General features: G+C 52.9%; 1 protein-coding gene across 1 annotated transcript; it reads left to right on the forward strand.

Moving 5' to 3' along the window:
• The first annotated feature begins 30,073 nt into the window (after window positions 1-30,073).
• Window positions 30,074-46,690, forward strand: RP1L1 (RP1 like 1). The gene is made up of 3 exons (XM_036888792.2): window positions 30,074-31,466; window positions 35,497-35,638; window positions 36,386-46,690. Exons 1-3 carry the CDS (start codon window positions 30,858-30,860, stop codon window positions 41,380-41,382), a joined length of 5,748 nt encoding a protein of 1,915 aa, XP_036744687.2. The 5' UTR covers window positions 30,074-30,857; the 3' UTR covers window positions 41,383-46,690.
• The last annotated feature ends 18,638 nt before the right edge of the window (window positions 46,691-65,328 follow it).

Below are 65,328 nucleotides of genomic sequence, written 5' to 3' on the forward strand. Positions count from 1 at the left end.
GTCAAGGAGGGTGCCCACAAGGACTGTCTAGAAGACTGCGGCCCTGGGAGGCAGAACCGGTTTCGGAGAGAAGGTCACCCTCCACCTGGCTTGACTTTCCTCCAGTGGACATTCCCCCTGAAGCTCGGAGCGCTCAGGGGGGCCAGCCACGGTCATGTGCTCCCCAGAGGATGGTGAGTGGGCAGCTCTCTGTGTCCCTTGGGACCGGCTACCCAAGGGGCAGAGTATGTTGGCACTGGGGGGGGTCACAGCCAACGGGGAGGTGTTTCAGGCTGAGACTCTGGGAGGGACGTCTTGAGCAGATGTGCATGGTGATGCAAGACTGGGCCTCTTCCCCCAGCTTGCCTGGCTGCTTGGCAGTGGGTCATGTTTAAACACGGAGCTGCCGAGATTCAGGTCCCTGCTTGTTGATTTGCAGGATGTTAATATTACAGCCTGTCTGGTTCTCCCACCTGGACCTGGAGGGTGAACAATGCGTTTTCTGGAGCCAGAGAGGGAGAGATCCCTCCTGAGGACCCTTCTCTGTCTCCTGAAGTAGTGGAGTGGGGGCTCTACTCCTATGGGGTGAGCACAGCCCATGGGGTGGGCTTGGGGGGCACATGTGCTTCTCAGAGGGTCAAGACTTCAAGAGATGGCTATCAGGAGCCAGGGTGAATATAGAGATTGGCAAGGAAAGGGGCTGGTGGTCCCCAGAAATCACCTCATGGAGTTTTTCTCTACTGGCTTCAAGGTTAGCATCACTGCGCATTTCTACAGAAGAAAGTGAGGCGTAGAGAGATTAAGCTACGGAGGGGGCACAAAGTCAAAGCTAGGTCCACCTCAAACTGCTTTCCTCTTTGTTGTTCTTTTTTGGCACCCTGGGTGAGGCAAATGCCATCCTCCTGTTCCTGGGTGACTTTGCGGAGGGCATGTCCAGTGTGATGGCCACTGATGTCCCTGTGCCTCTGCAATGTACCTTCCCGTGGGCCACACCCCACTCCACCATGGTGATGGGGAGGGGCAAAGCCCTCGCCTCCCAGCAGGGTAGCCATGGGGCATGCCTGAGAGCGCAGCTGGTCCCTTCCCACAGCCCAGAAGTGCACCTCAGGCTGAGAATATCCCCTGTTTGGGGCACCTCCAGAGAAGTATAACCCACATCGTTCTCCATTTACCCTCTTAGATAGATAAATATCATCCCCCAAGCCTCTGTCAATTATGGAGCCCTCAGATGGGCCTGTTCGTGTCTAATCTGGAAGGAGAAAGAAGAGCTGGTTGCCATGTTCCACACCTTGGTGCTTAAATGTATGTTTGTGTATGTATGTGTGTGTGTGTGTTTCTGCATGTGTGTATGTGCACAGGCGTTTGTGTGCTTGTGCATGTGTATATGTGTGTATGTGTGTGTGCATGCTGGTGCAGGACCAGCAGTCAATGCCTAGACCTGCTCTGGCTATGTGGTACCCCTGCTCTCTGGGCCTTGATTTCCCAGGTGGAAACCAAGTTGGTTGGACTGCAGGAGCCATTGCTTCTTTCCAGCAGGACAGCCAGTTGAGCAGCTTTCTCAGCTCCAAGTTAAATAACACCAGTCCCTATAACCTTTCCCTGTAAAGCACATTTTCCAATCCTTTAATCATCTTGGTTATTTTCCTTTGAACTCCTTCCAGGAGACCTATGTCACTGGATAAGTATGTCATATAAATTAGTCAGTAAATCAATCTGTCAACAATATCTCTTGAGCAACCACCCTGTGGCTTGCTGGAGGTGCTGGGCTGATACAATCCAACCACACAGGAACAAAAAGAGTTTTCACTCTGGCTCAGACCCAGGGTTCATTTGCCCAGCAGAGGCCTGAGGCACAGGGGACCTGCTGGGAGGACATCCCCCAAAGGTCAGGGCCTTCCCCCAGCATCTATGCCTGACAATGTTTCAAGTAAACATTTAAGGGCACCTGCTCCACTCAGAGCCCTGGGCCAAGCACATTATAGAGATAAGCATGATGCAGGCCCTGACCACTGGGAACCCAGCCAGGTGTCTGAGGTGGGGGGGTAGCAGGTACAGAAGCAAAGAGGGTAAGTGTGAACCAAGAAGGGCCTAGCCAACCTCAAGGCTGTGGGTGGGACATTGGTATTTGACGTGGGCTGCTTTGAAAGCTTTCCATCAGATGCAGCATGATCAGCAATAAAATGAAATAGCCAGAATTTGGAATTCTGGAATTTGGAGAATCTGGAAATTTGAGAATCTAGAAAACTAGCCCTTTATTTGAATTTTGGTTTCACCACTCATTAGCGAACATCTGGATCTCAGGCTCTTTATGTGGCAGGATTATACCTACTAGAAAGGATTGTTTGAGCTTAGACAATATCACATGCATAAAGTGTCTGGGGCATAGTAGGTGATCCTTATTATAATCTCCCTTCCTCTTACGAACTCATACCAGAGCAGTTTCTGAAGAGTCTTCAGCATTTCTGCGTGGATATATATTGGCCTTTGCACTAGGTGGGGTCCTAAGTTCTGATAGCTGACTATGTGATGTGTACAATAGCTGACTATGTGATGCGTACAGTAGTCACGTCTGCTTATGGGCCCTACAATAATTTTCTTCCAGGTTAAGGCTGATCTTTTATTTACACTATGACCTATGCTTTACGATTCTACAGTCTTAGATCAACAGCTGAGATCTTAGCTTTGATCATTATGGTTGGGGAGCCATATATATACATATAGATGTATATATATATGTTTAGTTGACTCTCAGCTTTCCATATTTGAAGGAGCCCTTGGCCTTGGCAGAGACCTCTGGCTAACCTGGCAGGGTCCCTTTGGATGGGACAGCTTAGTGCAAAGCAGCGGCTTCTCAACCATGAGTGTGCATCAGAATCTCGTGGAGGTCTTAGTGCAACGCAGATTGCTGGGCTGCACGCCGAGTTTCTGTTTCAGGGAGTCTGGGTGGAGGCCAGTCATTTGCATTTCTGAGAAGTTCCCTGGTGGTGTGGGGGCCGTGGGCCCAGGGCCCCAGTCGTGAGAACCACTGACACAGGAAGAGCAGCCCTGGAGCTAGTGGAGCTTGGCCAAGTGCGTGGACCCTCCTTCATTTGTAAACTACTACCTTACAGATTAGATTTAAAGGTAATAATTAGACAAATTATAATGCACAAAGCACTTTATAAATGGTAAAAAATAATGTAACTATTAATTGCTTAATATTCCTCATCAACATTAGCTTATCCACCTATAAAGTGGAGATAATAATAGTAATTGTTATAAAGTGAGATGATCTACATAAAAGCAATTTGTGAAATATGAAGAACTAGGGAGTCCTGTTCTTTTAACTTCCCTAAGCCTCAATTTCCTCATCCAGAAGATGACAGGATGGCCAGTGGGTTCACCCTGTGTGCCAACCTTGGTCACGTGGTGGTTTGTTATTCTAGGTGTGGCCGATGCAAGGTTGTAGGTAAAACTTGGCGATGCTGCCCGGAGTCCCATCGGCTCTTTTGGTCACAGCTGCATGTCGGGCCACTGTTATGTTAGTTTGCTTCCAGCTGCAAGAAACTGAATTCTCAACTAACAATATTTTAAAATATGGGTTGTGTTGTCTCATGTGACAGGAAGTCCAGAGGCAAGGTGGTTTCAGGCTTGATTAATTCAGTGGCTTGACCAAGTTCAGACTCTGGAATTCTCTTGGCTCTCTCCTCGTGGTCACACGGTGGCTGTAGTGGTACCAGGCGTCACATCTATACAACAAGCAAAAGCAGGAAGGGATGAATCTCTAAGTTGCATTCCTTTTAATGGACAAAGGAAACCTTTCTCCTAAGTCCCTTATGGGCCTGAGTTGTATTCCGTGACCTCTGACAAGGGAAATGCAATTATGTGATTGGCTGAGGTTAGTCAATACTCAGCCTCTGTGTCCGGGAAAAGGCCCATAAGCACATGGTCACCCAGTCAGGCCTCAGGCAGCTAGTGAGACAGTGATGTGTAATGACTGGAGGGGAGGCAGCCAGCAGCGTCTGACGCAGCCCCATATCTCTTTCCAATAAGCTCCTGTCCGGGAAGGCTTTACTTGCGTATCTACCACACAGCATGGTGGCTTTTCCCATGTAGGGGGCACCGCTAGGGAGGGCCTCTAGCAGAATCCCCGAAAGCTGTTTAGACAGGTATCTACGAGCCTTCACCAGAGAAACTGTGCTCCCTGGGAGCCAGCGGCATCAGTCCAGCCCCCTGTCCTGCTGGGGCATGTTACTGGTCTAGAAAGTCAGGGCAAGACTGCAGCCGAGGGCACTTAGCCGCCCCAGGGTCTTTCCCAGGCAAAGTGCTTGGCTCCAAGGGTTCGTAAATCAATGCCACCGCATACAGCTGTGTGGGGCATTTCCTCCTGCATCCAGCCCGGCGCTAGCACCTGGGGCAGGCACCTGATAAACACCTCTGTACTTCAGAATGACACTCTAGAGACCTCAGGTGATGGGTTTAGTCAGCAAGTAGGGATGGGGACCAGGAAGAAGGCCTTCACAGTGGCATTCTGGGAAAGTCGTGTCTGCGGGTTGCTCGAATCTCACTCTTCCTCCTCTGTAAGAGCTGTGTGAATCCAGGGAAATGGTGGGTTCAGGGGCTTTCTGAGGCAAGAGAAGACCCCCACCAGGTTTTTATTCTAAGGAGCAGGCTCCTGTTCAGGCTCAGCAATGGCCACGCAGCTCTGAAAGGAAGCAGAGCCAGAGGGGGAGAAATAGCCATAGCCCCCTCACTGCCCTGAAGGGCTGGACACCCTTGTTCCTGAAGGCCCTCCGCTGGCTCCTGGGAAGTGTCCTGGGCATGCTGTGTGGTTGAACGCCTTGGGCGCATCTCTCTGGAGAGCCTTTCAGCTTCGCTGTAAGCTTTGCAGCATGTCCTGAGGAAAGTCATGTCCCCTTGTTTTGTAAGTGAGGCACCGAACAGTTAAGTCACCCGCCTAACCACAGAGCTAGTAAGTAGCTGAGGCTCATTTAGAGCCCAGCCGCCTTGTCTGAGTCCAGGGCTTTATCCATGGGTACATCCCTTGGGTGTAGGCGACAGAGGCTCTGCCCAGGGTCCTGGGCATCAGAGGGACTGGCTCTGGCCCTCCTCCAGCTCCATCCCTTCCCAGGAGATGAAGGGGCAGAGGGGATGTGCTTCGCCTGGAGCCCATCTTTCCTGCCCTCGTCCACACGCTGGAGACCGGGAAATCCCTGTAAGGTTTTACAGCCGCCATCACTTTTTCCCTGGATCTACTCTTACCCAGACCCTGGTAAGGTATGCAGAATCCTTTGATGGCTCATAAATGAAAGTCAAGGTCTTACTATAGTGCACGAGGCACCTAGCCATTCAGAAACCAGCGATGGTGTCCACGCTTCTGAGTTCAAACCCCAGCTTCACTCCTCAGGTGCTGCCTGTCTGTCAGCATTTAAATCTGCAGGACTTCATGTCCTCCCCCAGAACGTGAAGATGACAGTAGCAGGCCTTGCAGGGGTCTGTGCAGATCACGTTGGCAGGGGAGGCAGCCCCCAAATGGGTGCTGATGTTGTGAGGCCCCCTCATCACGGCCAGCTCTCCCCAGAAAGCGTCTGTCGTGGCCCCAGAGGCCAGCCTGGAGCTCAGTCCCTCTCTGCTAAGTGCAGGAATGAAGATGGGCCAGGGCAGCCCGTCAGGGATTGAAGGAATCAAGGCTTTCTGAGTAAGACAAAGGGCAAGCAGGAGGGAGGGGAAAGTCAGCGAGTGACTCTTGCGTCCGCCCTGTGGAATCCGCGTGTGCTGGTGGCCTGTGGATGAGTGTGTCCTCTGCCTGGCCTGGCTGTGACATGGGGGCTGCCCTCCCTAACACGGTGGGAAATAGACTGTGGCTACGTTTCTGAGCATGACCAGAGCCCATGATTTATTGGTGTCCCATTGCACAGCTGGGAACATGGGGTCCAGCACGTGAAATCCAAAAGCTTAAGGTCACAGGTTGTGTCCTTTCCTGGGGGGAGGCTTTCTTTCCTGGCAGGACCTGCCCAACCTGGAGTGTGTTAGAGGTGATTCTCCCGCCTAGCTGAGCTTCAGAATCACCTAGAGTGATGGCTCCTGCTGACTCCCCACCCTCAGAGGTCTGGATTCAGTTCTCCAGAGTGGGGTTTGGAAAATCTGTGACTTCACCCCAAACCTCTGGTGGACTTGATGTATTTGGGGTTGAAGACTGGTTTGGTTGGGGGAGCCATCGATTGGAGGCTATCTTTACAGAAATTAATTTAAGATTTATGTGTCCTATTTGTTCTGAAGCACCAGGGAACCCAATAGAACACTGTATGGGATCACTCAATGTTACATTGAGTGACGTTAAAACAAATGGTTGTTAGTATAATAATCAGTTAAACTGGGTATTAGTGTTGTATAACTAAATAACTGCTGGCTGAATTTTTCATCTTTATTAGCAGTAACAGCTCCTATGTTTCTGCAGAGGCAGAGAGAGGTGGTTTCCGTCCCTGGTTATACACTAGAATCCCTCACGGAACCTTAGGAAAGTGCTTGTGCAGCAGAGCTCCCTCAGGGGGCTCTGGGTGGGTGGGTCCTGACCTGCAGCCACGTTGCAGAATCACTGCTATGGCATGGATAGAGCGCCAGGTCACCCGCCGCATGGCATCCTCAGGGCAAGCCTGAGAGACAGGCAGGGATTCTGTTTTTATTTTATTGATGAAAAAGGATGAAAAGTCTGAGGCTCAGAGAGGTGAACAGACAAGCCAGAAGCTGGTGAGGGGAAGCGTTGGTTCCATGTCTCTGCTCGTGGATCTGTAGCCTCACCGTGGTCCTGTCGATGGGGCTGACACAGTTCTCTGCACAGTCGAGAGCAGGGGTCAGTCAGACCCACGGGGCCTTGTGTGCACCTTCAAAGGGCAGGGGGAGGGCAGGGGTGCACTACCGTGGGCTGCCCACTTTGGAAGCTGCCCTGGGGTAGAGCACTGGCTTTCTGAAGAATCATAGACTTGGAGGATGGGCAGCTTCTTTAAGGGCCGCCTTGTCCAGTCTCCTTCCTTTTTGGAGAAGAACTCACAAGTCCAGAGATGTGGTGGGAAATCCTTGAGTGCCCGTCGCCCAGTGAGACAGCTCCTGGTCCCCTGACCCCTAGTGTGAGAGCGCCCTAAGAGGCCACAGCCCGGTCCTGGGGAGGGGCTTGGGGTCTCTTGGAGAACAGGGCAGGGAGCAGAGCGCAAGCTTTCTCAGAGGGCAGAATAGGGCTGGCTGCCTTCAGGACGCATCCCGGTCTTCCTCAAGGCCCAAACCAGTCCCTGGCAATATGCCCCCTTGACGACAGACGCTGGGAGATTCTGTTACTGTCCCTGACCCCCTCCCAGTCTCCTTCCACCTACCCCCGGCTGCGTTTGCCAGGATGACACAGACTGTACCCAGTTTTACTGCCGTGGTTTTATAGATTGGTTTCTTGTAACATTCTGGTTGCTGTGGCCTCCATTCTTTGAATTTCCATGGATCAATCAACACGTCCCTGGGGCTGGATGCTTCACCGCACACCACCACCTGCCCAGGTGAGAGGTAGCTGGCAAGCCCTCGGGCAAGAAACCGGTGTTTTTCCAGCACCCTCATTAGGTTGTTGGCTGGACCAGGATCTTCCCTTTCCTGATGCAGGGACTGGCTTTCCTCACCCAGGCAGGAAAGACCACATTCCGGCTCCCAGACTCTTCGCTGCCCTGGAGAAAGAGACAGATGCGGAGACAGTGCGGTTGTTTTCCCAGGATATTAATATAAGTGCTTTCTCTCCCTGAGAAGCTGCGACTGCCCCTCGTCGCTGATGTCAAGCCTTTCAGGTGGTTTACGGCAGCGCGCCCGTCCTCCGGATGAAGCGGGGCTGGGAGCTGTCGGAAGAGGGAAAGAACTATATTGCGCACCTACTGTGTGCCAGGCATTTTCAAACACATGCTCTCCTGCAGAACTTGGGGTTGTTTTTATTTTCTTTTCCAGATGAGGAAACTGAGGCTTGGGGTTCTAATTAATTTTCCCCAAATTACATAACTAGTAAGTGGGGGAAACAAATATTTGACTGCACTTACGCAACTCTGAGCTTTATTGTGCCTCATGCGAAGCTCCGCATTTTTATAAAGGGAGAAAAAGAGCCCCCCTGGCTTTCCTTTTAAGAAGTATTTTTGTACTTTTAAAAGCTGATCGTAGTTTGCTAGAGCAGATGGTCTCTTGTTCGGGCCTCCTAGAAGCACCCTGCTTTCTTCTTATCTTTCATTCAAGTTATTGAGTGGAAAAAGTTCAGGAGACCGTGGGTGGGAAGACAATTCTCGTGTAACCCAAATACGCTTGGGCTGTCTGGCGGCGCTTCCCAGCATGCCGCGAGAATCGGAGAAACATCGTGCTGATATTTTTAAAAATTTTCAAAAGCCAAATCTTTACTAAAACCTCCCTAAAGGCCCCAAGGGGGTAATTTCACAGCAAAACATCCAACAAATCTTCATCTATCTTTCCTTGCAATTTTCCTAGAAGTTTCTCAGAAATGTTTCCTCTCTGGATCTCAGCCAGTACTGCTCACAGTCCTCTCCTTTGCCCCTCAATTTCAGCTTTCCAGTTGTTTTTGTTCTTAAATTTCTTGAGAGCTTCCTAATGTAAATGAATCAAAGCCTTCTTTGTTCTAATTCTGCAGACTAACTTATTACCTCTTAAGCACAAGGAACCCCCAGGCTGATAAATCCTCTTTCCTCTGTGAGAGGTGGGGACGGATTGGATGGGGAAGATGAGGCAGAGAGAAATGTGGTGGGTTATACAGCATACCAATGTACCAATTAGGATTAGGTTTAACTGTACATAATGGAAAATCAAATTTCAATGGCTTCCATGGTAAACGCAGAGGCAGCCCAGGACTGGTATGGTGTCTCCATGGACACTGGCATTTCAATTCTTTCTATCTTTTATCTTTAGGACTAGATTCCTTCAGGTGGCAAAATGGTGTCTGTAGCTCCAGACATTGTGCACATATTCCAGGTATCTGGAAGGAGAATGGAGCAGGGAGAGAAAAGTTTTGGCAACCTTGAAAGTGGTTTCCTAGGAGCCCCCCAAATGACTTCTGCTTAAAACTCACTGGCCAACCCCATATGAAAATTTGCAAAATGTAGTTTCCTTAACTGGCTATTTTGCAGTCCCTAAAGGGAGAATGGATATTAGCAGTCTTTGAACATGGTAATAATTTTGATCACTGTCACTCTTGGAATTGTTAAAAAAACTTAAAAATGTTAAGCTTTTTATTTTGAGATAATTATATGCAGATATAAGGAAGAATACAGAGATCTCACCTACCCTTTACCCAGTTTCCCCCAATGGTAACATCTCATAAAACGGCACTACCATATAGTACAGTGCCATCACTATAGTACAGCATCACAAGCAAGATATGGACATAGATACGATCAAGATACAGAACGCATCTTTCACCACAAGGACACCTCATTTTGACCTTTTATAGCCATGCCAACTTCCCTCCTTAATCTGGCAACCATTCAGCTGTTGTCCATGTCCATAATTCCATCATCTCATGAATGTCATATGAATGGAGTCATAGAGGCTGCAAGATTGGGCATCACAGTTTGTGTGCGGCAACCATTTGTTCCTTTTTATTGCTGAGCGATATTCTGTGGAAAGGATGTACCACCATTTGTTTAAGCATTCATTCACTGGAGGACATCTGGATTGTTGCCAGTCTTTTATTATGAATAAAGTAACTGTGAACACTTGGGTACAGGTTTTTGTGTGAACACACATTTTCATTTTTCTGGGATAAATGCCCAAGAGTGCAGATGCAGGGTGATATGGCAGTTGCTTGCTTAGTGTTGTAAGAAACGTCCTAACTAGTTTCCAAAGTGGCTGTGCTATTTTACATTCCCACCAGGGACGTGTGAGTAATCCAGCTCCTCCACATCTTCACCAGCATTTGATGGGGTCACTATTTTTTATTTTAGTCATTCTGATAGGTAAATAAAGATATTTCATTGCAATTGTAATTTATACTTCCTAATGATGTTGAACATCTTTTTACATGCTTATTGGCCATCCATATTTCCTGTGAAGTGTCTACTTTAGTTTTTTTGCCCATTTCTAACTGAATTCTTTGTTTCCTGCTAGTTCTTGAGGTTTCTTTATATATTCTAGATACTAATTACCTGTTGGATATGTGGTTTGCAAATATTTTCTCCCACTCTGTAGCTTACCATTTCATTTTTTTTAACAGGGTCTTTTTCATAACAAAAGTTTTAGATTTTGATTAGGTCCAATTTACTCAATTTTTCTTTCTCTGGATCATGCGTTTGAGTCTAAGAACTATCATCTAGGCTTAGATCTTGATTTCCTTGTACCTTTTTCTAAAAGTTCTATCATTTTATGTTTCATATTAAAGTCTGTGGTTTGTTTTGAGTTAAGTTTTGGATAAGCTATGAGGTTTACGTTTGAGTTAATTTTTGTATAAGCTATGAGGTTTACATTGGGGTTAATTTTTTTTTTACAATGGATGTCCAATTGCTCCAGCAGCACTGCTTGTTGAAAAGCTATCCTCTGCCATTTTGCATCTTTGTCAAAAATCAGTTGGACATATTTGTGTCTATTTTAGGGTTTTCTAATCTGTTCCATTTATCTGTGTGTCTATCCTTTGACCAATAACTTCTGGAGCTTTTAAAAGAAAATTACTTTTTTCCATTTAAAGTAATATGTTACATTATAGAATATCAAAATATACAAAAAAGGTCTTAGAAAAATTGCCGTTAGGTACCACCTTCTAAAAACAGAGTATAAACATTTTGGAGTGTTTTTGCCACACATCTTTTTAAAAAGAATATTTGTATTTTTGCTACTCTCGTGTTTATACTGTGCATTAGTATGGATAGGCTGGATTATGGTGCAATGACAAATGACCCACCTAACTGCAAGGGAGAACGTTTGGTCCTCTACTCAGGAAGGGGGAACATGAGCGATTCGGTGAGCCATGGCATTGCATCTGTTCCATATAGTATGAAAAAGACATTTTATTTGATAGGTTAATATTTCAACACGATCTCCCTCCTACTTCCTACAAATTCTTCAAAACATTTTTAGAGTGATTTACAGCATAGAAAAAAGTCTTGGTATTTTATGAAGTAAAACTTTTGTTACTGAAAAAGTTAACTTACCTAAAATGGCTCACTCTCCAGCACTGTGAGGTGTCCGAGGCCTCCTTGTCAGAACAGTATCGCTGCTGAAACGAAAGGAATGGAGTTAAAACGTTCAGATCAGGCAGCTTTATGGGCCAGTCTAAGCTCCTGTCAACCTCACTCCCAAATCTTCCAGTTTCCATAATTTCTTTCCTATGATTGGTGTCATTCCAAGTTAACTTGGTTTTTGTTTTGTTTTGTTTTTAGATAGATTCAAGTAGAACTAAAAGACAAACAGAAAAGCTGATCATTCAGAACGCCGTCATAAATGCATCCCAGGCATGGTTCCGCCAACACTATCCCCTAAAAGGAGGAAAATGCTAGCGGGCTTTTGCCCCCACTGTTCCTTCCACTTGAAATGCTTTTCACTCTGTCTTTGCCAAATTAAGTGCCATTCATTTTTCAGATCTGTGGTGTGGGGATACCTTGATGCATGCATAGTTTAAGTACAGTTTACCTTTGAACAACTCAGTGTTTGAACTGTGCAGGTCCACTTCTATGTGGATTTTTTTCAAATAACCATTTGGAAAATTTTTGGAGATTTGCAACAATCTGAAAAACATTTTCTCTCTTACTTTATTATAAGAATACAGTATATAACATAAAAAATAAATGTTAATCCATCTATTCCTGTTATCTGTAAGGCTTCTGGTCAACAGTAGGCTATTAGTAGTTAAGTTTTTGGGAAGTCAAAAATTCTATGTGGATTTTCAGCTGTGCAGAGGATCAGTACCTCTAACCCCTGCATTATTCCAGAGTCAGCTAGATAGTTTGGCCAAGCTTCCCCTGGGGCCATGAAATTCAAAAGCTCACAATAAGATGCTCAAAAGTACAGTTTATTAAATAAATTGAAAACATAAGCAAGAAACAAAGGAAAAGAGGTAGGTCAGGTTAACACACTTAGGATATAACCATACTGGATCCTGGGTGACACAATGTCTGTGTGTCCTCTCTGCCTGCCGTAGTGTCCTTCCTGCTGCTGCGGGGGTTACAGGGACAGGGACCGAGGTGGGCAACGGGTCTCCGCAGGAGTAATGGGTGCCTGCTCTCTCAGAGAGCAACGGCAGGAGCGCCTGGCCCCAGCTGCCCGGCTCCGGCTCCACCATTAATCTGCTGAGCCGCTGAAGGTGTATCTGTGTGAGCCACCTTATTTGTCCTGGCCTTAATAATTCCAACCCTCAAACAAGCTGAGTAGAAATTTTTATCCAATTTTTTTGAGAAAAAAGAATCAAGCAGAGGTATTATTGCAGTTCTCCTTCAATTTTTCCTTTGTGTGTGAAACTGTCTCAGATTTCTGCCTAAGTCCCAGCATCCATGACAAGTTCCTACTGCGTGCTTCTGTTCATACTTTGATCATTAAGGCTAACCAAATGTTTTAGTATTTGCAGAGGGAAGCTTCCCCACTATTTTTGTGTTCACATGTGTAATGGACATAAGGCTGAGCTGCAACTAAGAAAATGGTGCAAAATAGGTGTTTTGCAATTGTCCCTTCCTGCTGTAGTCCTAGGGCATGCTCTCTGTGTCTGTGTCTGTACCTCAAGCTGCTCTGGCTTTTCAGGCCACCGGCTTCAGGAGTGGGTGCCACGGCTGCAGAGGGGACCCAGCCCTGGGGCTGCAGACAGAGGGCGGAGCCGTCCCAAGAACCCGTTCCTTATCAGGAGGATACAGCGTCCTGAAAATCCCCCACCCCCGAGTTTGCATTTCCTTTCGGATCTCTGAGCATCTTTGATCTTGAAACTAATCCATTTTTCCTCTCTCTCTTCCTACTCCCCCCACCACCCTCTTTCCCCTCCAGTCTCGACCAATTTAGGGAAATAAGCATCTATGTGGGAGATAAGTTACCACAAATAACAGCTTCATTAACTCTTTCTTTGCAGGAAAGCTCGGCTGAGTTGTCATTAACTAGACAATCTAGGGTGTATCTAGTAGTTCAACTGACCAGGGAGAGTTCTTTTGACCATATTTTTTTATTGGTAGGTTTATTCCTCCCAAAAGACCCAGGAGAGTCTTCTGGTCCCCAGGTGACATGACGCACATGATAGATACTCATTTAGTATATCACCTGGTTGGCTTGATTTCTGTTCATTAGATCAGTGCTGAAGGAGATCAGACCCTGCTGCCCAGCGGGTCAGTGACAGGCAGGGCTGGGAATGTGACGCTCATGCCCCTGAGTGTGCCAGCGGTCAGTGTGGTACACACTCACGCTCTTCTCTGCGGGACCTCAGCAGGCCTACGTCCTCTCTGGGCTCCTTGATCCTTTGCTCTAAAGGCTCAACGGGCCTATCGCCCTCGCCAGGTTGCTGCAGGTACCAGCTGGGAGTGGGTGAGAATGCTTTGTGTCCAGGACAGGGGCCTTTTGGGTCCCAAGGCTGGGTGAGCTTGCAAACAGTCTCAGGGAGCCGTGCAGACAGGCTGCGCCTCGCCCTGACCCCTCCTGCCCCATCCCTGGGACCGGCAGCTCCCAAGGGCCTCTGCTCCGGGGCTGCCTCAGTGACTGCAGGGATGGCTTGGTTCCGACCCGCTGAGGGCATCAGGCCCAGCTCTGAATCACCTAATCCCAGCTAAGAGCATTTCTGATTGCTTGACCGCTGACCTCCTACAGCTGGATTATCAGATGTGGCTTTGGGGAATAGGCTTGTTTATAATGCCAGAGACAAAGGGAGGAAGCGCAGAGCGGTTAAAACAACAGTCCTTCCTGTTGCCCCAGCGCCTTTCATCCAAGGAGGTCATTGTGAAGCAGCTCCGTGGGCTGGCGGGCCCTGGGGTGCTGCTTGGCGGGGAGGAGAAGAAGGAAGGCGCTGCCCAGCGGGGAGGCCCAGGTAATGTGCTCCAGAGCCCCGCAGGGCAGGTGGTGATGACTCCCCTGGTGACCAGGCTCAGACAGGTTCACCCATTAGTCCAAGTTCAAGGCTTAAAGCTGCTTAGCATTTGGACTGTGAGGGGGTCCGGCTGACTCCAAACTCACTTCTCTTATTTCTGCCATCTTCAAGCCTTAATGTACCCCGATACTCCCAGTGTCTCCCTTCAAGGCCCAGACATGAGGTGCCCTGGAGTCCTTGTTGCAGATTCAGAAAGGGCAAGCATCGGATGGACCCATAGCATCACCGAGTCCAAATAACTCATTTTGCAAATGTGGAAACTGAGGCCCAATGGGGTGAAGCAACTCATGCACACCTGCACAGAGCTCAGCATTGTGCCCGGCAGAAGGCAGGGTATCCACAGAGCACTGCTGAATACATGATGGGACTAGTGGTGGAGCTGGACATGAGTCCAAGTCCCCATCTCCCAGTCCAGGTATCTCAGCCTGGACCAGCCTCTTTAAAGGGCTTGGTCTTGTCCACAGGTCAGTGTGGTGGCCTGATCGGGGGGTCCCTGTGCCTGCTGCCTCCAAGCATCCACGAGCCTCCTGAGTCCCCACTATGTGTGCTCTGTAGGTCACTAACATTTATTGCCCTTTCTGCATCTGTAGCAAGGACTCCACTAATACAATAGCTAATATTTATTTGGAAGTGGTCCCAAGCCTCCTGACAAGTGGCAGGAACAGGAGAAGGAAGCCCTGTGCCCTCCAGCAGCTCTACAAGCACCCCCACCCTTACCAGCTGTGACTGTGACCAGCAGCCTTTCGGGTGGCGGGCAGGGAGCAGAGGGGAGGAGATGGGAAGCTCTTCGTGTTTGTTTAAATTGAAGGGTTTCCCTTCTCAGTTTCACGGTTGCCTCTGCAGAGAGGAGAGAGGAGAGAGCAGTGGGGAGTAGACATTAAAGAACTTGGTCCAGAAAAGTTGCCTAGTTCTCTTTCTTGGTGATTCCCCGGACCTAGTAGATAGAGTATTTGCAGACTGAAGCGAAGGATTGGTCTTATACAGTAACATGAGTTCTATTAGTTATGTTCCTTTCGGACACCAACAGAGAGCAGAAAGTGCGTGAGGCGTAGAGGCGGGCTGGGAATGACAAGGCATGTTAGGATCAGGAAGGCACAGGGATTAACGTGGGGTGCTTCTGGGTGCCCAGAAGGGGCTCTGCTTGGAGGAGGTAATGGAGCCATAGGCTGCTGAAGTTCAAGGGTCACTTGGAAAACAGCGGGCCTCCATCTCCTCTCCCACCTTTCCCAGTGAGGTGAAGTGACTTCTTCAAGGACGACATTGGCCCATGGCAGAAATAGGATGAAGACGCAGCCCTCTGACCCCAAGCCTCTGCTTATCTTTCCCATTCCACAGCCAATGCACCGCATCCACTGGCTCATGTTAATGTAGCAAAGAGGAGACCAAAAGCTCGCAAACATTCTGCACGCTGTCACCGACGTGAGGCAGGGGAAAGTCACTAGCAAGGCCGCGCAGTACCTAGGGCCTGGATGAGTGCCTTCCTCAGGGTGGGGGTCCCCCAGTCCCAGAGAAGAGGGCCCCAAGAAGACTGGAGCAGCCATGCCTACTGGTGTCCCTTGAGGAGAGGGAACTCTTACCAGTTGGAGTTGGGTGGGCTCATACTAACCAGAAGAGCCGTAATGCCTAGAGGGGGTTTCGCTCTGCCCGTAGGTGGGGTGGCCTGGCCTGGTGGGCTCTGCGTGGGGGCTCTAGTGATGCTGGCAGTATTGGTAGCCGTGGCAACTGCCGTCAGGCCTGTAGACTTGATTCCTATGGGGATGTCCCCCAGCCCTTAATGGATGGCCTCCTAATCCAGCAAGAGCCCAGGGACTTGGTACTCTTCTGCCAGCTGCCCTGCCAAACCCAGAGCCTCCCTTCAGCTCCAGCAAAGAGTGCCTGAGCAATGCCAGTAGCTTCGGGGGTGGCCCTGGACAGTCATGGAAACCAAGTTCTCTCCATGTAGCCACACCAGACCGGACACCCACCTCCTATGCCCTGGCCGCTTCTCTCTGTTGACTTGATCTTCTTCAACTTGTTACAAGCACAGAGGATCAGTTCACATGCTTGTAGAAGCCTCAAAGATGCCAGTGAAGAAGAGGTTGTCCTGTAGGATGCATCTCATCCTGTGGTCCATGTGCTGGGCATCTTGCTGGTCTTCCTGGCAGCCATGGCGGCTGCTCATTCCTGGATCCCAGGAGAGCATCTGTTCTGAACTGTTTGCAGAACAAAGTGGTAAATATGTGGTTGGGTTCATGTAGGAAGTGAATGAGTGGGGAGGTGTCAGAGTGGAACCAAGGGTACTTTCCATCCTCTGCAAGTGATCCACCCCATTTCCTGCCCCCATCACCTCTCTTTCTGCTCAGACAGCTGTGGTGTGGTCCAGCCTGACCCTCTGAGCCTTGTCTGCTCTACTTCAGGGGCCTGAGGCTGCCTCAGGCCTGCGGCTAAAAAGCAGGGTGAATCTGGGAGCTTGCTCAGGCTCCAAGCCGTCCTTTTTCACAGGCAAAGAGAGGGGGCAGGATTTTTAGAGTCACAAAGACTGGGTTTCACCTCACATTTGTCAGTCAGTTTTCCCATCTTAAAAAGATGTAGGGAGGGTGGGAAGTGATGTTAGTTCTTGTATCCCTTGTGGTACTCTGTGGGATTATATATGAAAATATGAAAATAGTTTGAAATGATATGAAAATGCCTTTAAACAGTGCCCCATCATAAACAGTGGTTACTGAAATTCACATGAACTTCATATAGGTCTGGAGAAATTTCCAGGGTAATTTGGATCACAGTCTGAGGTTTGGAGCGCCTGTTGGTGCTCTAACTTGATACCAGATTCAAGGATAAAAAAGGTGACATTTTGTCCCCCTGCCAGGCCCGTGGAGCCCTCTGAGCAGGTGTGTGACTCCGCAGTGCCTCCCAGGCACCTGGCACATGATTCTGCAGCTTTTGGGGAGTGTTGGTGGGGCTGAAGTGCCCTCAGGGCCGCAGAGTAACTGCTGCCCCTGCCCCAGGCTTCCTCTGGCTGGAAGCTGACCTCATTTGGGACGTTTGTTTGTGGAATCTCCATCTTCCCCTGCAGGTCTATTCTTAGTGCTTTGACCTAGGAGTCTGACCTTAATGGACTGCCGGACAGCTCCCTTGCCCTCTGGCTGCTGTTCGGGTCTGGCCAATGAGAGGCACCAGGGGGAGAGGACAGGGCAGGAAGAGAGGCCAGGCGGGCGTTTGTCCCCCATTCCCTGCCAGGCTGCAGCTTTGCTGATGTCCCTGTGCTTTCCTCATGGCCAGGGTGGCCACCCTGTGGCTCCAGCTCTCACTGGTCCAGCAGTGCGGTTTCCTCGCCTTCTCTCCTCAAGCTCAAGACAGTGGCAGCTTCTCATGGTTGCTGTCTCCTGGGCACATCACTGTCCCTTGTTGGACACAGAGCATTGAACCCAGTCCCCATGTTTCCTCCCTTACTCCCCCCAGTGAGCCCTTTGTGCCCACGGGGACCCTGACGGGCCCAGGGGGTGCCAGCCGACCCTCACTCTCTGAGGGACTCCTGGAGTTCAGTGGCTCTAGGCCTGAGCTTCTGTGGGGCCCAGCCCAACATCACAGCTAAGTGGGAGTGACGGCTGGGGCGCCACTCATTGTGCACAAGTCTGAGCCCAAGGAAGAGTGAGTAGGAACTGAGGAGGCTGGTAACGGGCTGAGCATTCTCAAAGGGTAGGTGATTTGGGGCTCCAAAAAGTGTCAGACCATCAAAGGGTCCTCAAGTGTTTTTAAATCCTAACACTGACCTCACTGAGCCTGTATCAGCCTCAGATTGAGACTTATATGACCATTCTGCCCAGTGACTGTTCACTCATTTCCAGTAGTCCTGCTTATCTTCAGGAGATGCCTTCTAAGACCCCCATGGGATGCCTGACAGTACCAGGCCCCATATATACTATGGTTTCTCCTATACATACATGCCTATGACAAACTTTAATTTGTAAATGAGGCACAGTAAGAGATTAACAACAATAACTCATAATGAAATAGAACAATTACTACACACTATAATATAAACTATGTGAATATGTTCACTCTCATTCTCTCAAAATACCTTATTGCACCCACCCCCCTTCTTCATGTGATGATGTGAGAGAATCAAATGCTATCTGGTGAAATGAGGTGAGGCGGATGATGCAGGCATTGTGACCTGGAGTTAGGCTGCTGTCGGCCTTCTGGCCAGATGTCAGAAAGAGGGTCATCTGCCTCCAGATCAAGGCTGACCACAGCTAACTGGAACAGCAGAGAGAGAAACTGTGGGTAAGGGGGACTACTGTGCTCATGCAGGCACTCAGCAAACATTTCCTGAGGCACCTGCAATGTGCTGTGCACTGTGCTATGTACAGGAGTCCCCCAAATAAGTGGACCAGTTCTCACCTCCAACCATCTCCTGGTATCCTGGTATTCAGGAGAGATAAGCTGTGGACACATGAAACATGTCACAATTACACGGCCGACAGGAGAATGAGAGCTGGAGAGACCAGGTGCTCTAGGAGTTCAGGGGAGAAAGAGGAAATCAGGATGAAATGGGGCATCCCCTCCCTGGAATTTTGGGTAGGCATGACTGTATAAATCAATAAACTGGATTGTATAGCTAAGAGCTGATTGTGTACCAATAAACTAAACCGGAAGGGGGACCTAATCCTTACTGATATCTTGCCATGTGCCAGGGGCTTTGTAGCCACCATCGCCGATGGCCGAGTTGGCGTGACCCCCACCGCACAGGCAAGGAAACAGCCTGGCAGTCTGGCTGGTCTCCCAGCGGCTCCAGATTCAAGGTCTGCCCCTCTGCAGCCTCTCCTGTGTCCGTGCACCGCAGGCCAGCTACCTGCCCCCGTTCCCCAGAGGAGGAAAGTGTGAGGTAGGATGTCCCGCCTCCGTCCCAGGGAAGAGCGCGAGGCAGGCACAACTCACCCAAGCAGGAGGAACAGGGATTCCCCACTATTCCTGCACCCTGCAGTTGCCCCAGGTTATTTTACCTCTTTGTTAGAACCAGCATGTGATGGGCAATTTTATCATCAGCTTGACGATGTCGGCTGGACTGGGTTAAGGGATCCCCAGAGAGCTGGTAAAATGTTATTTCTGGATTTGCCTGTGAGGGTGTTTCTGGAAGAGATTAGCATTTGGATTGGTAAACTGAATAAAGAAGGTGACCCTCTCCAACGTGGGCGGCAGGGTGCAGTCCACTGAGGACCAAACAGAGCACAACCCTGGGGGAGGGAGAGCTCACTCTCTGCTGAAGTGAGCCTCGTCTCCTCCTGTCCTCGGTCATCAGCACCCCTGGCTCTTGGTACTCTAGGGGGACTGACCCCATCGGCTTCCCTGGTTCCCAGGCCCTCGGACGAGGACTGACTCACTCCCCCAGGTCCCCGGGCCTCCAGTTTGCAGATGGCAGAGGCTGGGGCTTCTCAGCCTCCATAAGCCGTCCCTCATGATACGCCTCCTCCTAAGTACCTACATGCAGCCTACTGGGCTGGTTTCTCTGGAGAGCCCCAGCTAAGGCAGAGTGACGGGACTGTGACAACAGGACCCTCCCAGCCTGCACCCCTAAGCCCCCTCCTCCCTCGGTGGGACCTGCCCTCTGGGGGCCCCTTGTGGGCCTTCCCCCCAAGTCTCCCACGGTGTGAAGCACGGTGACAAAATGACAAAAACATGCTCAAGGAAGCGAGCCGCCCCCTCACGGAGGCCACTGTCAGTGTCAGAGAGAGCGGGGTTTGGAGTTGTTCGTTCCACCTCCATGGCACGATTCCAAACGTGCTCTGTGCCGGCTTCCCCCTTCCTGTTTTCGAATCCAGACACTGTGGTCAAGCCTTCCCTACGGTGCAGACTCCTTAAGGGCCTGTTGTCCTCGGTTTTTCTTCCATTAAGAATGGGCTGCCTCTCCTCTGCCTTCAACCAGCTCTCCTCACAGACGGAGGCAGGGAGGGCTCAGGGGGAGAAGGCCGCATCTGCAGGCTGAGAGCCGCCCAGCCTGCCTCCGTCATTCTTGACCCGGAGGCCGAGGAGCAAGCAGACCTTGGAACTGCGCCAGCCTCTGGTCTCGCCTTTGTTCACTGGGATTTCCCAGCCTCTTCTCCCCTTGTGTGTTATTGTTGGAATAGTGACATAATATTTCTGTGTGTATATATATATATTTATGTTACATAAATATTACTATATTTATGTATTATTTAAATATGTTTATATAACTAAATATCAATTTATCAGTATAAATGGTTATATATGTATATAAGGTCACTTTGTAAACTATAAAGAGCTTTACATGTGTTGGCTTAAAGGGTATTTCTTTTAATGTTTACAAAGGCATTTATTTCGGTGTCGTGTCTGATAACCACAGTGGGAAATGCCTACCCACAGGGTATTCACTAAATGCATTTGGTAAGTCCATTCAGTGGGATGTCATGAGCTTTTATTACATTAAAATCTATCTTCATTAAAGCATAACATGCATGGAGAGAAGTATATAAGTCAAGAGTGCAGAGATGATGAGTTATCACTAAGTGAACTACTATAACCACCATGCATATCCAGAGTCAGGAATTACCACTGACCCAGAGCCATCTTCAAATGTTCTCTATCCTTCGTCCCTCGGTCGCCTGAACAGAACTACTGTCCCCTCCTCTGACAGCATAGATCACTACGCCGGTCTTGAGCTACATCAAAGATAACATATCCTATGATTTCTCGTGTAAGCCAAGGGTCCTTGCAGCTTTGTGACCTCCCGCTGAGCTGGGATCATGTATTCATTCTGTGTTTTAAAGGAGTGCCCCTCCCCACGTGTGGGTGGGGCGACACTGTCGCCATGACAACATCCCCACGTGAGTGGGTCTCCCCACAAGCCCTCCAGTTCACTCTGCTGGTCGATCTTGGGGGACTGTCTCTTTCAGGACATCGTGCCCCAACATCATGCTTGGGGGCCCCCCATGGCTCCCAAAGGCCAGCCGCTCTGTGTAGACACAGCTCCCACCCCCGGACACCAGGCAGCGCTGTCAGTCCTGAGGGGTGGGCGCACTCCATCCAGTGGGGCCTGCCCACAGACTCGCTGCAGGCCCGCCCTGCTCCCAGTGCCCATCCTCCCGGGCGCCAAGGCCCCCAGGAAGTCTTGGCCAGGCTCTGGCGAGGTCTCTCCTTCCGGGAACTTCGGCCGTAAGCAGACAGACGCACCGATGCGTCGGTTGCCTGCAGGTACCTTCCACTTGGGCTCAGGTGTTTCTCTGAAACACCAGTGGTTTTCAACACTGGCTGACAATGTTTTTTTTTTTTTAAAGAACATTTTTAAATACTAAAAAATTGTTTGCGCCTCAGGCTGCACCAAAGGTTCTGAGTCTCTGGAGGTAGAGACTGGGTGTCAGTACTTTCAAAAGGTTTCCAGGAGTTATAGCTGGATCTTTCACCTTCTCCCCCAAATCCTTATCCTAATGTTCAGGTCCCACCCCCAGTGCCTGCAGTATGACTGCAGACAGGGGCTTTAAAGAGGTAATTAAGTTAAATGAGCTCACAGGGGCGGCCCACGCCCAATACAATAAGGACTGTGTCCTTATGAGAAGAGATCAGGACACAGGCACACACAGAGCAGAGGCCACGTGAGCCTCTGGGGAGAAGACGGCCGTCTGCACAACAAGGACAGAGGCCTGGGGGGAGCCAGCCCTGCCGACCCCTTGACCTTGGACTTCCAGCCTCCAGAGCTGTGAGCATATGACTTTCTGTCACTCTGTGGCCCCCTGTGGTACACCAGGCCATTCAGGGTGCAGCCCTTCTGCCGGCTCACCTATCTCCCCTACCCCCACCATAATCCCCCAGAGGCCAGGGGTGGAGCTGTTGTTCCCTTTGATTCCCTCGGCATTCCGCTGGCTCTTGACCACTGGTAACGAGTGGCTTGGCATCGCGTGCTCCTCTTTGTGGTCCTTTACCCCTCTGTCCCTGTCGTACTTGGAGATGCTTTGAACTTGTTTTTACAGTGTTTTCCTGCTTATCATCTTGGCCAGTTTTACATCATAAGCAACTTCTTTCATTTCCTGTTAAAGGCCTTTTTCTATTCTAGGGATCCTGACCTTCGTTGGCATGTTTAATGTTTTCTCTTATTTTGGGTAAACATCTGACTCTTCTGACCTTCTGTGTGTGGCATGCTTGGCCCACTGGCGTTTGATACCTGCCAGTTCCACCAAGGACTTGCCATTGCTGGTAGGACTGGCCTTCCATCTCTCTGTTCATTCTGTTCACTTCTCCCATTTTGCATGCAGGAGAGAACCTTGCCCAAAGGCTCACCCGCCTCCACATGCCCTGCCAAGAGAGCTCCTTTTTTTCAGAAATGGACCTTGTCAAGCACCACTAGATTAAGAATTTCGAAGTAAACATATGGGTCACTTTACTGATGGGAAACTGAGGCCCAGAGGTAGACAGTGATTTGTCCACAGTCATAGTTAGTAAGCGGCCAAGCTCATGTTGGAGGCTGCCACTGGCTAGCACAGAGCTCTTTCCTCTGACCCCCATTGCAACCTGTAGATGGGCATTTCTTCTCCTGGGAAACAATGTGGGCATAAAGCAAAAGTGACACTCTCTATTCTTCGGAATTTGTCTGGAGTTTTTCTCTCAACTTGCTCTTTATAACCCTTACGTTTTATAGCACTTTCTCTTTTCTCCACTTGAATGCCATCAATGGCCTGGAATGGTCATCACTACTGTATCTAATTTCTGCACTTGCTATCCTGGGCATTTCCCACTCCCCATGCAGATAGCAGCGGCCACAGGCATCAGTTCTGCAGTGGGATGTAGGCCGAATTTGCAAGCTGAAAGTTTCAGGTCAACTTCCAAAGGGGGGAACTCAGTAAGGGCCTCTGCCTTTCCCACTTCCTCCTGCCTGGAAAGTGGGTGGGTGGCAGAAAGAAGGACACAGAGCTGGAAGAAAGCAGAAAGGCTTCTGACTCCTAGCCTTCCACTCTCTGCAGGGGGGAGACGCTCCCACAGCAGAGGGCTTTTGCCCAGTTAAGTGTTATGACTGAGCTTTAAAGGAAACCTCCTTCTGGACTCCCCTCACCTCACTCCCGCTCAGGACAAGGCCTCATCAGGGAATGTTTGGGAGACCTGAACTGGAGGAGGCTCCAATGCTCAGCTTTCTTGAGCCACTTGGGTGCCACAGGGTGGAGACAGGATCATGTAGGAGCTCAGGATCTGGCTATAAAGCTGTGGTAGGTAGTCCTGGTGGGCACAGAGACTGAGGAGGCAGACTATTAGTGCCAGACTGAACAAGTTGCAGTCAAACTGCAGGGCCCACAGCAGCCTTCTTGTGACTATGAGGAAAGTTGAAGAGGGAAGTCAGCAGTAATGATAACAGAACAGAAATATGGAAGATGCCAGGAATGTTCTATACCAGCTTGAGCGTCTGTCTTGAGACTTTTTTTATGTGAGAGAAAAACAAACTTCTACTTGGTTCAAGTTATTTGGGAGGAGGGTCTCTATTATTTGTAGCCAAATGCAGTTTCTGAGATGGCAGTCGTCTTGGGACCACTCCAGGCGTTCAAAACTCACTTTCTAGGTTGAGCTGACTCACCTCCATGCCTAGGAAAGTCCTGGCTATTCCTCACTCCCAGTTCTGCTTTAGAGGCTCACCCCAAAGAAGTCTAGTCCCTTCTTTCCAGCTTCTCCTCAGCTCCTTCCATGGACGTTTTTTTACCTTGCTGTCTTTATTTCTTTTACCTGCAATTGTATGTTTGTTGGGCCACAGGCCCCCGGAATTACTTTCTCAGCTGCTCAGGGCCCTGGGCAGCCTGAGGTGTGCCCTCTCTGTACGCCCTACAGACCCTCCCACCTACCTCCAGCCATGGCGGCTGTTGGATTTGCACTCTCCTTGCCTCTTTTTGTGTTCCCTCTGTGCACTGGCCCATGTGTGGGAAAGAGAGCTTTCTGCCCTTGGACGATCCTGCCCCAATTTTATTATCTTATCCTTCACTGACTATATTCCTCACCCCATTCTTACTACTCTATTTTTATTTATTCTGCAAACATCTATCAAGGACTTATGATATGCCAAGCACTGTCTTGTGCAGCAGGGGCAGAACCAGAAGCAGTTCCTACCTCTAGGAACTCACAGCCCATGTTGTACATTCCACTTTGTATTTTAATCCCTGTAAATCCAGGCCATCTCATTAGCCTACTTTCCTTGTTGATAAGCTCCTCTAGAGAATATTAGCAAGATCCTCTAATGCTGTTTTTATTTTTTAGATAGTATCCAAAGATTTTACTTCCAGTGTCAATATCAGGTTTCTTCTAGTCCTAATTCTCTTTTCCTGAGTTATGACAAAGGTGTCCTTCTTTTATCACCAGCTAGAAAGAGAACCATCTTTGGGGAAGCTTTTCTCTGCAGCTACAGGTTGAACAAGAGAGTCTATATTCACAAACACTATTTCTTTCCTTCCTTCTAAGTCACACTATCAGCAGATAAGGTCCAAGGTCTTTCTCTCTATTGTCCCTGCTCCCCTCAGTTTCTTCATCTTCAAGAACTACATCAAAGGTTCTTTGCGTGTGAGAACATTTAAGTTCTATTCTCTTACCAATTTCCATTACAGAATATGATATTATCCACTATAGGCACCATGTTTTATATTAGACCTTCAGACCTCAATTCAGAAGTTTTAACCTGGGCTTCATGCATCTCTGGGAGGCTTCTGGGGGTTGGCTTCAGAGGCACATCCCTCTGTAATGCTATGCAACACTCTGTGCATATATGATTAGATATGTAAAATTTGGGAATATCCTCATTTTTCTAGAGGGGGTTATTTGTGGTTTCCACCATAATTTTGAAAGGGGAAGGAATTACCTGGAAAATTTTAAGAGCTAATGACTTCAATGTTTTCTTAAGAGGTCTCTGAGATTCAATGGGATCACTTATAACACAGCATCACGTGCCGTCTTTTCTTACAAACTCCTAGTGTAACCTCGGTGATCCTTAGTTTAGCATGCTTAATCATTTTATGAATTAAGGAAATCAAGTAAATGAGGCTCAGACAAGTCAAGTAGCTTGCCCGCAGCTGTTAGCTAGTTCCTGGCTTATGGGCATGGGGCAGCAGGGTCACTCCTGTGCTTCATGGTGATGAGCCAGGTCCGGACATTCTGTCTTCTTTCCTGGATCTTAAATTCCATGAGGCATGAGCCTGAGCCTCCTTCTCTGGGTCTGACCGAATTTCTAGCACCTAGTAGATCTCAGTGTTTGCCGTTTAGATTGCTTTACATCCATCAGTCAAGAGGACTTCCCCTTCACTCCCCAGCCCCTCAGCACCAGCTCGGGGAAGCCTTCCTCCACCCAATCACCTTTCCTGAAGGGCAGTCCATCCCCAGCCCCTCCTCTTGCATTTTTCTATTATTTTATTTTACATTTTCTATTGTGGCAAAATATATATAACATCAAATTTACCATCTGAACCATTTTTAAGGGTACAGGTCAGTGGCACTAAGGACATCTATATTGTCGTGTACCCATCACCCCCATCCATCTCCAGGACCCTTTTCATTGTCCCAAACTGAAGCTTTGTCCCCATTAAACACTAACTCTCCATTCCCCGCTCCTCCCAGCCCCTGGCGACCACCATTCTACTTCCTGAATTTATGAATTTGACCACTCTAGGGCACCTCATGTAAGTGAGTCACCCAGTATTTGTCCCTGTGTGCCTGACTTACGTCACTCAGCATAATGTCCTCCAGGTTTATCTGTTGAAGCCTGTGTCACATTCCCTTTCTTCATAAGGCTGTGATAATATTCCATCGGGCAGAAAGGGCACACTCGGCTTATCTATTCCTCTGTTGATGGACACGTGGGTTGCTTCCACCTTTCGGCCATTGCGGATGACGTGAACGTAGGTGTACAGACATCTGTTCAAGACCCTGCTGTCAGTCCTTCCGGGATTACTCCTAGACATGGAATTGCTGGATTATACAGCACTATCTACTTTTTTAAGGAACTGCCATACTGTTCTCCACAACAGCTGTACCATTTATATTTTCCCCAGCAAAATCTCAACATCCTTTCAAAACTTGTTTTCTTTTCCTAATGGACGTGAAGTGTTATCTCGGTGAGGTCTCTTCTTTTTTTTTTTATGAGTCACACTTACCCAACTGATCAGCATGACGTAACTATCGGGTTGTAGCACACTGACTCTCTGATGCTGTCATCACCCCCAAAATCAGTCGAAATCAAACGTGGATACCTGCTGTAACTTTATTACGGATGTGTGTACAACCAATGCTCGGCGCTTCATCATGCTATATTGTATTAACTTCAATATACACAGGTTTCCCCCATGTTTTAGTATCTCTGAAATCAGGATGCATTTTGCAATAAATAGCATGTCTTCGTCTTTGTCTCCATTTTTTTCTTTCTGTCTTTTTTGGCTCATAAAATAATGGTGCTTCTTGGCAAACTGGAGTCCCTGAAAGGTGGTGTTGAAAATGGCTTTAGACCCGTGCCGGTGTAGACCCGTGTGGTGCTGGTAGAGCCTTGGAAGCTGAGCTGTGTACACAATGGCCACGGCTCCGGTTCTGTCTGGGGGCTGCGTGCCAAAGCGTCTTCCTCTGGGGCCCGTGCTATTCCTCCTGGTCGCCTCTCTCAGCTCCTCATGCGCGCTGTCGATCAAGCCTCCCAGGCAGGCCTCAGGCTTGGGCCACAGCGCTCTCCCCACATTCCCTGTCTGGTCTGTTGGCGTCATTGCCTCTCCCGTTTTTTCTCCTGCAAAGCCCAGCCTCCGTCCTGCCTGCAGACTTCACCGTATCTGTTCTCTTCCTGAATCCATCACTCTTGCTGCCCGCTCCTGCCTGCAGCCCCCCACCCCGGCCTAGCCTATTTCCAGGACCGCCGACAAAACTGCTTCCTCCTGTCGGCCCCCCTGCCCAATTCCCCTGCCAGGGCTGTCACCTTTTGGAGCGTTTCCTGTGACTTCTATTTTTTTCTCCTTTTGCCCCTCAGTCTGTTCTTCCTCTGCTCCCCTTCTCCTCCCACACACAGCTGGACACCTCGCCTTCTTGTCCTGCTTCCTCCTGAAATCCCCGGGCTGCCCTGAACCAGTCCCATAGTTGCTCTGACAGGTGTTGTGGGCCCTGGGGTTTGCTGGCACCCACTCAGCACCAGGGCTTCATCCCTCACCCCCCAGTCTCTGTGTTCACCAAGACCACCCACTGCAGTTTGACGGCCCGACCCTGGGCTCTGCCATGGTCCTGTCCATGCCCCCTGGCACGCAGGTAGGTCAGGAAAGCTGGAGGTCAGAGTCCCTTCCAATCCACTCTGCCTGACACACCTTGAAGTGGCCCTGCCCTTAGGGGGTGGCAGAGGACGTCTGGAAGGAGGTGCCCTCCAGAGCAGCCACAGGGCTTGGCTGGGTAAAGCTGGAGTGTCACTCACCTCATGTAGACACCCCCAGTCACCCCCTCCCCTGCTGCTTGGCCCCAAGCTGGCTGGGGGCTTAGGAGAGCTGGGTACCAGACCTTCTTTGCTGCCCCCTGTGCCCTCCTTCCCTCTGCGCCCCCTCCCCTTGCTCCCAGAGTGGCCGGGCCCCTCCCTGCCTTCCCACGCTTCTCTGCCTGAGCATCTTTCTCTCTGCATGAGGGAGGGATGGGCATGTGGCCGGCCCGGTTCATGCTGTGGGAAAGAGCAGCTGAATGGAATCAGGGCACCCTCTTTTCGGGCCAGGCCTGGAACCCTACCTGGCTTGTCTTGTTAAAGAGGTTGAGTCGTCTCCTGTCTTGAGTCCTCTCGTGCCCCCTGCTCAGGGAAAGAGACCTCATGATCTCAAAAGGCAGAAAGCAGTGCAGGAAAACCAGTCTCTGAAACCTCACGCATCAGCTGGCCAAGACCCCTTTGCCCCACCTCCGAGGGACTGTGTTATGCTCTCTCTGCCTCCTGCCCGCACTGGCATGCAGGAATGGGACACGGGCCCCCTACCGGGCCTCAGAACCCCTCCGCACGGGGCGTGCCTAACTCAGAAACCCAGCTTTGCATCCAGTACACGCTGGGCTCTGGTGCCGCCTCCTGGTCCAAGTCCCTCTCTGTTTCAAACGACAGAAAGCCCGGCTCAGTCCACTAAGCAAAGGAGAGAACTGTCACATCACGGAAGAGTCCAGTTCTCAGGCTGGGTTCTGGCTCCAGGCCTTTCCTGCATCCAGGGGCTCAACTGGGAGATCGGGACTTGGTCCCCATCCATGCTTGATGGTGGCATCTATTTCTGGCCCCGTGAGGCAAGCCCAACAGTGCCAGCTTATCTTGGCCTCACTGACTACAGGGCCAGGGCCCGAAAGAGGCCACCCGATTCTGCGCACCTGCCGGGGCCCCACCCTGAAGGCAGTGGGCAGGGTGACCAACAGTTCTCAGCTAGCTGGGGGTGCGAGGTGGGGGTGGGGGTGGGGATTGGGTGCCACCCCTGGGGGTGGTCTGGAAGGCTCTCAGTGCCCAAACTGGGACGGTCCCAGATAAGCTGGGACAGTCAGTCACCTTAGGATCCGTGACACCTGCTTCTTACTTCTCCTCTGGTTTTCCGAGACTCTGTGTCCGCCCTCCTCTTCTTCACTTACCTGGTCTTGGATCTGATGTAGGAACTGAGCAAGTCTGTTCTTGCCACTTGTTGGCCTCTGGGCTGTGGTGGAGAAGGGCTGCTGGGTGGCCCGGTCAGGTCTGTGCAGTGCCACCCATGCGGGACAGTCCTCAGCTCTCTCTGCAAAAGCCGCCTCGGCAGTGCGCCTGCTCCCACAGAGAGGATGGGCTTCCCACATGCCCTCCTCCTTCGGCGCCCTCCCGGGCACATAGAGGGTCCACCGCCACCCGGGTCCCTGAGCCTGAAACCCGCATGTGCAGGATGCGTCCTCCCCCTCTGTGCCCCCACAGCCTGTCTGTGTCACCCAGTGACCCTCCTCATTCCACTGCCCTTGCCCTGCTCACCGAGCTTTCCCGGCCTCCCAAGGCCGTGTCCACCCTACCGCTGCCAGAAGGGCTTTCTAAATATCAGGTTGACACCCTCTACGGCCCTTCCCAAACGCCCAAGCCTTCTCTCCTGCACCACAATTTTGTGCACAGTTCCCTCCCCAAAGTGCCCTGAACAGAGCAGGGAAGGCCAGTGTCAGCGACCTGTAGGACCCTCTGTGTCCCGGGGTTATGGCAGATCACAGCATACAGAAGCCTGGCACCTTCTTCTCCACCCTGCCACCCACCCTCACCCGTGGGTCAGAGCTGGCACCAAGGCCATAGCTGTTGGCCATGCCGGTCCCAGCGTCTTCCTTCTCTGGCTAATCCTTAAATTGTCCTTTAGGTCTCAGCTCAGGCAGCTCCACATCACCCCCTCCAGGAAGTCTTCCCTGACTTGCCATTCCTCTTCATCTGCTTTCAGTTACAGCCTGGGTAAAATATATCTACATCTATGTCTATCTCAGAACCTTTCGTATGCTGCACTTTAATAAGGTACGTACCTGTCACACTAGAACACCAAGTTTTGGAAGATGTGTGGTGTCTCAGTAATCTTTGTTTTCCCAGGACCCAGGCAGCACAGAGCCTGGTGCACAGATTCCCACTGGGATGTCAGAGATGCTGGGGGAGTCCTGCTGAAAATGGGGGCGTGGGGCAGACTCCACAAAGGAGGGAAGCCAAGGCAGTGGACAAGAGGACGCTGGGGGAGCCTCCGAATCGGGCAGCTGGGTCGGCGTGCAGAGCGCCTGCAGGAAAGGAGCTGGAGCAAGCTGGAGAGGCCCTTGAATTGTGGGATGTGGGACCTGGGCTCTCTGCGGCCTCAGGACCACTCGGAGGGCTTGGTCAGGGTGAAAACTGGGTTTCAGGGCCACTCGGTGGGCAGGTGCACAGAACCCAGCGCAGTGACCTGGTCAGGAAGGGCCTGTGGGAGGCTCTCCCAAGAGTCCCAGGGAGACAAAGGGGCTCTGCCACGGTGCGCGTAGGACCGCACAGTTGGACGAGTGGCCTTCACTGCACCACGGCTGGCCTGAGCCGCTGACTGTCCCGAGCTGACGGCGGTGGGCTGGGGTACGCCCCCACAGGGCTCATCACGCATCTTCCAGAGATGCTGGGGGATGCGGGGCAGAGCATTCTTTTTATATGAAAGCCAACTTCACCACATTATGATGAAAACACACGACAGGAGGTGGCGGCTTCCTCTCTGAGTTACAGGTCTCCTTGTTTGCACTTCCATCCTTGAGGGGATTGGGACCGAGGGATTCTGCTCCGGTCCCCTCACCTGGCAGCCGGAGGATGTGAGTCCAGAGAGCTGGGGATCCCCAAGGCTCACACTGGAGACTTTATAGTGAGGGTGGGCAAGGTACCCAGGTCTCCTGGCTGCTTGTCCCTCATCCCCCCGGCTGCATTACCTGGTCCTCTCTTCCTCACCCAGCTCTCAGAGGGGACAAACTCTAACGCAGTCAAAGGAGCTCGAGGTGTGACCTCAAGCAGAGGGTAAGAGGACCACCAAGAGGAAGGAAAGGATGGAGACGTGCTGCTGCCCACTGTGTGCCAGGCGCTCTATATGCATAAACTCGTTTTATCACTATAACCACTACGCAGGGGGAAACGGCCGCATTTTACAGAGGGCTCCCCAACCCACAGATGACATCATCCACGTCCTGGGTGACACAGGTAGTAAGTCATGGTGGGAGTGGGCCGAGGGCTTTGCCTAATCTTTGGCCTTCCTTCTAATCCATCAAAATGGATTAACCAACCTCTGCATAGCTGAGCGGAGCGAATTTGGGGTGGGCAGGAAGCACCTCTATAAGGAAGGGGAGAGAGGAAATGCACACCCCACAGGCTGCTCTCTGACTCTCCTCTTCGACCCATTTCAGCTGCCTGGGCCCCCGCGCCATGAATAGCTCCCTGAGGGATGCCCAGGCCCCAAGCCACCGCGAGTGCCTCCTGCCTTTTGTGGCCCGGACCGCCTCTGTCACCCGCGTCACGCCAGCCAAGAAGATTACCTTCCTCAAACGAGGGGACCCCCGGTTTGCTGGAGTTCGTCTGGCTGTTCACCAACGCGCCTTCAGGAGCTTCGGTGCTCTGATGGACGAGCTCTCCCAGCGCGTGCCTCTCTCCTTTGGGGTGCGCTCCGTCACCACGCCCCGGGGCCTGCATGGCCTCAGTGCCCTGGAGCAGCTGGAAGATGGTGGCTTCTACCTCTGCTCTGATAAGAAGTCCCCCAAGACCCCCAGTGGGCCAGGCCAGCCCCAGGGACGAAGCCCCTCTGCTCTGCAGTTGAGGGATGTGCCCGACCAGGGTGAGGCGCCAGGGACATCCTCTTCCTGCAAGGGTCCTAAAGCCCCAAGGAGGATGACGCTGGTTAAGAATGGGGACCCTCGGTTCCAGCAGACAGTGGTTCTCAGTCATAGAAATACGAGGAACCTGACGGCCTTTCTCAGCAAAGCCTCGGATCTTCTGCACTTCCCTGTGAAGCAGGTGTACACGGCCAGTGGGGAAAAGGTAGGGTGCTGGGGTACCATTGCTCCTCAGAAAGTTCTCTGGACCTCCAATCAAAATACTCGGGCAGACTGGGGAGGTCATTCCCCAAAAAGAGGCACTGATAACCCCACTACTGGTGAAAGGTGAATAGAGTGGACACATTCAGTTAATTAAAACCGCCAATTGTTATTCATATTTTTAGCTACAATTTAGGGAGCACTTTGTGCCAGACTCTAGGCCTTGCACACTGGTATATTCTCATTCCATACTCCTAGTATCCAATCTCCCCTACTACTGTGAGCGTTCAGGGCAGGAAACAGAATGGACTTGAAGTACCATCAGCAGAAAGCATTTAATACAGGGCAGTTGGGAGCATACAGTGATGCCTTCTGTCTGGTACCCAAACTGGTCTTCCATAGCAGGTCCACTGCTCTATGGATTATGGTGGCTTTGGGGTGTTTCACAGTGAATTCTATGGCTACTAGGACATTGTCTCACTTCTTTTGCTGTAAAATCAGTTCTTTGGAGAGAAGTAATCTGGGGGCTTGGCAATAGTAAGGCATTCAGTAAGTCCATGGGCAGTGAGACAGGAGGAAGGATGTGGGTAAGGGAGAAACAGTTACACAGGATAAGTGTCTAGAGCGGTGAATACAAATTGCTGACTCTCTCCATGGTGGGGGACTCACTGTTAGCTTCCCAAGGGGTAGCTGGCTGAGTTCCTCAAGTTATGATGCGAATCATGAGTGTCCTGGGGCAAGCTTAGCATCAGTGCCTGCCCCTGGCACTCTAGGCCTCCGCAGAGGAGGTGACCAGATCCACATGAAGAAGGTGGTATGTTGCCAGTTTATGCTCGCTTTTCCACTTCGTTCATGCGCCAGTTGAGAACGCCTTGGGATGGTGGAGAGGGTGACTGACATTCCCTGAGCAGGCCACGTGTCCACGGGATTACCTCCTCCTGGCGAGCATTCACCTGGGACACACCTGTGTGCCCCCTCTGTGCCCGTTCTAGGAGATCCACTCACGGATTCTTCTCCAGCCTTCCTTGTTGCCAGTCCTCCAGTTTCGGCCCTTCCAGGTCCTTGATGGTCAGATTAGCCACCAGCCACTGCCCATCGATTGCTACAGAACCTCCTGCCGTTGCTCCTTCGATGAAAAATAATCAAATATCATTGCCTGCTGGACGTTCCCTCCCCAGTGCTTTGTACAGCCCCTAAGTGGGCCTGTAATGCTGCTGCGCTCAAATTTTGGCTTGTGTCAATGTGCCCTGCGAAACCGTTTGAGACGCAGGACGGAATGCGTTACTCTTCAGTCAGCTGGTCAAAAGGAGCTCCCCGCACAGCGTGAGGAGAGGGGGGCGGGTCAGCAGGCGCAGGTGGCGCCTCTGCCACTTACTTAGGCCTTCAGTTGGATGACAGGGTTCTGCCTGACGACACTGGCTTTGTGGCTTGTTGATCATATAGTAACCAGGGCAGCTGCATTTCAGCAACAAACAGAATCGGTTTCTGCATTGGAGTTTTGGCTAAAAGAGAAAAGAGGTGTTTTTTGTTTGTTCTGTTTTTTTACAGTGATAGCAGTAGAAGCTTCTAGGTCCTCTGGCCTCAACTGAGTTTAAATCTTGAGCCAGTTTATTTAAGTCAGAGCCGCCAGCCCGCTCCGTCGCCTGGCGGTTCTCATTCTCATTATGAGTCTGTCCTGACAACCGCTGATGATCAAAGTCCTGCTCTCAGTAAACCCAGAATTCTACTATCAGAGGGGTCACTCAAGAGCCCACTTTATCACTCTGTGCCCTGGGCTACCAGTGTCCCCTTGTAAGCAGGTTATCACTGCCTTTGAACCCAACCAGGTCAGATAACTAGTTCCAGGCTCCCATCCTTGAGGGCCTTGGGCTGAAGTCACCTGTTACCACACCCTGTGTTGGACATGATTCAGTACGGGAAACAGGAACCACTCCAGCCCTCTTAGGCATGAAGGGATCACACAGAGCATTTCATGTTGCAGATTCATTGAAAGGCTAGTGTAGCGCAGGCTGCGTTCCTAGACATGATTCCCAGAACATCACAGAATTGACCTCTCTGGATAGAAACAAATTCAACACAATCAAGAAAGTGGGTTGTTGGGGGGCCATCACTGGAATGATTGGCTCATGATCACCCCACTAAGGCTGCAATCCAGGTGAGGCTGAGGATGCACCACCGTCTGTTGATGACCAGGAAGGTGGTGACTAGGTACTTGAACAATGAGTGTGGCTTTTGCCATCTCAGCTCCCTGTGCCCCTTGAAACCTCTGGCCTTTTTTGCTTGCAGCAACAGTCAAAAGCAAAAGGGATATGCTTCTCTGTCCTTTTCCAGGTTGTGTGCAAGGGGGAACTTTGTGGAAACAATTTCATGATTAGAACTCTAGCTGCCACGGAGTCCAGGAGCTGTGTTCAGTGCTTTGTAAGTCCTGCAGTGCCGGAAAGCACACCAGAAAGAGAGCGGAGGAGAGGTTAGCCAATCTAGGGCGCAGCAGCCACACAAAACCACCAGGCAGGTAATGTTATTTTCCCCTTGGTATAGATAAGAAAATCGAGGCACAGAGGTTCAGGGATTTGCTCACCATTGCACGGCTGCCAAATGTTGGAGCCGACATTCATGACGGCATAGTCATGATGCAAGAACGCTTCTAGATTACGGTGCACTTACTATGTGCTATCATGCACTACAGGCAGATAAGACTAGATCCCTCCCTTCAACTAGCAGTTTAGTGGGTGTGGTGAGAGGGAGAGAAACAGGCACAAAACAAGTTAAGTAGGGGGAAAAGTTGTGTATGCTCCTCTAGACTTACTGTAGAGCTATTAGAGTTTCTGTAAACAAGGTGACCTCATTGCTTCCCAGAACAGGATGATCAGTTTGTAGGTCCTCAAATGGATGGACACTCAATAATGCTCTTTTTTTCCATGGACCCTAGACTCTGCCTGTTTCTAAAATTGGAGCATCATTTAGCTCCTCATTCTTTTCCTGTCTTGGAAAAGTCTGATTTCCTAGAAGCGTAGCTACATCTATTAATTGACAGGCTTAGGTCACATTTGTATTTGGGGGATGTGCTAAAGACTTAATCCAAAAAAGAAAGGTACGAAGTCGTTTGAAACAAATTGCCAATTAGCTGGGTTGAAAGATTTGGTGCACAGCAAGCTTAAGGTCATTTTGTGGGGAGAAGAAGCAAGACTCGTTCTCTTTTTCTCATCGCCATGTATGAACATACCCTTCTACTTAGAGAAAATGAAAAATAACAGACTCAGCACTTTAAAGATGGAAGGAAACCCCCCAACACTGCTAATTACAACAGAATGCTATAAACAGTGCAGACCCTCAGGTGTACAGGGGCCTCGGGGCCAGGCGAGACTTTTCTAAAGGCAGGGACCTGTTTCTGGGGTGCACCCCAGCCCTGACGTTGCTGCTCAGCTCCTGGCCCAGCATGTCCTGCTGGTGGGGGGGGTGGGGGGGACCAGGTGTCACAAGCATCTGGGCAGCAGCCTAGAGACCACTGCTGGAGTCCAGGAGGGAAGAACCGTCTGTGGGGAGAACAGCTTTGCCCTTCTCTGCTCCACTAGGACAGACGCAGAGGTGATGGGTTCAAATCATACTGGGAAACACAGATCAGAACCAAGGGGGGACTCCGCCTGGGGAAATGCTCACATAGTGATCAGGTCTCCATCTGGAAGCTGGAGGACTTTCTGCTCTGCTTGCTTCAAAAAATACATATTCTGGAGGGTGCAAGTGCGGGCAGGGAAGCAGGCCAAATGCTTCTTGCAGCCTTTTCCGCTCAAGGCACTCAGAATGACCTCTGAACCCAGGCCTCATGCCAGGTGGAGGAAAGGGGGTGGGCAGAGAGGAACGCCATGGTGGTAGGACCTCAGCCTCCAGCTGGTCATGGAGGTGTCCCAGCAAGTGGATGGGATCCCTCCTTCCCTGGGATCAGAAATCTGGGGTGAGACGTGCAGACCCCAGGCAGGGGCTGGAGTGAGTGAGTCATTCCTTGGCAGCCCTCCTGACTTAGTGCCCTGCCTCCCCAGGTGGACTCTCTGAAGCGTCTGCTGTGCAGCCCCTCAGTGCTAGTGTGTGCTGGTCACGAGCCCTTCCGACCTCTGACAGTGGAAGATGCCAGAAGACATAGCATGAAAATTTTATCTGGGCAGACTTTAAGGAACAAAAATGGTGAGCTGGTTTTGAAGTACCCCAACCTTATATGCTCTAGATAGTGGCTCTGTAGGGCTGGGCAGATATCCTTTCTAGATAATTTAGGAAGCTTGACATTTGCCCCACATCTTGAGCATCCCAGTTGTTTTGTTTCTCAGTCCCTTCTCTTTTTCATGGCTGGGGTGCAGGCTTGACCACCAGCACCCACTCTTGTGGGTACAGGTCCTCTTGTGCAATCCTTTATCAACCCCACAGCTTGATGAATGTTGTGATGAGAAATCACCACCAATAACTGCAAAGCACTCTACAGTTTACTGTCACCTGTGTAGCAGCAGCTTACTGACTCGGCCCCTGTGCTGGGGGTGGGCGTGAGCAGGGCTGGGAGTTAGCTAGCTGCTCTGCGCTAGCAGCTCTGCAGGAAGTTTTATATGCATCACTTTGTATCGTCAAAACAAGCCTACCAAAACACACCGTTATTCACATTTTACAGCTAGAACAGAGGTTCTTCCAGAAGCTACAGAGGTAGGAAGTAGCAGGGTTGAGACTGAATTCAGACCTCGAGTTCATCTCACGAGGCTTTGCTGGTTCACAAACTGCAGACTGGCTGTTTATTCTAGGATGGTTTCTGCCCTTACTGTGTGTTCTTGGAGGCAGCCAAGGTGTCGGTGATGAAAGGCTCATGACCAGCCTTTGCCCTCCTGCCCTGAAGCCCCCCAACTAGCTCACGGCCTTTCCCCTTTTCTCTTACTCCTCACTGTGTGCCAGGGAGCTGGGGGCCAAAGGCCAAGCAGAGCGTGATCCACTCGAGGTCCAGGGCGGGCAGCAGGCCGCGGACGCTCTCCCTGCTGTCGGAGAGGTCTGGTTTCAGCGATGCTCCGGTGTCCCTGGATGGGCCCTGGATGGGCCCTGCTCCTGACAGACACCCTCAGGACCTGCCTGCCCAGCTCAGCCCGTTGGTGGCAGATGATGACCTTGAGAAGAAGGTCCACGTGAACGAGGACGGCAGCCTGTCTGTGGAAATGAAAGTCCGCTTCCACCTCCTCGGCGAGGACACGCGCCTGTGGTCCAGGGGGGCTGGGGCGGCCCGTGTGCTCACGGCGGCCGGTCAGCATGGCCCTGTCCAGGGGGAGGTGGATCTCCTCCACTCTGCATTAAGGGGCCACCCTGGGGGCTCCTCAGGGCCTGGGGCAGGGGGACCGGGGCCCTGCGAGGAGGGCTGCAAGCAAGCCCTTCCCCGTGGCCAGTGGCAGCCAGGCTGCAGGTACGAGATCTGGACGAACCCCCTGTACACGGCCCAGGGGAAGGGGAAGGCCCGTTGGAGGAGGTCCGGGCAGAGCCAGCACTCCCTCTGCAGGAGGCCCTGGGGCCACGGTGCTGCAGGCAAGAGGAGAGGCAGCAAGGAGAGCGCCAGGCCTGCCCCCCGGGACAGATGCCCTGGAGCCTCGGAGCCAAGCTCCTCCTGCTGCTCCCGGTCCCCACGGGGCGGCTGCGGCCCTCATCCCGCCTCCAGGGCGGCCTCCCAGAGCGGGGCGGGGCAGGAGGCAGGGGGCAGGCCCTGGGCTGCTGAGGGCCCGGAGGGCCCCGCGCAGGGCGGCAGGGAGCCCCACAGGCCCCGAGGGGCGGCAGCTGCTCCCTCTGCCTCCTCAGCGAGCGCCTGGTCTCACCAGGAGTCCAGCAGTAGCTGCGACTGGCGCCAGGGACCCCTGAGCAAGAGAAGGGCCGCGCCTTCCCGGAAGAAGGCCACCCAGGGGGTGGGCCCCGGGGCCCCCATCGCAAGCCCTCCATCTCTGAGGATCGGGGACCCACAGGCCGAGGGCAGAGGACAGGGCCCTGGGCACCCCCAGGCTGGGGGTGGGTCTGGGAAGAGGCTGCCCCCGGGCCGGGGCCGTTCTGGCTCTGGGGACACTGCAGGAGGTTCCCCACCCTCAGACCTGGGCGGGGGAGGCAATCAGGAGGGCAGGACGAGGGGCCAGTCCTCGGGCCTCAGCAGCGGGGCTCAACGCGGCTGCCCCAGGCAGCCACCCACCACCCACCTTGACCCGCCTGTGTCCCCGCCAGGGCTGGGGCCTCCCCGGGGAGACAGGGCCTGCCCAGATGGCCCTCCTGAAGGCTCAGCTGCTGCTGGGAACCCAGCCTCCAGGGACCCAGGGCCGCCCTCCTCTGCTCCTCTGCATTCCCAGGACACCAGAGGGCTCAGCAGGGCCTCGGCTACCTTTGTGAGCAGTTCTGACCGTGCCTCCAGCTGCTACCCTCCATCCCCTCGCTCTGCCGAGACAGAAGGAGACCCCGAGTGCGGGACGTGCTCACCGGCTCCCACTGCTTGCAGCACGTCAGACCCTCTCAGCCCCCGAGAGGACAGCCTGCGTGAGAGGGCAGGAGGCCGTATCCCCGCGCCTTCCTGGCCATGGGTTCCCCGAGTGGGGCGGCCAGAGGGAGGGCAGCCGGGAGCCCACCGAGAGAGCTGCTGCTCCCAGCTCAGCACCGACCCCCTCCGAGGGACCCCAGGGGGTAAAACGCCGGGTCTCCAGGCGTCTGGGCCACAGGGCTGCCAGGGGCCCTTCTCAGAGACCTGCATGGTGTGCAGCAGGCACTGTCCTACTCCCCCGGGGACGTGGCCCTTGGCCAAGAGGCGCCCTTCCTGCGGCAGCAGCCACAGTGCTGAGTGGGGGCCGGGCGGGAGCGAGCCAGGCAAGGAAAAGCTCCACGCATGGCGCCCTCGGCCTCCGGGCTCTCAGCCAGGGGCTGCAGCAGCAACAGGCAGAGTCCCGAGAAGCGGCAGCCCCAGCTGTGGCCCCAGGCCCGGGAGCATGCCCCAGGGGAAGGCTGCCGGCAGAGGGAAGAGGCTGGGGGAGCAGGGGGCGGAGGGCAGCCTGCTGCTGGGTGCGCTGCCCCGGGCCTCACCAGCGGCTGTGGTCCGTGAGTGGCTGAGCCACGTCCCAGAGGAGCCCACGCCCGAGGAACGTGAGATGGTGCCAGAGGGCACAGACGGGGCCGGGGACAACCTGCAAGGGCCCCAGGGGAGCCCTGCTGACATACGTTCCCAGGAAGGCGCCGGGGAGCCAACTCGGGCCGGACAGCTGCCCCTCGGAGGGGCCACCAGTGGGACAGCAGCCCTGGAAGGGGCCCTCACGGAGCCTGGCAGTGCTGGTCCCAAGCCAGGGGCAGGCCTTCCTGGCGGCGGAGTTTCCGAAGCCCCCGCGGAGGCTGCAGCAGGCAGAGGAATAGCCGTGAGTGGCGCTGTGGGCCGGTGTGAGCTTCCCCGCAGGGTTTCCGCCTCCACACAGATCGTGAAGGCACTGGTGGGCTGCAGGCAGGGCCGGCCCAGCAGCCTGCCCGAGGTGTCCGGTGCAGCGGGCAGGAGGCTCAGCCACTCGGCCGGGGTCCTCATCACCTGTCTCGCTGGGCTCCACTTCTTTGATGACGACCTTGGGTCTCCCACCAGTAAGGTCAGGTTCGCAGACTCTCCTCGGTACCAGGAGCTCCTGAGCACCCTCCAGGCCCTGTGGCCAGGGTGTGGCTTCGGGCATGGTGAGCCGGACTCAGGCCTCCTCAGCTGGTGCCAGGCTGTGCCAGGCCTTGGGTCACTCGCCATTACTGAGGACCTCACACCAACATCCTCCTCTGGCGTGGATGTGGGCAGTGGCTCTGGAGGCTCAGGGGAGGGCACTGGACCCTGCGTCGTGGACTGTGCCCTGGTCCCTGAGCAGATGGAGTTGCCCTTGAAAATTCCATACCAGAGGCCCGACTCCAGAACCTCCAAGAACCCAGAGGACCTGGGAAACCGAGAGCCAAGGGGTTCCACGGGCTCCTCAAATGCCCACGCAGGGGGCTGTGCCGCCAGGAAGGACACGGCGGGAGGGAGTGGTGGGCAGCAGGTGCAGAGCAGAAACCTGCACCAAGAGGTCGAAAACGTGATGCAAGGAATGTGGGTGCAACTGGAGGAAATGAAAAAAGAAAGAGGGGAAGCAGAAGTGCATGGAACGGGTGTCGGAGGACTTCCAGAAGAGGGAAGGGTCCCGGGACGAGAACTGTCAGGGGCCGGCTCTCAGGACCGGAAGGATGCGCAGGAAGGTATGAGCTTGCAGGAGGAGAGAGCAGGAAGGGACCCTGCCTCGGCCATGCTGATGCCCCCAGGGGGGACAGAGAACCTGGCAGAGCCCTCCGGGAGCATTGGCGAGAAGGACCCAAACACCAGTGGGAGTCAGAGTGGCCCCAAAGTTGAGACCGATTTGGAAAAGATGCCCGGAGCAGCTGAGACGGGCCAGGAGCAAAGCCAGGCCGTGTTCGCCCAGGAGCCTGGGGAGCCGAGCTGTCCTGTGGCCCGCGGAGAGTCTCCGGATCCTCCCTGGGTGTCCACGTTGCTGAAGAAGATGGAGGAGGCCTTCCTGGCTCAGCTTGCTGGTGCCACGGCCGAGCTCCGAGCCCGCTGGAGCCTGCGGAGCAACGACCTGCTGGACCAGATGGTGGCCGAGCTGCGGCAGGACATGGGCCGGCGGCTGCAGGGCAGCTCCGAGAGTGAGCTCAGGAAGGTCCAGAGCTGGGCCACAGGGAGCGCGCCGGGGCCGCCCGGGGAAGCCCTCCGGTGGGGGGCATCCCTGCCCGCAGAGCAGCGCCGGCGTCGCCTGCAGGACCTGCACAACCTCTCGGCCCTCCCCAAGCAGGCCCAAGGCCGGGGGCCCCTCCCCTTCTCCCTGGAGGACGTGCCAAACCTCAGCGGAGCCCGGGGGAGGCAGCGAGGTGCGGAGGCCGAGGGGGAGGACTTCTGTCCCTGCGAGGCCTGCGTGAGGAAGACGGTGATCCCCACGGCCCTGCAGGGCACAGCGGGGGCCAGTGTGCCCATCAAAAAGGCCTTTGACCTGCGGCAAATTCTGCAGAAGAAGAAAGGAGGTTGGGCCAGTGGGGAACCGGTGGAGGCGGCCTCTGAGAAGAGAGGGGTGGGGTTGCTTCCAGGGGATCCCTTGTGTCCAGGAACTGTGCAGGGAGCCCACGGAGGCCTGGAGCTGGGGCTGGGTGGGGACCCCGGGACAGAGGGTGGCGTTGAGGGTGAGGGCAGCCAGAGTCTGGGCCGCGAGGAAGGTGAGGATGCAGATGCTCCGGAGAGCCCAGAGAAAGCAGACCCCCACATGGGCAGAGACGTGGGGCCGGTGGATGGCGAGGGCAGGAAGGAGGAGGGCGGGGCCTCAGGAGGAGGTGACCCAAGTCCAGGAGGACAGAACGCTGGTCCTGAAGCCATCGAGGCCCAGGAAGCTGGAGGCGGGGGACAGCCAGGCCCAGGGAGAGGAAGTCAAGGTGAGGAAGGAGATGGCGCACAGGTGGGCCAGGGGCAGAGCCAGTGGGGTGAGGCTTCAGGAAGCAGCAGCCCAGACCAAGAGGAGTGGCCCTGGCGGCCCCCAACCCTCTGTGGAGACCCCCCCTGTGAAAGGGCAGGCCTGAGAACCGGCCTCTCCTCCTCCAGCCCATCCTCTCTGGGCAACGTCTCTCAGCTGTCTCAGAAAGGCTCCGGAGACAGGAGGAGCACCGAAGGGGAGTCGGAGGGAGCCCCTGGTGCAGAGAGGAGAGTCACTGGCATGTACCCAGAAAGCCCCACTTCTGAGCAAGAAGGGACCCCCTGGGGCCCAAGGACTCCAGAGCAGGGGGCAGCCCAGGGCTCTGCTGCAGAAGCCAAGAAGGTAGTGAGAAGTCTCACTTTCACAGAAATGGGGTTTAAAAACCCTGTCACAGACAGGGCAGGTGCCTTTGGCCAAGACGACTTAGATTTCTAGAGACCCAGCTGTGAGACAGTCATGAGCCTGGAGCTCTGTTTGCATTAATATTTTGTCTACAAATCTGAGCATGTCTAAGTCCACTGGAGATGTATAAAGAGCACGGAGAAAGGTCAAGGACTGGCCGAGGACACAGCCACACCATGCTGTCCCTGGGTTCTAAATTCTGGAGCTTCAAGGGCCCTTGGCCCGTCCCACCCACTGTGTGAAGGAGGTTATCTCAGACCTGCCCTGTTATCAGAGGTCAGCCAGGCACTCCACTGCCTGCTGAGCTCAAGAGGATGGAATTTAGTGGAAATGTCCCCTGAGAGTTTGTGTTTGTGTTTATTTTTCCCAGCAAGTATTTCTCTTGTTCTTTTTCTTATTGATCTCCAGTTATTTTTCTCCTTGGCCTCTCTGGGGACTCACCTCCTTCGACTTTGAGGTGCTTTTTCTAAGTCTTGAATATATTTGGTGACTCTGCAGATATGAATTCTTGAGAGAAGCAGATAAGTTCAGGGTCACTGGACAAAGTTTGTTTTCAACCCCAAAGTCCAAGTGTATTTCCTCAATTCACATATATGTTTTGTAATGGGAAAAATTAGAAAATGCAAAAAAAGCAGGAATAAGGAGATAATAGTCATCCACAATTCCTTCACTCAGAACTTGTGTTAGCAGTTTTACACATTTCCTTTGAATCATTTTTCTAACCATTTGATAGTTGAAGGCATCCTTTTGTACTTCTTTTGTTAACTCAACAATATAAAATTTTCTCCTATATCTCAAGGTCTTCATAAACCTATTTTTAATGCCTGAATAATACATTATGAGAATACAAAATACTTTTCTTCACCATTTCCCTATTGTTGACCATTTAGGTTGGTTTCTGTTATTTTGTTCCTAAAAAAAATTTCCCCTGTACTGTAGATGATTTCCTTAGGACAGATCCCCAGGCATGGAATTACTGGGTCAAAGATAGCAAATTTTTTAAGGATCTTGGATATTTTGCTGCCGAGTTGCTTTCCTAAAAGTCTGTGCTAATTACATGCACCTCTGTCCCACATCCTTCCACAGCAAGCCGCGCACCGGTCCTTGCCTGGTAGCGAGCTTCTTGATGGAGCAGATTTCTCTGTGTTCCACCCCCCACCCCCACCCCGCTGCATTTATGCTCATACATGACCATTTTGTGTATCCAGAGTTACTGAAATGGAAGTCTATGCTCCAAGAACAGGTATTGTTCACTGGTTATGTAAGTGTAAATGTTAATAATAAAGGATAAATTTAAAAAATGAAAAAAATTTAATGAAGTGACTGTTGGGTGTGGTCTTTGCTCTCATGCTGAGCATCTTCTCTTCTCTCCTTTTTGAGTGTTAGGGGTTCTTAATGAAGGTTGACATGTTTTGACAATTTCTGTGGAGGTGATTCTTTAAAGTTTTTACATTAAATGTTTACGCATGTATATGAACTGGTATCTTACCCAGAAGCCGTCAGAGGAGCAGATTGCATTGTGAGCTTGCTTTAGATACGTTGATGTGCAGGGTTTTCCAGAATTGTCACTATCAGTTGACATGGAGTATCCACCACACACCTGTTCTGTGACTTGAGGTCCCCAGTTATCCCCTAAGAGGTGGTCATCCTCTTTGTTTCATAATCTGCCCTCTCCCTAAATGACAGGGACAACGATCCCTGGCACCTAATACCCTGGAACTTCATTCAAATGGCACGATCTGTCTCTGGTAGAGAATGCAATGGGAAGAGCATGGGATGTGGAGTCAGAGGACCTGGGCTTGAGTCTCAATGACAACACCTCATTGTCAACGTCTGTGAAATGGGTGAAGTAGTATTTTCCTTCCTGTATTGTTGAGAAGTAGCTGAGATAACATTTGAAACTTCCTTACACTTATGTTGGGAAAATATCACTATTGTACTTAGAACTGCTACATTTTCAAAGCCATATTAGACGTAAGCAACCCCATTTAACCTTCCCCCATGTCTCTGAAGTGCAAGTTGAGTCTGTTACCCATTTCACAAACGTAGTAACCAAAGCAGAGAAGATTTGCATACACCTGTCCAAGCTCACACAGGTAGCAGGGGCAAAGCCAGGATTTAAACTCAGATATTTCAGACTCTAAAGTCCATGTCTTTTTCCATTGTATCATATATTTTTTTCATTTCAATTCAGGCCCTGTAAGTAAATAACTTAACTAAAGATGATCAACACTTTGTTGAATGAATTTACTGCAAAATAGATAAGACTTAGGAAAGTAAGTGAGGTGGGATTTTTTGCTCAACTGATTGCATTATGTCCTTAGTAATGTTCTACTTACATACAGATATCGGGAGCTGTAGATAACCTGGTTTTATAGAGCTAAAAGTTAAATGAAAGTTATCTATCCATGGGATTCTCCTTTTAGTTACAAACTCACCACTTTAAGCCCCCAAATATCTGTCCTTTACATTAAAAAAAAATTGCTGTTAATGGAAAACTTTGTTTTCTTCTGACTAGGAGAAAAAGAATTTCAGGGCTACCAGCTAAGGTGGGGATTTTGTGTCTCCTCCCACACCCCTCTTCTCTATATTGCACAGAATTGCTCAAGCCTCTGAAATGTAGCACCTCTTGAAAATGCCGGTGTTCCTGTAGCCTCTGCCCATCCCTGATTCAAAACGTGATTCATTTGTCACTCAGAGCGTTGCTGAAGTACTTTTGAATCAGTGGTCATGCAAACACTTTGAACCACTGGGGTCTCTCCTCCAAGTAAGTGGGGGAGGGAAAGGGGTAGTGGCAAAGAGAAGTCAAGCTCTTCTCCCCTACCCCTTTCTGCAGCTGCTGGGGATCAGAAATTCCATAGCCAAAGGGCCATCTCTCAGTGGCCACGTTGCCAAGCACCCAGATGAATACAGTGTTCACGGAGGTGGGCCGCCCCTGAGCAGGGCAGCTTCCTTTATTCAGGCGAGAAGGCTGAGCACAATCTTGAAAAAGGGAACTACCTAAAGCACACAGCTGGGTAAGTGGCCCCCGTGGGATCGCAGGCCTTTTTCACGCTTCCCTTTGTGTTCCCCACCCCACAGCTGAGTGAAGCCCTGCAGAGAAATGCAACAAGCCTCAGATCTGTTCCGTCCGGTGCAGCCGGGGCTCCCCAACCCGCACACCTACCCTCCTTCCTCTTCACCCCACCTGCCTGCATTGGAGTCTCTCCCCGAGACCCAGCCTACCTCCAGAGGGGTCCTGCTAAGATGTCGAGGGAGAAGTAACCTGTCATTAGCCTGGAAACCCTCAATAAAGTACAGCCCAGAAGGGGACGCTTCCTGAGAGGTTTCCAAGCATATCATGGGCCAGCGTTTCTTCCTTCACCTTAATGTGCAAGCTGCCTAGAGAGCTTCTTTAAGGTGGACAGTTCCACTCAGGGAATTCTGATTCGGGGTCTGATGTGTGTGTATCCCAACAAGCATGTGGGGAGCCCCCCACCCCCCACCAACACAGACACACCCAAATGCCTGCATTGTGCCGTCAGAGCACTTCCTTGGGGAGGCTGAGCACTTCTCACCAGCCCTGCCAGACACACACGCGCACACACACACACACACACACACAGCTTCCCTGCTTTCCGTTATGTAGTCTCCCCAAGGGACAGTGTGGGTCAGTCGGAGTCAACCTCTCTCTCTGTCTCCTTCTCCTGAAAGGCAATTAAGGTGGGTAAAGAGGACCCTCCCTCTGCTTGCGCCCCCACACCCCGCAGTGCCCAGAGCACAGCCGGCAGCCCAGGCCCCTGGTTGTCTGTGGGGTTCACATGGGGCAGCCCTGTCCTGGGCAGTAAAGGCCCTTGAGCTGATACCCTCTCACTGACCACTCTCCCCCAGGCAGGGTGACCCCAGCTTGTCCAAGGCTTCCATCAGAACCAGTTAGGCATGCTTCCTGGGGTCACACACCCAAGGTCGGTGACTCTCTGTCTGGCACCTCTTCCCAGCATCTGAGCTGAGCCTCAGCTTCCCGGGAGGGCTGGCTGCCTCCTGGTGCTCCTTCTCTGGGCCAGGTCTGCACCCCCTACTGCTTTCACATGCTCACTCGGGGGACACTTCCAGAACCCTCCCCCGCCTCCATTCCTAAGTGGGCTCACCTACCTATGCCTTCCTGCGCCCTCAATTCTTAGGCCTGGCTGGGGACGTGAGCGTGGCCCCGAGCAGCCAGCTCGCTGACGGGCAGATGGATCCCAGCCCCGCAGCTGGAGTGCAACCCTGGCTGCTGCCCTCCTCTCCCTTCATCTGGATCGTCCCCCCCATCTCAGCCCGCTTTCCCCCAGCCCCCGGGCCCTGAAATCCCTGCTGGCTGCCTATTTCCCAGACAATGGGATGCCTTGCAGTCCTCATCTCCCTGGACGGTGGTGGCCACACCCCTGACGATGCCCCCTGGCTCTGTATCATGCCCTCCCCCACAGGCCTCCTCAGCCCAGCACTGTCTCCTCTCCCTTGGCCTGCACTTTGACCCTAAGACAGGACACCTGCCCGTCCTCAGCCCACTTACCTTCTCTACCCTCATCGCCCTGGGCCATCTCTCTCACTCCTGCAGTTTCTACACCTACTTTTGCGCGGATGGCTCCCAAACCCAGGGTGTCACCCCAGGCCTCAGCCTGAGCTTCCAGCCACTGCACTTTTTCAAGAGAAACACTCAGGGCAGAACTCCTGTCGCCTCCTCACCATGCTCCTCTCCCCACAGGCTCGGACCTGGGAACATCAGCAACCATCCTAAGTCATTTCACCCCCTACAGCCATGGCACCACGAGCACCCACCCTAGACCCATCTCGCCCAGTTCCCACCGCGCCACCACCACCCATCCAAGATTCATCCCGCCATGGCCCACCAACGCCAAGGGTCTACCTTGCCTCCACCATCAGCTGCCATTTATTTACCTTCCTTCATCTGAAAAACAAGGAAAACAGTAGGACCTCCCCCCTGGAGTTGTGGAGATGGCTCAGGGCTGGTACACATGACGCGAGTCACACCGTGCCTGCTTACCGAGCAAGTCTACCCTAAACTTCATCAGTTGTCATCTTCATTTGGTTCTTTTTATTTAGCAGAGTCAGCCTTATCAAAGAAAAGCTACTTGGAGCATTTTTATTTGGGGGTCAAGGGAGCTTCCGCTAAGACAGAAGCCGGCACAATCCAGTTAGCGGAGAGCACGGTGTGCATATAACATCACGGACCCTTGAAATGGCAAGGGTCCCTTCCTGCTGGACTGTCCAGGAGACACCGGCAGTGACACTTTGCCACTTGGGGGACAAGCTTTGGTGTGGGGAGATGAGGGGAAAAGCAGTCCAGGGGGAGGTGATAACAGGAGCAAAGGAACAGAGAGGTCAAGCCTGAGCCTGGATGGTGAACAGAGAGAGCGGTGACATATGCGGGGCCCCAAAGCGGAGGTCGCTTGAACCTCCAGGCTAATGGACAGCCCTGGCCTTTGGCCAGAGGCACTGAAACAGTCCTAGGATTAATTTGGGCCAGTTCTGGTCCGCATTCCAGTAACTAGATCGCTGCCCCTCCACTGGGCTCCATCCTTGCCCCGGGAAATCAGCTGTGTCTGGGGCACCTTTTGATGGTGTGTCTTGCTCGTCTTGAAGGTGCAGATCACACCTCCCCCCACAACCTCCCACCCCAAGAAAACCTGCACTCCTAAAGTCCATGGGGAAGAAGTTTTAATGGACACAGTGTCACCTTCCCTCCTTGTCACAGCCCTGCAAGGTTGTCTTAGCACTACTTTATGGGTGAAAAAACGTGTTAGAGGTGAGTCGCACAAGGACACACAGCTGGTAGGTGCTGAAGCCACGATCTGAACGCAAGCCTGACTCTCCCAGACCGAGGCTCCCTCTTGCAAGCAGCCGGGCCCCAACCCCCACACTCCGCGTCCTCTTACCTCTCATCCTCTGGGTGGGCTTCAGGAGCTCATCGCTGAGGTCAGCGGGCGCGGCTGCGCTCTGCTGGGCCGCACCTTGGCCACGTTGCACCCTGTCCTTGGTCTGCCGGGCTGAGCCTTCCAGGCTCTCCTACCTTGTCCCAGCCTGTCTCCCCACTCCAGGGCCCACCCTCCTGGCCGCAGCCCTGACACCCCCACTCACCTGTCCCTGATACGGAACAGTGAGCCTGTAGTTTTCCAACTGTGAGCAGCTTTGGAAAAGCATTGAATGCTTTGGTTTGTCAGGACTGGAGGCATCATGGATGCTGGGGGCACGGGCGCCATGATGGTGAGTGTCCTGCAACAGCCAGTGTGCGTCCCTCCTAAGGATTAGTGGTCCCCCCACCCTGAATGCCACAGGCATTATTACTGCTGCATTTTACCCGGGGGGAACTGAAGTTTGGGAGCCCAGTGGTTTCCCAGAGGCACAGGGCTGGGGGAGTGGGGGACACACATTCCTCTCCTGATTTCTTGTCACTGTATTCCAGAAAGAATGAGGTCACTTCCTAACATTCCAGGCTGGCTTGGGAGGGCCCTGCCTCAAGGCAAAAGGATGAACTGGGTGCCCTCTCAGAGCCTTGTCAACCATGGGAGTTCCAGGAAAGGACGAACCCAGGGACACTGCCTCTGCTGGGGGCAAAGGAAGGTAGGCTGGGAAAGGTGAGAGTTGGACAATGACTCATTTTCTTGGAAAAAGCTGAGACCCACATCCTCTCTGTCCTGCCCCAGCACGGGGAGCCTTTCCTTGTACTGAGGGAGACAGGCCCCAGCATGACAGGAGCTCCAGAAAATGTTGGGGACCCAGGGCCAAAGAGAATGCCTTATAGCCCTTTTCTTCTGCCATCAAGGAGTAATTATCTCCCTTCCTTTTTTTGACCTCAGCTTTCCAAGCACCTTCCCAAAGGGCAGGTCAGAATCCAACCCACAAAATGTTCTGAATTTAAGGGGAGGAGCTAAAACATCTTCAGGATAAACTGAGTCAATTGCCTCTTGGGTCCATGGTTTTTGCCCCTGCTATGAAGCGAGATACAGGCACATATCAGAGATATTGGGGGTCTGGTTCCAGACCACAGGAAAGCAAATACAGCAATAAAGTGAGTGACATGAACTCTTCGGTTTCCCAGAGCATATGAAACTTGTGTTTACACTATACTGTACTCCATTAAGTGTGTAACAGCATGATGTCTAAAAAGAATGTACGTACCTTAATTTTAAAATACTTTACTGCTAAATAATGCTAACCACCATCTGAGCTTTGACAAGTCATGATCTTTTGGCTGGTGGAGGTTCTCGCCTCCATGTTGATGGCTGCTAACTGATCATGGGGGTGGTTGAAGAAGGTTGGGGTGTCTGGCAATTTCTAAAAAATAAAACAACAATGAAGTTTGCTGCATCCATTGACTCTTCTTTTTACTACGATTTCTCTGTAGTGAATGATGCTGGTTGATGGCATTTTACCCAGAGTAAAGCTTCTTTCAGAATTGGAGTTCATCCTTTCAAAACCTGGCACTGCTTTATCAACCAAGTTATGTAATATTCTAAGTTGTTTGTTCTCAGCAGCTTGAGAGTCCATCTCAAGACACCACTTCCCTTGCCCGTCCATAGCAAGCAAATCCTCCTCTGCTCACGTTTGATCCTGAGATGCAGCAACTCAGTCCCATCTTGAGGCTCCACTTCTAATTTTAGTTCTCATGCTGTTTCCCACATCTGCAGTGACTTCCTCCACTGAAGGCTTGAACCCCTCAAAGTCATCCAGGAGGGTTGGAACCAGCTTCTTCCAAACTCCTATTAATGTTGATCTTTTGACCTCTTCCCTTGAATCACAAATGTTCTGAATGGCATCTAGAATGCTGACACCCTTCCAGAAGGTTTTCAACTGACTTTGTACAGATCCATCAGAGGAATCACTCTCTACGGCAGCCAAAGCCTTATAAAATGTATGACTTAACTGCTAAGACTTGAAAGTTGAAATGACCCCCTGATCCATGGGCTGCAGAAGGGGTGCTGTGTCAGCAGGCATGGAAACAACATTCATCTCATTGTGCGTCTCCATCAGAGCTCTTGGGTGACCAGGCGCATTGTCAGTGAGTGGCCATATTTTGAAAGGAATCTTTCTTTCTGAGCAGAAGTCTCAACAGTGGGCTTAAAATATCCAGCAACCCATTTTGTGAACAGACGTGCTGTCAGCCAGGCTTTTTTTGCTCCATTTTTGAGCACAGGCAGAGGAGATTCAGCATAATTCTTAAGAGCCCTGGGATTTTCAGAATGGTTAATGAGCACTGGCTTCAACTTCAAGTCACCAGCTGCATTAGCTCCTACCAGGCATCTGAAGCCAGACATTGACTTCTCCTCTCTAGCTATGAAAGTCCTAGGTGGCCTCTCCTTCCAACAGAAGGCTGCTTCGTCTACATTGAAAATCTGTTGTTTAGTGCAGCCACCTTCGTGAACGATCTCAGCTAGACCTTCTGGATAACTTGCTGCAGCTTCCGCATCGGCACCTGTGCATCACCTGCACTTCTGTGTTACGGAGACGGCTTCTTTCCTTCATCCTCATGGACCAACCTCTGCTCGCTTCAGACCCTCCTGCAGCCTCCTCCCCTCTCCCAGCCTCCACAGAACTGAAGAGAGTCAGGGCCCTGCTCTGGATGAGGCTTTGGCTTCAGGGAACGTTGTGGCTGCTTTGATCTTCTGTCCAGACTGCTCACACTTTCTCCGTGTCAGCATAAGGCTGCTTCACTTTCTTGTCATTTGTATGTTCCCTGGAGCAGCAGGGTCACTGGTCACGGTGCTACCCTCCAGCCACTTAAGTGGCTTCATGTGCCCGCTGGTAGCAGTCATGACAGCAGAACACCCAGAGGGTGGCTGGAAAAGCTGGGAGGTACCGTGGAAATGGCCTCAACCACGACGCCAGCAGCAGAAAGGCCAGGCTGCACGAGTTATTTTGACAGGTGGCAGTGGGGGTCTGGGTGCTCTTGGGCAGAGAGAACTGGAGCCCGGGGGTAAGCTTGCCATGAGCCAGGACGGGGCAGGGGGCCGTAGGAGGGGGAGCCGCAGGTAGGAGAACTGCAGGGAGTCATGCGGTGTGTGCGCGGTGGGCAGCGGCTTCTGTGGACAGTGGCTGTAGGGCAAAGGAGGGGCTGACGATCCAGGAAATACTGCCTAGCTGAGAAGGGGTTTCTGACGACCCCCAGGCCTGTGGCCTAAGGAACGTCCATTCCGGAAGAGTTTTGTTAGATGGAGGATGGTGGGAATGACAATTCTGGAACCTTCTCAGGCACTTTCGAAGAAACAGGGAGCTTTGGCCAAGAGGCACAGGCCTCTTCCAGTGCCTTGGGTGACCAGGCTTCAGCAGCCCAGCTGGCAGCTCACGGTCAGCCTGGCTCAAAGACCCCCCAGCCACCGGCCCCCAAGCACAGACCCAGGACAGAGTGACAGAACCTAAGGGAGGTGGGGCGCTGGTTGGCTGGGAGCAGCCAGATGAGGCGGAGAGAAGTCAGGACGATCAGGACCCCTGGGCTCCGGGAGGAGGGGTCCAGGCCACCCTGAGGGCCATGGGCTTCTCCATTCTAGAGGCTTCCGCCTGAGACCTGCACTTTGACAGTCAAGATGGCCCTCTTCCCTCTACGTGGCTTCTGGGGTGGCTCTGTCCCTAATGAGCAGAATGACCCCATGTCCTTGGAGGGGCCGGCCATCCCCTCCATGCGTGGGGAGCCAGAATTTGTGAGGTGCTCCCTGTGATTGACAGCCACAACAGAGGAACCAGAACGTGGACGGCGGCTTCCCATCTTACCCAGCAGCGCTTGGCTTCTAGGGCTGGTAAACTGATGGAAAAACACTGCTGTCTTCCAGCTTTGGTCGCAGAAGCATGATTTTGGGTCCAGGTGGACCGTATCCCCGCTGTATCTTGGTTCTGCCATTTACATCTCTGTGTCCCTGGGGCTTCTGCAGACCAGCAACCTCATTTGAGAGAAAAGCTCAGAGAGGTCCTGTCCTGGCCCAAGGTCACACAGCAGGTTAGTGCAGAGTGAGGCTGAGGCTGAGGCATGGGTCGCCTGACGGGCAGGCCCACATGGCTCCACAGCCCGGGAGCGGCGTCCTCAGAGCTCGGGCTGCCTGCTCTGCCGGGGGGGTGGGCGGAGAGCGCGGGCAGGGACAGCCACAGCCCAGCCTAATTAGAAGCCAGAGGGGCAGGGACATGGGGGCCATGCTCGCAGATTAGTGCCCCCTCCATAGATCATTGGCGTGCCAAGGACATAATAAATAATCTGCCCAAAGGTTTTAAAGGTAAAAACCAGCAAACCATTAATAATGTCCCCAGCACCATACATCACACTGAAATCTTCCCATTACGCCTCTCCCTGAGCCGATTCTCCAGGCTGTTTTTCTCTTCATCTCCCCTTTTCTGGGTGTTCCGTGCAGCTCTGAGGTCCCTCCCCCACAGCCCACCCAGCCTGGAAGGATGGCGGTGGGGGGCCTTCGGGATTTACCCCCAAGTTCTCCTGCGGCATGAGGACAGGAGCGGGGGAGGTGTTCCCTCTGTCCCTGGGACCCCGTGTTCCTGCTTCCATCTAAATGGAGGGGCTTTAGCTTGCTGTGGACCCCTTGCTCCCAGCTTGAAGTAAGAATGATCCTGTTGTTCCCTCTCTGAGAGGCCAAGGAGGTTGAATGAATTAATGCAACAGGGTCACTTTAAGCAAGAGAAGAGCTGATGGTCACTCTCTTCCATCACTAGTGTCCCCGTCCGGCCCGAGCTCTAGGATTTGGGTGCAACTGCGTTGTTTCATTATTTGAGGGTAACCTATGGTACCATGCGAATCAAGAGGGGGAATGAGGAAGTCAGGAAGAGGGAAGCTAGGCCAGCACACTGATGGCCTGTGGCACAGTGTGGCAGGGGGATGCGGGGGCAACTAGGCGGAGAGCCCGGGGACTGAGCTCGAGTCTGCTCTCCAGCGCCATGCTTGGCCGGGTCACTGCCGCTTGGCCTTGGCTTCCTCAGCTGAGAGGTGCACAAACTGGAGATGACGGTCGTTCGCAGCGGCCATGTGCCCCTCCATGAAGTCTTTGGGGGCACGTGGATTGAGCAGCCCCTAAAACTGCCATGATTGAGTGGTTCCTTGGATGTAGGATCTACTGTAGACAGAAGAATTCTGGGCTAACCGTTGCCTCCTAGGATGGTTCCCCTGAGGGGCCGCCATGCAGGGCGCTCCTGGCAGTGCAAGGGAGGGGCTCCCACCTCGGCTTTTTCGTCAAAAGCTTGGTGACCCCAGACCAGCCCCTTCACTCCTCTGGGCCTGTTTCGCATCTACAATATTCCTTGGGGCCCTGCTGGCCCAGAACTACTGGGCTGAGACATCCCCTGAATTTCCCACTGGAGGTTCAAAGCTGCATGCTGGTGAGCGGTTCAGCAAAACCCTCTGGGTCATCCTGGGCGAGGGCCTGGAAGCCACCGGCCTCGGGCTCTTTGGACCTGGGCTCAGACATGAACCTCTCCACCACGGAGGATGGAGGAGGCCCTAGAACACACCTCCTGTGAGGACGGCACAGCCTGGTTTCTCTCCGCCCTCAGAGAGCCCAGGGAAGAAGCCAGGCAAGGTCTGCTCTACCCATCTGCCGGATGGGGAAGTTCTAGGGAAAGATGGACGGGGGACGGAGAAGTCTTCTGGTAAAAGCCCCTTATGGAGAGGCTCTGACAGCCAGTAGCGCCCTAAGTGGCTGTGAGAATTAAATGGTGTGATAAATGTGGCCACGCCATAGTAAATATTTAACAGATCAGCTATTACTGGGCCAGGCCGGAGATTACCTGTCTTCGGAGGTGCAGGATGCCACTGGAGGCCAGCCAGAGGAGAGAGAGCACATTCGAACAGTGTCCTGGGGAAGGTGCCGCAAGACAGCGTTTGGCTGGCCCTTGAAGACAGAACACGGTTTTGATGGGCCGAGCTGGGGATGGGGTTGGGGAGATGCCAGGGTTGGGGACAGAACCTTTGAAAGCCCAGAGGTTTTACAGCAGGAGGGTCCAGCTTGACCACACAGGCTTGTGGGGGGAGGGTGGGTATTGTGGCCTGGACGTCGGGCTCCGCAAGGCCTCACCCCTCCCCGGGGGCTGTGCTCCGCGGCCGAGGTGTCAGTTCTGATGATAGAATGCACTTCGCCAACAAGCTGTCCTGAGAGACTCCGGCTTCCCTCAACTCCCTGCCACCGTGACAGAGCCTCGGCCCCCGCTCTGGCACTGATGGATGGCCCCCACACTGGATTTCATACATCTCCGTCTTCCCCAGAAGCTCCGACGCAAGTAATTGGTGTCGCCTCTGTTGACTGCATGCCAGTGCTGACAAAACAGTCCATAACAGGGCGCTCGGCATGCTGCCCTTGACAGTGTGGGTGAGGGGGTGCCTGGAACTGACCCGTGGCCCCCAGAGAGCTGGGGGTAACCCAGGGAGAGGCAGCCAGCCCACTGGGCCAGTGGGAGCAAATGCAAAGGACCCTGCCTGGAGAATGTGCCACAAACCTTCCAAACTAGGGCCACTTGGTGTTTGGGATCCATGATTCACCCCCAAGGCTGCACCTCTCTGATCAATGCAGTTCGTTGCTGCTCAGCATCCTGGGGGTGTGGAGGCAGAGAGCTTCCAGAGGTCCCCTGGCTCCTGTCGGCAAAGCCGCTGTCCATCCCCTGGACAGACAATGCATCTAAGGTTAAGTGAGTTTCACCTACAAACACAGATCGAGGTATTGGTGAGAGGAGGGACTGGAGGGTGAGGTTAGGTGGGTATAAGCCAGGTCACCTGCTCGTGCCCTGGTAGACCTTTGCATTAGCCCAGACCCAGTCTGGCCACATGACCTTGGCCTCTCTGACCCTCCTCCCCGGCAGAGAGGGCAGAGGGGACTCAAATAACCCTTTCACAAGAGGATGGCAGCCCCACCCACGGCAGGTCTTGGCAGAGAGGCCTGCATGGAAGCAGGGGCGCACACAGGGTGCTCCTGGGGTTGTCAGACACAACTGCCTCCTACTCCGTGCTACCAAGTCCCCAACAGAGCTCCAGAGAAACCGGGCGCAGGCAAATCGCCCACTTCTCCCGGCACTCTAGAAGCAGCTCCTAAAAATCAAGCCAAAACAGCAGACCACCGCGAGTCCACGTACCACAGTGGCCCACTTCCAGGCCTTTCCCGACCGTCCCTGCCTGGCAGTGGCAGACGCTCTGAGAAGCAGGCTCCCCGGTGCCCACTGCCTTACTCCTCTCCCCGAGGACTTGGGGCGAGAGCCGGAGCCGTCTTCAGGTCAAGTGTCAGGAAGAGCACTGTGGCGTTTGTTTTGTTTTGGCTCCTCCCCAGTACCAGCCTGGGCCAGAACACGCTTCTCCCACGTGGCCACAGCCCCACCTGCGGCTCCGCGGCCAGCGCACAGGGCGTCCTGGCCAGCGCTGCCCCAGCCTGGCCCTCTCCCCGGGCCCCCTTTACCTCCCTTTGCCTCTGCCCTTTTCCTGAGCTCACTTCCTTTGTCACTGTGCCCAGTGGCACTGTCTTTGTCTTCCAGGTGGCTCCGAGTCCTTTGCAGCGTAAGGTGAGCTGAGGAATGACTGCGGACAGTCTCAGTGCCTGGGGTCTGGGCTCTGCGAGGAAGGAGTCAGCCAGTCCTCAGGGCTTATCGTTCATGCCCGGGGCCACCCCGCCTGTGGTCTCCAACTCTGGCTTGGAGGGATTGACTTAGACAATCTACACACATTTGCTCCACACCTACCACATGCCATGAGCCACAGAAGAAGTGGATGTGGCATTGGGACATCTCAGGGGACGCTGTGTGTACCCAGGCGCAATGCATGGGCCAGGGGCTGAGGGGCGCTGAGGAAGTTAGAGGTCGGAGCTGTGGTCATCCTGAGGGCCACGCTCCTCATTCCAGCCCTAGGACGCTTGCCCCCTGCCCTGGGCGGGCTGGGAGGCCCCCTTTAGGGCTGATGGTTCCCTGTCTGCCCTGCCCCACCCACAGAGAGGGGTCCCTGGGGGGTTGGAGCAATGCCAAGGCTGCCCTGAAGAGGGACGGCCACCCCAGCCCTCCTTCCCGGGGCACTGGGCGCCCCCCTGGCCGCCGCGCCACACAGCAGTCTCCAGCCTGGCCCCTGGGACCTGCAGATCCTTCCTCGATCCCGCCGGGCCTGGGAGAGTCCCCGCAGCCGGCTCATTGTCCCACTCCTGCCACTTTTCCTCTGCCGCATTGTTCCCGTTATCAGCATCCTACACGCTCAGCGGCTGCACAGGAAAGCGTGGCTGCCGCTGAGGCCGCTGCCGAGGCCGGCTGACGGGCCAGGTGTCCTGCTGGCGGGAGCTGCCTGCACGATCCAGGCCCCCGGGCCTGTCACAGGTCCCAGGCGTCGGCCGGCATGACGGAGCGAACAGCCGCACGGTGGCTCCGCTCCTCTCAAGGTGTCTTGGTTCTCGGTGCCTTTGTGGGGGGCAGGAGACCCTGGGCCCGGCCTCCCGTGTTCCAGCTGTGATGGAGGGGATGCACACGGTCGCTTCAGGTCTCTCCACCACGGCTGATGCCCTGCACACGTCAGAACTGCTGAGCCTGGTTTCCTTCTCGCAGGCAGGCCTGCCTGTTTCACCGACAGGACCAAATAAGGCTGAGGAGGTAGAAGTGTGAGGGGCACCCCTTGGCCTTAGTTCCTGAAGTGAGGGCTTCAGATTAGAGCAGACCTAGTAAGGCAGCTGCTCCCACCCGGAGGCTTTGGAGCAGGGGGCTGGGTGAAGGAAGGGGAGAAGGGACGTCAGTAGCACCCGGAGAGCGCCTTCTAGGGGTCTTAGGAGAGCTGGGTGGTACAGATGCACCAAATTAAGACAGGCCGCCCAGTTCAATTTCAATTTCAGATAAACAAAGAATGATTTGTAAAATGTAAGTATGTCCCACGCAATATTTGGGACATATTTATACTATAAAGTATAAATTTATAATAATTATAAATTATTCTTTGTCTATCTGAAATTCAAATCAAATTGGGCATCCTGTGTTTTATCTGGCAGCCCTACACCAGACCTCTCTGTGGGGTCCAGGACGCTGCAGGGAGGTCTTCGGGATGTTCAGACAGGGCTGGGAGGATGTGAGCATCTTCCCGGACCTGCCTCCTTCCCTCGGGTTTCTTTCTCTGGGGCACCTTTTCCAGAATCTTCTAGAGACCTGTAGGCTGACGATGGCACTGCAGGGCAGAGGGATGCCTCAGATTCGAGGCCCCAGAGCAGTCGGGGCAAGGGCTGTCTGCGTCCCCTCAGTTGGGGCCACCTCACAAGAGGTGTGGGTGCAAAAGGGGGTGGTGTGCGGCGCAGGTAGACCACGGAGACCCGGCTTCCCAGTCGCCTTCCTTCCTTCCAGCGGGGACGCTCCGCCCTCTGCTGGCCAACGCTGGTATGACATGGCTTCTCCTCCAGGAGGGACCTGAAGAATGACCAGATGAAGCCACCTCTCCGCTCATCTTCAGTCTGAATTGTGGCTTTTCTGTAGAGAACAATCCACGCTCGTGAGCCTTTGTTGTTGAAAAACCCCATTTCTTTCACAGTAGCTCAGACTAAGGCCTTTGCAGGAACAGGCGGAGAGAGGGGTCTGACGCTGGTCATCACGGCCCCTCCGAGGTCTGGAGGTCTCTGGAGGGGACAGAACATGAGGTCGCAAATGCACGACGGGCCCAAAAGCAAACACTTACTTGGCATGAGTCAAGGAATCACAACAAATCATGTATTTTTAAAAACAGACTTAACTTTTTTAGAGTAGTGTTAGAGTCACAGTAATAGGGCAGAAGATACGGTTACCCCTGCCCACACATGCACAGTCCCCCCTACCGTCAACACCCCACCAGAGGGCTGTGCTGGGCACAGTGATGAGCCTACACCGACACACCACTATTGCCCAAAGTCTACAGTTTGCACTGGGGTCCCTCCTGGCGGTGGGCATCCTTAGGGCTTGGACAAATGTGTTACAGTGTGTGCCCACTAGGTCAGATTTACAGAATAGTTTCAACGCCCTAAACATCTTCTACACTCCACCGGTTCATCCATTTTTCCCCTCAACCCTTGGCAACCACTGACCTTTTTATTTTTCCATAGTCTCACCAAAAGTATATATTTTTAAGAGATGAAAACCTCTACAAATATCATGAAAGCAGAAAAGCCATCCAGACAAGCTTCCGGCTCTGTGTATTTCAAATCTTGTGTCTCCTCTGCTTGGTACAGTCCCAATGTTGGGAGCCCTGAGACATGTGTCCACTGAGGCGAGACTTCTGGCCTTAACCTTTCTCTTGTGGCACTGGTGGGTCACTGGGGTGCCTGGAAGCCATTTCCCACAACTAGCAACATTAAACTGCATAGAAGTGACTGAAATATATACATACACACACACAGACATATGGCAAATGTGACAGAGGGAAAGTCAGAGTGGAAACAAACCACAGTCTCAGCCAATTTGTGATTAAAATATCTTTTGCAAATGTCCCAAAAGCATGTGGCTGTGTGAATAGGGCACTTTGGCTAGCAGTGAGGGGCCCTGAGGCTTAACCTTACACAGGCCAAGGACAAATCTTAACACAAACAGAAACATTATCTACAAAAATGTGGCTAATATTCAGAGAAGAGCATTCCGGATGTCTGATTATTTGCAGTATTTTGTGTGTCATGGGGACATTTTTCCAAGAAGCACAGCCGGGTAGGAATGATTCTGACTTCTGCATGTGTTTCTAGATGCCAGGCTTCTGACCTGTAAGCCCCATACATAACAAAATGCTCTGTTTTTAAGATCTAGCTTTACCCCACACTCTCAGGCAATGTAAAATTTAATCTGCCAATGTTCAAATTAAGCCCTATTTGTACTGTCCCCAACCCTACTCGGTGCCCCACCCCCAGGGCTGTTAACATGGTAGCCAATGTTGGGTAAGCCAGAATAATAGAGGGAAAGCATCTTGAGGAAGTAATTCATCTGCTGCACCCTGAACATGAGGTTCAAAGTCAGTGAAACAACAGGAGGAAATGTAATACAATGGGTACAGGTTGGCTTAAGGGTTTCTTGACAAGGAGACTGCTACAGTGGGACTGAGTTCCTGAGTAAGGGCAGCGCTTTGTGAACTTATGACCTTCTCATCATTGGGCTGCTTTGGACAAGACTCGAGGAGGCAAGAGAATCACTGAGATGGCCACTCTTAGGGCATCAGAATTCTCCCTTGCCTGGTCCTAGGCTCATGCTTGGATTTTAGGTAAACATCGCCCTCTACTGCTAAACAGCCCTCATGACAGCTTGCAGGACAAGAGCATCCCCCCTTGGGGCTCTGCCTACAGGGAACCCCCAAGGGGAAGTGAAGCAAAGTGGAAATGATGGTTGGAGCCATGCAGCACCAAAAGCCTTCAACAGAAATAGAAGCAATAGTCTCAGATGTAGATTCAAGCATCTGGTTGAGGCTGGACTACGTGGCCTTAGAACTCTATTGGCACCAGAAGACAAGAATATTCACATTTGTTTGGTTAATTTTAAAGAAACCAGACAAATACTTTTTCTGCTTCTTTGGATCCGATGGGTTGGCTGGTGTCTATATCTCACCAGACAAGTTGTTTGGAAGCAGAACTGGAAGGCTTTGTGAATTCAGAGCTTATTCTAAGAACCAAGGGTTAGCCCCGTCCCTCCCACCAGGACCTCCACTTACACTCAACTGAAGAGGGGCCAGGACCATTGACTCCCGTGCTTTATATACCTTAAAATATCTCCCCAGGAAACCTAAATGTTTTTCTTCTCCTCCTTCTTCTCCCCTTCTCCTCCTTCTTTTCCTTTTAAGGACTTTTAGAGGCTACAGCATGTGCCGTGATCTAAAATGACCCAGGCTCAGTGACCTGAGACACAGCCCGCTGTCCACATTCCCCCGATGCCTTCGCTTTCTGGGCTGTGTGGCCGCCACTCCCATCTCACCTGGGCTCTTCAGGGGGATTTTCACCCCCTCCACTGCCCCCCTCTGGGGTCTGGGGGAGCAGACTAGCCTCCCCGATGCTCTGCCATTAAGTAGCCACTTGATGTCAGCGCTCTGCTGGACCTTCTCATCCTTACTCTTCCTCCTGTAAAGTGAATAAAAAGATTGAACCAGATGATGCCTCCTACATCTGCCAGCCTCCTTCTGGAACCCAACAATCCCACTTCCTTCTCCCTCAAGCTCCTGCTGGGCTCCTTCTGCGTAGACCAGGATGCACTGTGGAGTAGAGAAATGGTTCCAGCAGGGTTTGTTCCACAGTACGTAGACTCTACAACCTGACATCCCTACTACTCTGTCTGCAACCTGTGCTTTAACCTCTGAGTCCAGTATCTACCTACCCCTTCTTGGTGTGAGAATGAATGATGTTAAGGAAATCCCTCACTGCTCTTTGGAAGAGAGGAACATTATGCACACTCACTTAACTGTTGTGCATGATTTGACAAGTTGTTTCACTGGCTTCATTGATTATATCAGGCCAAGTGCCCAAACACATCTGTGTTTATGATATATTCAAGGTTTCAAGATAACCAGGAGACCCTACCCCAAGGAATCCAGGCTCATTCTCCATCTAGAATTGCATGCCAAGGGTCTGCAAGCTCATAAGGGTCCCTGAAAGTTCAAGCTGGCAGGCACTTACCCAGCCAGGCACTAGGCCGAGGAGGCCTGTGCCACCTGGAGCTCCCAGCCCAGCTCTAAAACCTGATTCGCTGACGTGCCAAGTCTCTGTTCTAAAGGAGGCAGCTCTCGTTAGGGCGTTTAGATTCTTCCAAACACGCTCCCTTTGGTTTCTCCTCGAGCTCACTGGCCGCTGCGAGTGGGAGGGGAGAGCCCGATAAAATCCAAAGTGAATCCACGATGCTTAACCAGGTACCTTGAGAGGTTCTGCAAAATTCCCATGGGTGTGGGAACCACCGCAGGAGGTAATAATAGCGACAGACAGAAAGCGGGGAGAATGCCTCCCCTTTGATTTCTCCTTCTCCTGCAGGGGTCTTGGGGCCTAAGGTCACTGGTTGACTTGAGGGTTTTGTTATACGGTTTGTGCCTCGGTATAAAAACACAAACGCAGCCTCCTTCTGAAGGCAAGGCGACCTGAGGAGGGCCATGGAAAGCTCTGAAGGGACAGGATTTTGCTTGTCCCCCTGCGTCCAAGTTTCATAGGGTCTGCGTTTGGGGAATCTCAGCTCCCTAATCTGTGCTGAGGCTCAGGTAGGGAAGTTGGAAAGTGAAAAGTCAGGCTTGACATCCTGTGTGCCCACACCCCCCCCACACACGCACACACAGGCACACACACACATACACCCACACACACAGGCCCACACCTCCACACACAGGCACACCCACACCCACAGGCACCCACACCCACACTCACCCACACACAGGCACACACACACCCACAGGCACCCACACACAGGCACATACACACACAGGCACACCCACACCCACAGGCACCCCCACACACAGGCCCCACCCCCACAGGCACACACAGGTGCATGCGCACACACCCACACCCACACAGGCACACCCACACCCCCACACAGGCACACACACACGCGCACACACACACGCACACACACACATACACCCTCCTGACTGTAAATACAGGATTCAGCCTATAAAAGAAACAATAAGAGCTGGATTCAATGAGGTTCCCCCAGCAAATGGAGATATTTAGGGTCTTGCTGGGATTCTATTGTGTAGGCTGGAGTTTCTTAACACAGTAAGACAGCAAGCAGCTTCCTGTTATGGAAACAGCCAAACCCTGACATTCAGAAAGTCAATCTATAGCAACTATACAGCAACTGGATAAACAACCAAGATAATGATCAGCCATAATCGGCACAATAGCCAAAATGGGATTGCTTGGAGAGAAGGGGCTGGCACGGCCCCAAGCCACACAGATGAACACAAGCCATCTCCTGCTGAACAATCCCCATTCACTGCGTCCTGGGCTTGTGCACACCACCCTGCACAGGGCGCCGGAGCGTGCAGGTACAAAGCCCGGTGCTATTTACAGGCTGCTCACCAGGAGCCTGTGTCTGGCTGCCTGGGTGACCTTCTGAAGGCCCGGGGCACTGTTCCAGGACAGGTCCACCCTGCCTTTGCTAGTACTGAGCTTGGTGTCTCATTCCAGGTCTCGTCACTCATGGGGGTGGGTTTGGCCAAGGCAGTCCTTGAAGACGGTCTCAGTTTCCCCATCTGTTAGGGTCCACCCTAATGATGTGTTCACAGTGCTTTGCTGTTTCATTGGACGGCTGGACAGACCAATGCCTTTGGAGTACAGGAGGGACAGCAGAAATGGCTTTGTATTACAAAGTGTCTGGCCACTGGGCTCAGCCCTTTGGCGACTGCAGGATGGGTGCAGTGAGACCCGTCTTCTCCTCCCCAAACTGCTCTGTCACTGCAGAGGATCCTGGCTTCCCAGCAGCCCACACTTGGTGCATGTTCAGCTAGTTACCCTGCCCTGGGTGCCATCAAACTAACAGAGGGAATGACTCCAGCCTCTGACTAGGCAGGCCAGGTGATCACCCTGTGTTTGGACCTGCAGGGCCCTGGCAGGTCTTGCCGACCCCTAGATCTTTCACTTATCAGCTGATTTCTATCTGAAAGGAAGTGCCCCCCATTTGACTCACCTCTTCAGGTTAAACTGAAAGTTGGGGCACATTATGAGTGGGGACGTGGTGTCAGAAGAGGCCTGGGAGGGAGATCTAGGGCCACCCGTACCCCATGGCTTTCCTCCTATGCCTAAGTCTTCATTTGGGAAGACAAGGCCTGGAGGTCAGAGGGTGGCATGTGGCAGGGCCTAGATAGCACATTCTGGTGTCAGGAGGGACAAAGAAGGCCAGCCTGGGTGATGGAGACCCTTAAAATCGTTCAGTGGGAGAGCAGGAAGGACTGCAGCAAACACTGACCTGTAATTTTCTTGCTTGTAGCATTGAGATCTGAGAGCAGAGGGGCTGCAACGTATCTTGACTTTTCGAAGGGCAGGAATTTACTTTTCAGAGATATTAGTTCAGATGGAAGGACCTCAGAGATCATTCCATGTCAAAAACAGAGGCTCAGAGGGAAGGTGTGACTTGACCAAGGTTTCGGAATAGGTGACCGGCGAGGCTGGAGTGGAACTTTACCCTCCCCGTCTGTCTTTCCCCACCACACCTCCCTGCTCCCATGTCAGAGGCCGCAGGGGCCACAGATGCCCTGCAGGAGGCCTGATCGAGGGCCCTGCTCGGGAGTCTCTGCCTTCAGGATATTCCCCATACCCCTACCATTAAAGCGGGGTGCTGGGGAGCCAGCCTCTCCCCATTCCTGCCCAATAACAGGCCTGTCCTGGGCTGGAGAAGCCCCGACTTGCTGCCACACTTCATTCCTGGCAGCCCTACCTTGTCTAAGCCCAGGGGGGCGAGAGGAGACAATAGCAAAGGTCAACAGATGACAGTTTTGAGATAAAAGGTCTTCAGGCCAAGAAAATCAATCCTAGAACCCAGGAAGTAGAGCGCTTCCCATTTCTTCAGCACTTTATCATGTAGGAAGCCGGGTCCACATCCCACCCAACTGTGACAGCTTCCCTAGCTTCTTAGCGCCCATTTAACAATGAGAAAAATGCACGCCCACAGGGCTAAGGGACCTAAACCCAGGCCCAGGGAGTCCTGGAGCCTGGATTCACCAGCCCTTAGACTCCAGCCCCGTGCTCAGGCCACGAAACAGCCCCAGACCCGAATCCACAAGGCTTCTGGTAATCCTGGACACCAGGGATGAGTATTTTGTTTGCCTGTGTTCATTAACAGCCGGTAATTTTGGAACTTATATTAGATACCATCATTCAAGTGCCGTGGGTCCAGTCTGAAATCTGTGGTCCTATTAACCTAAAGTCCTCGGGAGCAAAATCACAGTCCGCGAAGCCTCGACTTCGAACATGGTGCATTTGGCATGACCTGCCACGGCTCGCACGTCTCCAAGGGAGAAATCAGCTGCTGTCAGTTATATAGAATAATAAAGACGTGGCCAGAGGAAAAGGAAGCCCCCTGTCCATACCCTCCCCCAACCTAAGCAGGCCATTTGCTGGACCCCTGCTCCTGCCTGTCCTCCTGACCACAGTCAGCCCTGTGACCTGGAAGACAGAGCAGCCGCTTCTGTCCTAGAACCAGGGATCTCGGCCCCACGCTTTCTCCCAGGACACCCGGCCGGGAAGGGGCCTGGACCCCACACCTGTGAGGTCCTCCCTGGCCTTGATGACCATGGATCTTGGATTCCACGTCTCCGTCTGGCTTGTGTTTCTTCAGTCGTATTTATACCCAGTGCCCCCCAAGCAGGCACCTAGGTGTCAGCCCTGACAGGGTAATATTATTATTATGCAGAGCAGCAAGTTAAAGCTCATAAAGGCTTCCTTTTGCACCCTGATTTCACAGCTAATCCGTGTCCAGAACGGAAGTTGAGCTCTGGATCGTTGGTCTCCTCCAGGTGTGGTGCTCTTTCTAACACCCTGTATGGCTGATGCCGCGGTCTAGGGCCCCCATCCAGGGCTTGACCTTCCAGACTTCTGGTCTGGCCTTCTCCCGCCCTGCTGGCCTCTGGCTCCCCCCTCTCAGAGGACAGACCATGTATCTCTTCCCTCAGACGCTCTGCCTGGTCACTGCCCTAACTATTCTTTGCACCTTCTCAGGGGGACGGCTTTCTTTGACTTCATCTGCCCCCCTCTGCCTCCCATGGCAGCCACAGCGCGGTAGGAATGAGGGGAAGCCCAGCTGCCCATACCTGTAGGGAGGTGTGAAAGAGCCCAGGACAGCCCACGGTCCTTATCCACCGTGCCAGGGACGGGCCCCCAGCCTGGGCGCCATGCTACCTGTGGGGTCTCCGTCTTCCAGAAACCAGTATCATGAGGTCACTGCTGACACAGGCCAGGAGCTGCCATGCAGGTTGCCTCCTTGTTCCACAAACCCCCCCAATTCCCTTTTGCCTACAGGGAAGAGCCATGCCCGCCCGGCAGGCAGGGCCTCTGCGATCAGGCTCCCTGTGCCCTCCGACTAGCAGAACTCTGTCCTGTCTCTTCGTCCCCCACTCGCCTGCACCTCCTCCATCACGAGTTCTGTCCACCTCTCCGTTTCTCTGCATCTTACCTGTCCTTCCAGGCCCCTGCTCTGTGAAGGCTTTGACCCTACTATGTAAACGGGGAAATGGGAGATCCGCAGGATTAAGTACCTTGCCCAGGGGGCCACAGCGGGGGCACAGGGAAATGAAGATCTCAGGCCTGTCAGGCTCCAAAGTCAAGGGTCTTTCTGCTGAATCTTCCCTCCCCGCGAGGAGCACCCAGGTGACCTGCTTACACACTCCCGGGCACTAGGGGCCAGAGCTCTGTGGGCTCTCCGGCCCCGCGTGCTCGAGGCCAGGAAGTGCCGGGTGGGAAGAGGGCTGGGCCGTGCTGGCCGTCCCGCTCGGGTAACCCCCTCCATAGACGCCACAGTACTGATGACAGTAGTGGCCACTGTCGAGAGCCAGCTTGCATGGAGCCCTCTGCCACTTTCACGCACCACCCCATCTGGTCCCCGTCGCTGCCTCACAACTTAGGCTATATGATCCCGTTTTCAGAAGAAGGCTCCCGTGCCGGGATGTCCCCACTAGTTCCCATAACAACCATGTGACATACGGATGGTCAGTGTGTGTTACAATTGGCAAACTTGGGGCTTGAGGAATGTCGGCCACGGGCCCCTGTGTGTGGCGGAGCTGGGGGTCCCTAGGGCCGCTCTGCCGTGACTGAGGCTGAGATGAAGGCCCACCAGGCGCCCCTGCCCTGACCCCATGCGCGTCAGCATCTGTGGCCTTCAGGACTCGAGAGGGGCTCCCACCACTGACCTGGGAGGAGGGAGGTGGGTGGACAGTGAGGACGGGTGCAGGGCCCACGCAGAGCGGAGCAGAGGGCCCTGGGGGAGGGTCCCGTGAGGGTCAGCAGCACAGTGCACGTGGTGGCCCAGCTCCGGGAAGGAGAGAAGCTGCAGAGGAGGCGTCCCCTTAACTAGGAGCTGTCACCACGTTCTGCTCCCAGGCTCGGC

This window comes from Manis pentadactyla, chromosome 1 (genome assembly GCF_030020395.1).
Source record: "Manis pentadactyla isolate mManPen7 chromosome 1, mManPen7.hap1, whole genome shotgun sequence".
NCBI lineage: Eukaryota > Metazoa > Chordata > Mammalia > Pholidota > Manidae > Manis > Manis pentadactyla.

Excerpts from the sequence above, each read along its gene's own strand:
- RP1L1 (XM_036888792.2), top strand. The coding sequence starts at position 30,858 with ATGAATAGCTCCCTGAGGGATGCCCAGGCCCCAAGCCACCGCGAGTGC. Across the intron at positions 31,467-35,496 it reads ACACGGCCAGTGGGGAAAAG|GTGGACTCTCTGAAGCGTCT; the intron begins GTAGGGTGCTGG and ends CTGCCTCCCCAG. Across the intron at positions 35,639-36,385 it reads GACTTTAAGGAACAAAAATG|GGAGCTGGGGGCCAAAGGCC; the intron begins GTGAGCTGGTTT and ends ACTGTGTGCCAG.